General features: G+C 46.5%; 6 protein-coding genes, 1 long non-coding RNA gene and 2 pseudogenes across 9 annotated transcripts; 2 read left to right on the top strand and 7 right to left on the bottom strand.

Annotated features, from left to right (window-relative positions):
* Positions 1 to 15640: 15640 nt before the first annotated feature.
* Positions 15641 to 20635, bottom strand: LOC117833955 (uncharacterized; annotated as a pseudogene).
* A 2939-nt stretch (positions 20636 to 23574) lies between these two features.
* On the bottom strand, positions 23575 to 25926 carry LOC117833952 (uncharacterized). Its single transcript, XM_034713542.2, has one exon. It carries the CDS (start codon positions 25648 to 25650, stop codon positions 23803 to 23805), a length of 1848 nt encoding a protein of 615 aa, XP_034569433.1. The 5' UTR covers positions 25651 to 25926; the 3' UTR covers positions 23575 to 23802.
* A 722-nt stretch (positions 25927 to 26648) lies between these two features.
* LOC117833953 (la-related protein 6B) lies at positions 26649 to 35175 on the bottom strand. The gene is made up of 10 exons (XM_034713543.2): positions 34556 to 35175; positions 31550 to 31631; positions 31169 to 31263; positions 30891 to 30962; positions 30697 to 30776; positions 30491 to 30587; positions 29684 to 29731; positions 29542 to 29610; positions 27882 to 28022; positions 26649 to 27425 (listed from the first exon to the last, which is right to left on the bottom strand). Exons 1-10 carry the CDS (start codon positions 34940 to 34942, stop codon positions 27066 to 27068), a joined length of 1431 nt encoding a protein of 476 aa, XP_034569434.1. The 5' UTR covers positions 34943 to 35175; the 3' UTR covers positions 26649 to 27065.
* Positions 35176 to 37122: 1947 nt separating this feature from the next.
* On the bottom strand, positions 37123 to 38196 carry LOC117833954 (chitinase 2). The gene has a single exon (XM_034713545.2). It carries the CDS (start codon positions 38097 to 38099, stop codon positions 37239 to 37241), a length of 861 nt encoding a protein of 286 aa, XP_034569436.1. The 5' UTR covers positions 38100 to 38196; the 3' UTR covers positions 37123 to 37238.
* A 3869-nt stretch (positions 38197 to 42065) lies between these two features.
* On the top strand, positions 42066 to 43182 carry LOC117866657 (chitinase 2). The gene has a single exon (XM_034750932.2). The coding sequence runs from the start codon at positions 42159 to 42161 to the stop codon at positions 43017 to 43019; it is 861 nt and encodes a 286-aa protein (XP_034606823.1). The 5' UTR covers positions 42066 to 42158; the 3' UTR covers positions 43020 to 43182.
* Positions 43183 to 53743: 10561 nt separating this feature from the next.
* On the bottom strand, positions 53744 to 55602 carry LOC117834266 (polygalacturonase-like; annotated as a pseudogene).
* A 1820-nt stretch (positions 55603 to 57422) lies between these two features.
* On the top strand, positions 57423 to 61272 carry LOC117833126 (probably inactive leucine-rich repeat receptor-like protein kinase At5g48380). The gene is made up of 3 exons (XM_034712521.2): positions 57423 to 57657; positions 58210 to 59140; positions 59942 to 61272. Exons 2-3 carry the CDS (start codon positions 58322 to 58324, stop codon positions 60935 to 60937), a joined length of 1815 nt encoding a protein of 604 aa, XP_034568412.1. The 5' UTR covers positions 57423 to 57657; positions 58210 to 58321; the 3' UTR covers positions 60938 to 61272.
* A 541-nt stretch (positions 61273 to 61813) lies between these two features.
* LOC117833127 (protein ACCELERATED CELL DEATH 6) lies at positions 61814 to 64868 on the bottom strand. Of its 3 annotated transcripts, none has more exons than XM_072295522.1 (4): positions 64725 to 64868; positions 64020 to 64591; positions 63366 to 63898; positions 61814 to 62615 (listed from the first exon to the last, which is right to left on the bottom strand). In XM_072295522.1, exons 1-4 carry the CDS (start codon positions 64802 to 64804, stop codon positions 62016 to 62018), a joined length of 1785 nt encoding a protein of 594 aa, XP_072151623.1. In that variant the 5' UTR covers positions 64805 to 64868; the 3' UTR covers positions 61814 to 62015. The 3 variants fall into 3 exon arrangements, with proteins under 3 accessions (XP_072151623.1, XP_034568413.1, XP_034568414.1); XM_034712522.2 differs by having other exon boundaries at positions 64011 to 64591; positions 64725 to 64867; XM_034712523.2 differs by having other exon boundaries at positions 64011 to 64652; positions 64725 to 64781.
* A 3514-nt stretch (positions 64869 to 68382) lies between these two features.
* On the bottom strand, positions 68383 to 70088 carry LOC117834093 (uncharacterized). Its single transcript, XR_004635697.2, has 3 exons — positions 69723 to 70088; positions 69105 to 69154; positions 68383 to 68899 (listed from the first exon to the last, which is right to left on the bottom strand). It is a non-coding gene; the product is annotated as an uncharacterized lncRNA (long non-coding RNA).
* Positions 70089 to 70509: the final 421 nt, after the last annotated feature.

The following is a 70509-nucleotide window of genomic DNA, read 5'->3' as shown; positions in this document are numbered from 1 at the left end:
GTCTTAGAATTTGCTCTAGATGAGCAAAAAGCTAGCTTGGGGGAGTTGTTGACGGTCGTTAAGTACCAAATATGACCGTCAATATACTCAAGAATAAAGGAGGATTGGAATTTCTTACACGCATATTTAGTTTTGAATAATGTAGTTCCACTTGTCCTTGGAGATTATTTGATTGCAAGTGAAATAACACAGAAGGATGGAGAAAGCTCACCCTATGGATCCAAGAAACATAGCCAGGTATGGCTACGGTGTTGTTAACAATGCAACCATGGTTCTTGGATTGCTTAGCTTCATTGGATATGAGTTTGCCCCACGGGTTGCTAGGGGTAGGCGGTAGGTGGTGACAACTCGGTCCATCCTTCATAATCCCCCATGTTCGGGTACGCTGTAGGAGTTCGGAAATTAGTAGTAACTTTGCCGGGCAGAACTAATACGAGTACTGTCTCCTAGTTTGTGCCTGGGTGCATAGGCCCAAGTCCTGTACAATGTGTATGTATGTTATGCTTGTATGATCTGTGCAGTATATAGGAAGTACATATGAACATAGATCTAACTCTTAGTCCTTCTCCTAGCTTAGTTATCTTAAGATGATTCCTGTGTGTGACACACTACATATCTATCATATCTTACCCCTGCCTTGAGTATTGTCTCTATCCATCTATGGTATACTCAGATGCATAGTAAACTCTTTTGACCTACCTGCCTTCCTTTGGGAAATACGATACCCTTGGGAATACTCTTGGGTGAAATGCTACAACGGTATATTGGTGCGCTTGCGGATTTATTTGTGATCGTTAAATATACCAACAACGGGGAAAAGAAAAGAAAGGTAAATAGAAAAAATCAAGAAAACCTAGAGAAACCAAATAAATCACCCCTACCCTTTTCTTTATAACCCTTGAATCTTGAGGATGAGATTCTCTTAAATGGGGTAGATCTATAACATCCCAAAATTTAAAACATTTAAAAATAAGGACCTTTCAATTTTTTTCTAAATTAATTTCCTTTTCTTCCTAATATTCAAAATTATTTCAAATATCTTCACAAGTTATGCATGAACAACACATGACTGTGCATTTGAGTGTTCTAGATGTTGAAAGCAATCCAAAGCTCCCAAACTTATTTAAAATTTGAACCTAGTTCGAACTTGAATTCAAACCATATCAAAAGCCCTTCTAAAGAAATAATAAACCAATCAAACCTTAACGGGCCACCAACCTCCCTTTCACCTCCATCGGCCCAGTCGGCCCTAACCACCTCCACCTTTCCCTCCTGCCTCCGCACGGCCTAAGCAGGCCGAAGGCTTGCAAGCCTTGTGACCCAGCTGGCACAACAAAGCCTACCAGACGACACTGTTGTCTTCCTCCTCCCTCGCCACCTCTTCTCCCACGTGCCGTCCGTGCATCCCCCCTTCTCCCTAAATGCCGCTACCACCCAGATGCTCCTCCCCCGGCCACCTCCCTGCACCGTCCCATGCGTGCTGCACTGCCAAGCCTCACCCATCCCTCATCCACCTGTCAGAATCCCCCTCCCCTTCCTCACAATCCCGGCCTGCTCGTGCCTGCTTGAGCGACGCCACGGCGTGGCTGCGACGGCCGCCGCCCTTATCCCCTTCTCCCGGCCACCTGCTACCACCCTAAGCAGCACGCTGGAGCCGCCTCACCATGCCACATCACCCCGGCCCCTTACCCCACATCAGAGCCTCCCCCTTACCCTCTACGCCCATGCCAGAGCACCGCACCGACGCACTGCACGACCGCCTGCCATTAATGGCGCCCGGGCCTATCCTCTTACCTCCAAGCTCATCCGTGAGTTCAAGCCTGCCTGCTAGCACCTCCCGGGGCTATAAATAGCCCCTCTAGCCCACCTCTCCACCCCGCACCACCCCCTCTCCCTCCCTCGCCGGATTAGGAAGAGAGCTCACCCCTCCACTCGCCGTTGTGTCCTTTCCCCAAGGTTCGGGCTAGGTCGAAAACGAGGTCGCCGTGAAGCTCTTAGCCACTTACTCCTAGCTCAGCAGCAGCACACTATGGTCTGCCCTATGTAAGCCCACCGTCGCTGCTGAACCTGCCGCTACCGCTCATCACCAGCTCCACCCTAGCCGCAGTGTTGTTCGCTCGCCCATCGCAGGTAACCCTGTTATGCTGCCTGAGCTCGTAATCGAGCTCTTCTCCCTCTTCCTCCCCTTTATCCATTTGGCCCAACTACAATGACCTGCCAACACCGCTCCGGCCATCTTCCAGCCAACCTAAACACCTAGACATGTGCACCTTGCACTTCAAATCATGCTCATGTACTAATCATGGCCCCAAACCTCCCGTAGGCTCTCCTCCCCATTTGGCCATTGTTGACGGCTCTTAAGTACCAAATCTATGCTATCAACTCCTACATAAACACATAAAAGATAAGCAACAGCAGTAGTGGTAGGAGTTATTACTAACGAATTCCACAAGTGTTGGTGAATATTTGTATGCAAGTCCATTAACAGAGAAAACACACCTCAAGGAGAAAGGAAACACACTCACAACATATCAAGAGCAAGCACACGGATTCACGGGCCCACAACCAAGAGGAAATCGACTACATTCATCGCCAAGCACCCTGTACCCACATGAGGACCCATAGGGCAGCGACCCAGAGCAAAGGCAGTGCAAGAGGCCATTGTGGGAGGTCGGCCAAATCCCTCCTGTCTCCTCTCATCTCCAATCGACGCATGGCAGCGGTTGACGGTTTTCCCAAAGGCGGTTGTGAAGATTCCCCAAATATCCTTGCCCGGCACCGACCCCAAGAGCTAGCATATAAATATGGGGGGGTCTCATTTCAAGACACACCACCAACACACCTCTACACCATCACTTCAAGATCACACTTGAAGTCTAGAGCTCCACTCCATGGAGAAGCCCTACTTAGGCTAGTACTTAGTATAGGGGGGAGAGAGAGAGAGGGAAAGTAGATTGGAGGAATGCTGAGTTCTTTAGCACTCCACTCCGACCATGTACCTCTACGGATGCTAGCTTCCTTCTGAGTAACGTAAGTGAGTATTCGTGATTTCGTATCTAGTTTAGTACTTATATCCAAGTGAGATTAGAACTCTCTGCTTGCGGGTTCATGGCTCTGTATTTATACAGAGTTCCGTAGTTTGCTACGGGTCAATAGACGTAGTTAGATTGCGGTAGTAATCAATAGCATAGACATGGTGTCTAGGCTAGGGGTTATCCTTCGTTTGCCTTATATCCCACGGCTTGCTAGGGGTAGGCGACAGGTGGTGACAGCCTTGTCCGTCCTTCATAATCCCCCATGTTCGGATATAGTGTAGAGCTATTAGCTGGAGGCACCTAACCCATTTAGGGTAAGCTGGTGCTTGAAGCAAGTATCTTTTGACCGAGAGATCGACCTTTAACTTTCCTAAGTACTAATCTTATGAATCCTCTCTACCCTTCACCTACCGTGTCATGGTTGTCCTTGGATATTAGAGCCATAGGTATACACACACGTTCCCTTAGATTCGATACCCTTGTAATACTCTGAGGTGAAAGCTACAACGGTATCCATGTGCTTGCGGATTCATTCGTGCATCGCTAACATACCCAACAACCAAGCTGCCGTGGAAATTCTAGCAAGCAACGTCGGCCGCCTTGAGCCCCGACCCAATGGCACCACTGCGCCACTCCGAACCCCTCGAGCCGCTCCTTGTCCCGAACGTTGTCATGTAGTGGCTGGCGGCAGGAACTCCAGCGAGTTTCCTTGCCCCACCGTTGCGCCTAGTACCCATCTTGGGTGGTGCCCTAACATGGCGCCCGAGTGGCAGCCATACTAGCAGTGGCCCCAGATGGCAGCATCACACGCACGCCACGCCACACGCCTCGTCAGCCTTTCACCTCTCCATGCACCTGGCTCAGTAGACTACCCGCACACCTGCGCCGCGGTCCACCGGTCCATGAACCAAGTCCACAGCATAGTCTCCCTCCACAACAGCCCCACCAACCTGTTGACCTGACCCCACCAATCATAGACCAAAAATACTAGGTGCACCCTATATAACGTACACAAAACTTTATTTTTCCCATTCCCTTTACCCAAAAATCCTACCAAAATTCCTAAAAATATTAGATAGATCCATAAACTATTTAGAATAGTTCAAACTCTTTTTGCACATGTCTAAGGACTAAAACTAAATAAAACTATTTTCAACCAATAGGAAGCTCCCAGTAACGCACCCCAAATCGCTCCTTTTACATTTCTTAGCTTCAAAAATACCCAATAAAATCCCAAAAATACTAGAATATATTATAAACATATTCATGAGTTCACCTCCCCAAAATCATGTCCTAAACCTCCCCAAAACTAAGAAGCCACTTAATAAACCTATAAAAATCCTATTTTCCTTATACTAGAAATCATGTCCAATTCCCAAATAATTTCTAAAAGCTCAAGAAATCCCTAGGCACATACCCAAACACTATGGCATAGAAACCACCCTAATCCATGGACCTACACCTAGAACATCACATAAAATATAAGGAGAATCACATAGAATATAGGAGATCACAAGAAACTTAGGAAAGATGTCTTAGTCCTATCCCACAGTCCAACCCCCTTCACAACCCTTCTTAAATCCCTTCTGTTGAGCTTTGGATTACTTTGATTGGTGATTAATTGCATGTTTATTTCTTTTAAATAGTAACTTAAGCTCTCTCCGGAAGGATCATATTCCACCTTGGAGATAGACTTCTCTTTAAGGATTCGGTTTCTCCGCTCGACGAGCAAGGCAAGTCTTAACACCAACCCCTTGATCATGCTTTTATCCTCTATTTTGAATACTAAAATTTACCTAGATAATAATAATATGATATTGCATAGTTTCAAAACCCCTTAAAATATAAGGTTAGGCATATCCCAAGGAGCAAGCCTCTTTCCCCTCCTCTTTGCTATATAAACCCTAAGAAAAGCCTTGTACCAAAGGCTTAATAGATTTCATATTTTTTGTTCCCAATTTTATCCTTCGGAAGATATACAAATGGTGTGAGTTTAGGTGAAGGAAACAACCATAAAACTTGACTATCAACCCACTAAGGAGGAAGGCGAGGTAAGTTAGGTAGCCTTGTGTGACAGCCTGAGTAATTAAGAACCTAAATCAAATAATCAATAGGGATCTTTGATGTCGTGATCAGCTTCGTCATGATATCGTGTATCGACGTTTAGCTTCCGCATGTTTTACATCTTTGTTGTTTACAACCTTGCAAACTCTATCTGAATTTTGAAAACTCTGATGTAATAAATTGTTGAACTATGTTAATATGATAGGAATGTTGTAATCTCTGTGCCCACTCACCTTTGTGTGAGTAATTCTTCTTGATCCTGAGTACGTGGTTTATCGGATGAAATCCAATGGACGATCAAGTTGGCTTGTTTAAAGTGCATGATCGCGTGTTAGGCGACTTAAATGCATTTTTGTCAAGTTAATATGGGCGATTCCGCCACACCTTGCAAGAAGCTCCTATCGAACGTTATCTCCATCATATTAGGACCGGTTCATGGAGAAAGTCTTTCCAGTGTATATGTGCAACCATACAAGCTAAAAAGGTACAACCTTTGGGAGCCTATTTATGTAAGGACTTGATTCACAACTGTCACACCCGGTTTTAAAGGTAAAACCGAATGCTACCTATATGTACGCTAGGATTAAGTTTCATACATATAGTGACATCATAAGTGAATAACAGCAACAGTATCACGTAAAAAGATACAAATAAAGACTTACAAACCATCAGACATATACAGCTTAATTATGGAAACGGAGGCTCCAAACTTCACAGGCAATCGACTGGGGGCTGCGTACGCCTAGGACTCAGCACATCTTCACAACAACTTCATAGCAGCTTCTTCTTCTGAGCAACGTTGTTTATAGCAAGGGTGAGCACTTGTCGTACTCCGCAAGTGTGAGGAGAATATGAATGCAAGGGTTAAACAAGGAAAGGCTGACTGGTTGACTGCATTAAGTATTTTTAGTTGGTCAAATTTTATTAGCACCTGATTACTAAGGTATAAGTATATACCAACCCACAATTAATATAAATATAAATATAAGCCATAAGCACATGGCAAAAACAAAACCATAGCATAAAACACGATTTTAGTCCATCTTCAAGTATATTAATCATGTGAGGGTCCAGGCCGCTCTTAACCGTGAGCACGGCTGATCGATCAGTTTTACACTCTGCAGAGGTCGCACATCTTTACCCACAAGTCGCGTAAAAGCTCGAAAGAACTTTAGACCCAACCACGCTTGTGCTGATCAGGCACAATACCACACTTCCGAGGTGTGATTGCATAGGGACGCTACGAGGCCTTTACAAAGATTCATTAGTCAGTGGTAACCCGCTAAGGTTTCGGTGTCTAGCGTGCACAACCTATCACAGGCCGATAATGCAACGACTCAGTCCCCCCTCTTGCCTCATCACGAGTAAGATTACCCCAGACTAAAGTTTCTAATTATTCAGCCAAGACCAGAGCCATTTAGTCTTGTGGTAGCACTGTTTTCCTGGGTGGTCGCTCCATGTTCCAATTAAATATTGTAATCTTGTATAACAAAAGGTATATCATAAATAGAATAAGTTCACCATGTTGTTCATTAGAACCACCATAACCCAAGTATAGCAGCTAAGCATAGCTACCCAACAGAAAGGTAAACCCAGGTTGGCAAGGAATAATCATAAAAACTAGGCAAACCTTAATAGGACCCATCAAATTAAATGCAAGCATATGCAACAGTGATTAAATAAAGTTATTGGGACAAAAGCACAAGGACACACTTGCCTTTCTCCAACAAAAAGTTACTCTTACTGCTCTTCAGCTCTTGCTCTCTTGGAACTCTTAATCTTCAAATTGTTCGAGCAGCGATCCTTCTACTTGAAGCAATCACCGGCACAACATACAAGCAAACAAACAAATACAACTAAGAGCAGTACACCAATCATCGAAGAGGAATAGTAAAGCACTTTAAATTATTCTACGCGTTGCTACGATCACGTGAGGACAAGAATTGCTGAAATCATAATTGGATTGAATAAGATATGGGCTTTAAGAAGAAAAGGATAGCTATTTGAACATGACATAAGGATGATGTCACCACGAAGCAATAATCAAGAAAGGAATTAAATAAATAGATGAGCATAACTGTGATGGTGGGAAAAAAAATGATGACGTCAAGGAAGATTGCATATAGTGAAACAAATTATTATCCTAGGGATCAAAAATGATGAATACCACAAGAGATTTCAGATGCTTGATTATGCACGAAATATACAACACACATCCTAATCATTTTGTTATATAGGAAAAGTCATAATTATATTATTGCGTAGCTATGACGTGAACAAGTATTTAGCTTGTACGCAATGCATTGAACCTTGCTTGCCTGCATGCACATAGGTATGCATGGTACTGCTTGCTTGCACGAGATGGCACATGCAGCTCTCGGGAGCAGGTAGCACGGACTAGCTAGAGAGAGAAGAAAGAGACGGACATGAGAGGTCCTCACCAACTGTGGGCATGTGCATGGCGAGTTCGGCCAGACGTGCGCGAGACGGACGGCGACGAGGAGAGCATCCGCTTGCACGGCTCGTGGCAAGCAGGGCACGTACGGCAGGTCCGTGGAGGTGACGCACATGACTAGGCCACCGAGGAGGGGTCGAGCAGCGGCACGGTCGCTGCATCTGCATGACCGGGTCTGCTGGTCTCCACCTGCAGAGTGCATTGGGAGGCTATAGCAGGCGGCGGTCGTCCTTGCTTGGAGAGACGAAAAACATGGGAGCAGTAAAACGGGATGAGTGCAGGACGACGACCAAGATGGCGTGCTCACCTCAGAATACTGCGATCGACGGCCACAATGACGACGGGCAAAAACTGACCGAAGTCCATACGCGGAGACGAGGGACACGGCCGGGCACACATTGGCATCAGGCCATCGCAACTGATCGAACTCGATAGCTCCATAGCTGCGGCTTGGAGTTTGGGCGTCAGCCGTCAGGGCACTGAAGATTTGGGTGGCGGCAGCGGCAACAGGTTGGTGGTGACGGAGCTGCTCGTGCGGATGAGATTGAAGGCGTCAGCCTACAGCTTGATCTTCTGGGCGGCGCAGAGCGGCAAGACGGCGAGGCGGCGGCGCAAGGCTTCGGTGCGGGGCGGATGGAGACGGCCGGAACTCGACCGGCGGCGGCAACAGACGGCGGCGACGGGCGTCAAGCGAGCGGCGGCGCTCCGGCGGCGGGATGGCTGCGACCGCTCCTCTGGCGGCGGCGTTCCGGTGGTAGGACACGGGGCGGCCGGCGCACAGGCAAGCGGAGGCAGCGCGCAGGGGCACGGGCGATGGCGCGGCTGGCGACGTGGCCGTCGGTGCGGCGCAGCTGGTGGTGGCGCGCGTGCAGGCGCGGGCTAGGGTTAGGGATGACGAGCAGAACCTCTGGTCAGTGATATAACGAGGAGGTGAGCTGGGTTGGGCTCGAGTTTGACCTCCGTCCGGTTGAGGTGAGCAGATATGATAAGCGGGCCTGGCCTAACAGTGGCAGGAGGAATTGTTGCGTTGCTGGCCTGGAACGAGGGAAGAAAAAGAGCTGCACGAAGGAAACCAAAAATAGGCCGAAGCCCAGACGTTGCAGCTGCTAGGAGATTGCGACGGCCGAAAAGAAAGGAGAAACCGACGCCTACAGCGAGCTGCTGCTCCAGTTCAGAAAACTGAAATGCAGGCAGGAGAACGCCAACTGAACTAGAAGCTCTGGAGCTGCACTCTGAACTAAACTGGACAGAGATAACTGGAGCCAGCGCTGGACTGAAAAAGAAACAACCAGACTGTAGAAGCTTGATAGGAAACTGGCGACTGTATTGAAACTGAGCCTGGAAAAACAAATCCTACTGAAACCTGACAGAACCTTAGAACCGAAAAACAGTTGGCCAAAAATGACAGAAAAGGGAAAACAGCCACCAAAAGCAAACTAGTCACCAATCAAACATGATGAAAACTATGCAACGGCATGGATGCACAGACACATAACACCATTATTTAATTTAGAAAAATAAATAATTATTTTTCCTATACTAAATTTCCTGTAAAGAAAAGTAAAGGTGGGGAAGATTTTAAAATTATGAGAAAATCATTGTTTAATTATTCCTATTATTCACATCCTGAAATTCGAAAATTTCAGGGTGTGACAACAACCCACTACAGAATCAAGTAAACCATCCTAAGGGGCCACGGTGGGCAACGAATGGACTGGAGTAGGACCTTCGCATAGTCCCAGGTCTGGTCGGCACGGGTCATTGGTTGAGGTCCGGAGGACCTATTTTTATATCATGATATGATGTAATGTGAACAAGGGTTCCCGATCTTCCAAAAGGTTCTGATAACTCTCAATTTAATGGAGTCGCAACACAAATCGATCCGGCTTCTGAACAACACGTTCCGAACCCTGCAATCGCAGCACCACATCTCCTCAGGTTATCGACCAACGATGCAAGGTCGACCTCGCCAAGAAGGCTAATCCTTGCCTACGCATCGAAGAACACAAGCAAGAACAAGAAGGATTGCAATTGAATTTGCAGATGAATGAATAATCTCACAAGTTGGGGTCTCACAAACTGACAACATGGCAAAACTATTCTTGACAGAATAATCTAAGCAAAACCCAACCCTAATGGATGGACGGTGGCTGTTTATGAAGACCTTAGGGTCGTGCAAGACCCCCTGGATGCACCCCTAATAGTTTCCAACACGATACAAGGCCCAAAGCACAAAATACGGTGTCGCAGCAGCGAAACAGATTCTGGACGTTGAATTGTTTGAATGATTCCCGATGACTCCTGATGAATTTAGGCCTAAAACTAGCGTCATTGGAAAGGTCTTCTCGTTAGCTTTCTGTATATATCAAGAACATCCAAATCTGAGCCCGTATGCGACCTGGGCGTCTGTTTTAGTGCAGACTGCTCTGGACTTCGAGACGGACTCGAAGTCAACTTGATTTGGGCCTCCAGCTTGACTTGCACGCCCTTGCTGGTCCTCCCCACCTCAAAGTCCTTCTCCAAGTATCTCCTAGCCCTCTCCTTGGTTCCTAATCACAATATAATCATTATGTAGCAATCTATTCTGGAAATAATATAAAGAAGTGTTTAGGAATGAGCTCACCTCTAAATTCAATTGTCCGCGCGCGAGCTCTAGTGATTGGACCTTGAAAGATCAGCAGAGGATTGTTGTATGTATCCGAAGGAGTGATGTCCTCATCATGATGCATCTTTTCCCGGGCTTGTCCCTAAGTGGACGTTGAATGGCCCCAGTGTTGTCCGTGGATGGAGCTAGAGGATGTCGTCCAGAAATGGACGCTGATGTCGTCCAGAAATGGACCTCCAAAGGCCTTGGTATGGGCTACTCGATCGTATGAGTAAAGTGTACAGGCTCTGCAGAGTTAAATAAATCTATTCGAATAGTCGAGGTTCTCGGTCATGAACTCACATGGTCAAAACTCTATTTGATTAGTCACACCTTTATTAATAAAAGTAGAGTATAAAGGGGCGGATGCCCGCACTTTTGAGATAAGTAGAATCCTAATGATCGCTGCCCTTAAAATATGGGAACTGGCAGGGGAGGCTTTGTTTCCCCCTCCAGGGCCACAACAATATTATTATATTAAGGTCTCCTTTTAAAGCCCAAATGGTGTTACACTTTGCATACAAATAATTTATGCATACAATTCTAGCCTTTCCTTGATTTACCTTACATATCATTAACTTTTCAATGTTAAGATATTTGATGAGTACTTCTGGCAAAAGTAATCAATCTTGCTTGTTTTGCCATGTTATCTACGGAGCCAGTTTTCTTCCTTCCACTGCGTCTTGATTGCTGCCTGCTACTCCTTAAAGGTGATGATACACCGGCATAATTCCTTCTATTCTCTCTCTTCTTCTACTTTGATGATCATTCCGCTAAACACTGGTGCCGGATTCTAGTTTAGGAAATAGCACTATATTGCTTAAGTAGGGACACCCAAGGGGCGGTCCCCACACTAACTAACCAAACCTGGACTTTAACCTAAACTAGCCTAACCAGCTAACCCACCTAGCAGCCCACCTGATCAACCTGCCGACCTGCCCACCAAACCAGGCCAACGGCCTCACCCAGCCGAACTGGCCCAACTCCCATGGCCCAATCCGCCAGCCCACCTTCTCGAACCATCCCTGCCGCTGCCGCTGACCTGTGGGCCATGCACGCCAGCCACCTAGGGGACTATTCCCTTTTCTTCCCCACTGCGCTCATGCACGCTGCACTTGCGACAGCAACAGCCGCCGCGCGCACCACCCTAATGTCGCTTTTGTGCTAGCACGCACTGATGGCCGCCACACCGCTTCCCCACATCGCCCGCCATCCAATCAGCGTCGGAAACCCTAGCCACGACTTACTAATACTGTCGCGCCAGCCGCCTCCCAGTCCTAGCCACCTTGGGGTTTTCTTCCCCTCTCCGCCGGAATCGAGAGAGGGGAGAGGGAGGAGAGGGAGCCGGAGGAGGAGAAGGACGCGCCGCAAAGCGTCGCCGCAGGACTGGATCATCGTCAAGCCTGTGCCCGTACCCTGACACCGATGCAGCAGCTCTTCCTGCATGGCGCCGCCTCGTCACGGCCCTAACTTGTCGCTGCATCGCCATCTTAGCTACCCTAAGCTGACGGTGAGTTCTCCGTCCACCTCGCCGTCGCCTAGCCACCCAGCGCCATGGGCCTAGGATGCTGGAGCCCACGAGCAACGTCCAGGTTTTGCCATAGGTGTAGTCACCACAACCCCCCGCACCATGACACGCAATAAGCTGCCTTGACCGCCTCGCTGTCGCGCCGCTGCCGTCGCCCTTGCTTCTATGTGGCCAGCCATCGCGCCGTGCGATTTCTTGTAGGTACCGCACCGTCGTAACCCGCTTAGCCGCCGCACCACACTACGGCTCTGGGGCACCAGAATGCCACGTGCACCAGCACGGCTGAGCTGTGGCCGTGACTGAGCCACTGGCTCGCGCTTGTGCGCACACCCAGAGAGCCAAGACCTCGCCTTGACCCAGCCGCGAGCATGGCCTTGTCGTCGCACCACGCGTGCCAAGCTGCCGCAACACCATGCCCGCCATGCCACCATCCTACCCCACGACGTCACCGCCATGGTCAAGGCGCAGCCTTGACCCGCGCACGCACCCAGCAGTCATCCCGACCAAAGGCCGAGCCTTTCTGCCTCCCCTAGGTCATCGTCGAACCGTCTAGAACCTCACCACCGATGATCCTCACTGGCCGCCTACTTACTGTGCCGCCCCTCCGTGCATCGCCACCGCGGGATGCCTTTGAGGCATTCCGTCGAGCACCCTGCGCGCGCCCAAGCCTTGGCCTTGGGCCAAGCCACACCGGTGGCCACACATAGATGTGTCCACATGGGTCGCAGAAGATCCAAGTGCCAAACCCACCGTGTGGTGGTCACTTCATTGCCACGTGGACCGCCATGTAGGCGTAAGAGCTAACCTATAGCCACCATACGTGGCTGCTGAGTCAGCAGCCACGTAGCTAACACACATGCGCCACCTAAGACTAACAGCCCGCCTACAGAATGCCTGTAGCTAGCCTACAGTTGACACATCAGCATGGGGGACCCACTAACTGTAGACCCGTTGAGTGTTGACTGCTCAATGTTGATTGTTAACTCACTCAACGTTGATTGTTGACTTTGACCCGCTTACCGTTGACTCATTGATCGAGCCAACACTAACGTCACCCGGGCCCACTAATGATGTCAGCTTGACACGTGGTGTGCTCTGGTGTTGCCATGTGTCACTCTCGGGTATTTCCTAATTTTTGCCAATTGTCTTAAAATTCCAGAAATTGATTTAAACTTCAAAAAATCATAACTAATTTATTTTAACTCCAAAAATTATGAAAGAGGTTTCATAATTTTCTAAAATCATGAAGCACGCAATAGACTAGACGTTATTCTTGTTTGGGTCTTCCTTGGGTCTCTTTTGGGTTTTCTTTGCAATTAGACCCCCGGTAATTATGGTAATTACGTAAATAGGAGCTATCAGAGACTCGGAGCTAAACCCGGAGCGGGACCACCACGAGGACTACAAAGAGGAGAAAGACCACTCAGGTTCACGCCCATTCCGACTTGAATACCCATTAGAAATTTCTTAGTTAGAATGCTAGAGCTTTACTTTTCGCATAATGGTAATGAACCCTGCACAGCTTGATTTTATACCTTATACCTTGATTGTCCTACTACTACACTATATATGTGTGTATATACGCAAAGTTGTGCATGCATATGTATGAGATATTGTGATTAGGATTCTTGGCGTGAGTGGGTTAAAACCGGCAGGAGAAGGTGTTTTTGGGATACTTGATGAGGGTGAGCTTTACACAACCCAATCTTCAGATTGAGGGTTTGGAGTTCGGTCTCGGGCGTTCCCTATTTGGTACCTGTTGCGAGTACACAATTGAGGAGCATAGGAGTTGGTGGCGATACTTGTTATGGGTGCAGTTGCAAACCACGTTGTTGAGATGCTTTTGGGAGTTAGGAGCTCGCCCCGGTCTGAAACTGAGTGGATCAACTTGCTTCATGGGACTATGTTAAATGTGCACACCACTCATTGACTATGGGTTTAGGCTCGGGTCGAGACTAGCAAGTGCGGTACCATACCTGCTGTAGGATAGAGTATCAATGTAGGGGGAGTGGTGCTGACCTTTTGCCCCCTGATTTGCTTTTGCCCCCGATTGGCCCCGGTGTGCTTCACAGTTCCGGGGTGGTCTTTTGTGGGGGACTGCGTCCGAGCCCGGATGCATGATGGTATCATAACTCTTAGGTTCTTCGACCGATATGGTGACGTTCTCTTAGTCGATGGACCGTTTGGGCTCACTCTGAGATGGGTCCAGGTGTACACACTCTGGAGAGTTAAAACTATACGTATAGCCGCGTCCTCAGTCATGGACAACCCTATGTTCCACATATGAGAGTTGTGAGCTGCAATTGCAGTCGGGAAGAGGGGAAGCTACTCCCTTTCCCTTCAGGATCCGACTATAATTGTTGAGACGCGAAGAGAGGGAGTCTTCGCGTCAACCCTAGTGATGGAGATAGGATGATGGTGATAGGGACCCTGGTGTGCTAGGTGTTCCCGATGTGTTGAGAGATGGGATGATGGATATAGAAGTTTATTCTTTATGCTTGCTACTGCATAGGAAGCTAGCCTATTCGTTGACTACTTTTGAATACTAGTATTAGGCCACTTAAAGCTTGCATACGGATGGTGACGTGGACCTATCCTATTCCTTGGGGACAGTTCGTGAGTGTGCAGGTTTGGACTTGGAGTGAAAGTCCGATCATAAAGGAAGGGATGCGTTGCTTCGCTCAAGGATGCATGTGGTGAAGACTGAAGATGAAGACTTAAAACCCTAACTACCGTTTCACAGGATTTCTACTTGTCGTTTAACCCAAGGGGCTTGTACTTTATTCGTACTCCGAGTTGTTTTGGGTTGTAAATATTCAATATTGTATTCGGATTTCGTTGTATGGAAATGATATTATGTTGAAATGAGTTTTGTACATGATAGCTACTAATCTAGGGACTATTACAAAGGTACAGGGAGTCGGATTCTCAGAAATAAAAAACCGATTCGTCTCAGTAGCAATTAGTGTGCATCATATGGATAGTACTGATAATTCCGTAGATTGGTGAGGTACTGACAACCAGCTTGCGCCTTAGTGCCAATCGTCGCACCTCTTTACAAGCTATTAAACTGACAGGGATATCTCGTAGGATAAGATGGTCTTTAGAGGATTATGGTTTAGGTTTTAGGGTTCAGATACCTGAAGTACTCCTTTATTAATGTTGGAGTTCAGGTCTCTCATTTTTCAGGGACGTAGTAGACTCGTCCAGAAGTTGTATCCGACATTTTTCAGTGGCAAAGAAGCAGTAGAGACTCTCTAGTTGCTTGGATAGCAATCTGCGCATAGTTAGTTGCAGATTTCTTCAGTCCAATAGCGATGTACTTTAGGTCTCTAATTTCTCGGAGACGTAGCAGACTCATCCAGCCGAAGCTGTCTGCAAAGCAGCAACTGACAGTGCACTAAGTAGTGGAACTGGCATTCACAAACTCTGACTCCTACTTTAAGCAGTTTGGAAGGAGTTCAGAAATGCAAACTTCGAGTCCTGCCCACAAGTCCTTCCATCAAAGTATCAGACGAAAGGAGGCAGACAGGACCTGTAAATGATCAATGCAACAACCATTTGGCACACAACCCGTCGCAGCTAACACCTAATAGCTAGGCTAGGTACTTAGGGATTTATGTTAATCATTTTAGTTCTGCTTGTTTGAGATTATAATCTACCCGGATTATATAAGCTAGATTATAGATTATGTCTTATGGGTACTACAAAAGATCACTTTGGGATCGCACTGGGACCCCATATAATCTGAAATAAAACTATCTTATTTTAGATTATATGTGCTCCCATAGTGGTCCCATAATAATCTTTTCCCTTAAATCATAATCCAACTTGTATAATCTAGGATGGAAACACCTTAGTAGGAGATCTAGGTTTCTAAATTTTCAATGGCACGGTAGATGAGCCCAGAAGCAGTCTGTAAATTTCAAATTTATTGAGGCGCATGACTCTGAATGTGATTAATTACTTTGGTATACTGTTACAGAGAATCAGTGTATTGGGTTTATGCATGCGTCCAGCGTGCACGAGTAGGAGCCATGGCCTCCAAATTCGATCAGAAGGGCATACCTCATGCAGACAACTGAACAACTTTACAATTTTGCTGGAGCAAGAAGGGCATACCTCATGCAGACCCCTGAATAAAGTACATGCAAAATGAACGAAAGGCTGACCAACTGAACAAGTATACCTCGTGCTAACTGAACAACTGCCCGAATCAGTGTTTGGTAGGAAACTGAGCGGTCAATGAATATCACAATAAGCTGACGATGCTCTGCAATGAATAAAAGGCTGGTCATCTCTGCGTGTTTGTTCTCCCTCGGGGAACAGCAAGCGGACCCCTGAAACTTCATTCAGAGTTAAGCGTCTCAAAATTTTATACCTCTAACGAATATCTCACTGACCATACTCAACCTATTTGTGAACACTATCAACAGATCTTTCCAGCATAAGTTCATGTGCAGCTTCCAGATACTTTATGGTGCGCTCTGATTGATGACATATCATCCTTGACTGGTTTTCAGCAGCATTTCCTATCATGTAACTTCGATCTCTGCCTTAGTCTCTACTTCTGGTTGCCATTCTGATATTGGGACCCTGTGGAAGCAAGCAAGAAACTCCGTGTTCCTTTCTGCACCCTTTATGGGAGATTCAATCCAGCCTTTATTGCAGAATCCAAACTCTTCCACGCCTGAAATTATTATCCAGTACCTGGAGGGAATAAATCAGCATAGAGTGATTCCCAGGTCACTCGGTGACGAAAACATATTCAAAGTTAAAGCAGACAATGAAATAAACACCACAAATATAGGACCCTCTCTAAGGGTAGTCAAAGATTATGCTGAAAAGCTTTTAATTGTTTAGATATACACCAATTTCATTAGATTTCCATAAGCAAATAGGCAAGCACAAGGAAGCATCATATTCATATAGAGCTATTTATAGTGGAAAATAATGAGAAATGATAAATTATCAATGAAAGGATTATGGCATTATCAGACGAACAAGTTTGAAAGTAAAGCAGTGGATTATTACCTCTTTATGAACCAGAAGGTCTCGAACAATCCCACCACTTCCTACCTGAGAATGATAAAAAAAAAATATTCATTTTGAGTGACTTTATCTCTATCACTGTGAATATAACAAGTAGCCTGAACTCCATCTACAATGAACTACTCTTTCCATTCAACCACCTGTGATCTACGAGCTTCAAATTGAGGCTTGATAAGCGTTACCAACGTAGAGTCCATCTTCATTACTTTGATAACAGCAGGCATAACCTAGGTTGTACAGATAATATGAGTGTGTGCTAGGAAGAATTTATGATTTATAACTTCAGAAACATGCATGGTAAAGATAGATAGAAATGAAAAACAGAGTGACTTGAATAGTTACACTACATATTCCCATGTGACAAATGCACTTCATTTTCCTGATGCATTTTTTTCCTCTACTCCTTTAGTGAAGATGATCTCATGCCTAATAACATCTGACGGTTGGTGCAGCTCATCTGTGCAGTTGCGAGGGCACAAGAACTTGATTTTGAGGCCCAATGACCCCTTATGTCACGCTAACTTTACCAAGAATGAGTTTTGTGAACAGAACCCAAGAATATATAGAGAATTTTCCAACGACTTGAACCACTATTGCAAGCTTGCAACTAGAAAATTGTAAAAGGCCACCAGAACTATCTTGACTGGCATTCTGTAAAAATAGAAAAAACCAGAGGCAAATTTGCAAATGCACCAATGAGTAACAGAACAGACTTGGATAGTAACCACATGTCCACATAGGGCAAATGCACTCAATTTTCCTAATACCTGTTTTTTACTCTACTGCCTAACTGAAGCTAATCCCATGCCTAATAATTGATGAAATTTATGTGGTCATCAGCGCAGTTGTTGTGGTTGCTTTAGAAATGGCAAAGTAGCTTCATGAGAAGTTGATTTTAAAGCCCATTAACTCTTTATATCACACTAACTACACCAAGAAAGCATTACAACAAAAAGAAAGGAAATTTTGAACACGGAAAAACAAAATAGAACAGATAACAAAAGACATAAAAGTGATGTAGAATTTGAATAACTAAGCTAAAAGGCATTTATTCACTTTATTATGATATTGTGCTATACGATATGAGTTTTGTTAGAAACGTTATCCAAGTGGATAACCTTCTGGCCACTAAATATGAATGATAATACAGTGCACACTAAATCATACCAAAAGAATCGAGATAAATGACAGGTCTAGTGTCACCAAGTCGACTGGTTGTAGCAATTCAGAAAGATATCTCAAATTTGTACGTTCAATCACTAAAACACATTTGTGTATACGGATTTTTTTCAGCTACCTGAAATGGAGTAGGACACAATGAGATTTATAGTCATAGTGCTTAGCAACTACCTGCAACTGATGGAAAAAATGGTAAGGGCAGTAGATAATTTCAAGTAAGGAAACCTGTCCGTACCCAACATCTACACCATAAACATGTGATGCTCCATGCTGAAGTAAACAGTCAGTAAAGCCACCTGTGGATAATCCCGAATCAAGGGCTATCTTTCCATCACAACCAATACCAAATTCTTTGATAGCTGCCTCAAGCTTATGTCCCGCTCTGAATTTATTTTTTTAAGAAAAAAAGGATGATTGTAAGCTTCAGAAAGGAGTAATTTTGTATATTTCAAAGCACAATAATTCATACACCAATTAATTAGAGCATCACCTACATACATATTTTGGGATTTCAGCCTTAATTTCAATGACTGACTTGTCAGATACTTGTGTCCCAGATTTATTCACAACTCTTCCATCCACATTGACTTTACCTACAGAAACATAAAGAAGGTTCAATAAATAGGGATAGTTTATGAAGTGTGGCTTTGTATACAAAGTAAGGTACAAAAATGGCAAATGTCTAATGATTTCAGAAACTGCTTATACATATTGAATGCAGCAGCAGCATGAGAAACAAAAACAAGCATGTGACCTATCAATGGACCAGTATCACTCCACAGAACATATCTAAGAAATATACGGATCAATAGAGATACATTTGCAGGTGACAGATAACAAATTAAATACACAATACAACTCTGAAATTCCAACAAAATCAAATAATTTGCTCAAGTACTAAGGAACAAGCAGAACAAACAGCAATACAAGAATACAAGAAACAATGGGTTCCTTGTTTGTATATTTTTTATTTTCTATTCATAAATTTACAACCCACTTTTATTGAATTTCGATAGAAGCTGAGATGATTGCTTCTTTTTTTGGGAGTATCATACAACCCACTTTTACCAAGTATGAACCAACCTTGAAGAATCCATGACTGGATGTATGTTCTGCTATATTGTTGAAACCTTTCCAAGCACACTTCATCCAGTCACCTTTTTCTGTGTGAAAATAATGCGAGTCAGGCACAGTATTAGTTGAACAAAAATAATCTCAAGAAAAAATTCGTACTATAAGCATTTGGCACTCTTTTCTTCACCCATTTTAATTGAAACTATCTTTACCAACAAACAGGAATAACTAACTTTTGATTAAGCAGCAACTAAAAAAGTCAGATCAATTCAACAATTCAATGAAAAGGCTGCAATAACATCCAGGAGCTCACATTCCCACATATTATGACCCTAAATAAATATCTGCAAGTTTAGATTCTAATTGTCACCACAATGGCAAGCTTATTGGTGCTCCAAATACACTACTGGCCCAACTCTCCTAGAAAAGTAAAAGAAAAACACAGATGATGACCCCAAAGGATGCAGAAGCCACACATACTCCAACACAATTATAATTATAATGGTGTCTGTGGTTTTTGTTATGTACCTATGCGACAATTGAATTCAACAAAATGCATGGTCCAATGACCAACTTACATATCAGCACCCTATCCAAAATTACAAAGCCCAAAGTCACCGCTACCAACTTCATTTTACCAACTTCATCAACTTGACAGTACCCATACAGTATGATAAAATTGCTTGCATGCATGGGCGCAAATCAGAAAAGCACAAATATACATTAGAACTTTTAGAACACTTACTTCTTGGGGAGCTGAATCTTTTGAGCTCTGACAGCTGCAAATTCACGGGAGGAGGACAGCAGCTTGGCCGGACCCCAACCAGTCTAACTACGAAAATAAACAACAATTAGATCGAATTAATCATATCTGCTCTGGGGAAACATAACAACAAGAACGGATAGGCAGATACCAAAGAACGGAATCGCCCTAGTTGGTCAGGCCCACGTTTCAAGACCAATTCAGCCGAAATTTGAACTAAATCCAAGAAATTTCCCTTCCCACGGGAAACCCCAATGATTTGACGGTCACAAGCAAACAAACTGAAGAGAAGAAAGGGGGGAAGATGGCTTCTTTCAGGAGACAAATGCCTGTGAAGAAAAAACATGACTTATTTCAAGGAAGAAGAGTGGGCATCCCTTCTAGCCTGTTTCCGTTGCGATTCCTCGGCCTAACCTCTACCTCTCGCCTACGGGGTCATCGCGGCCGCCGCCGCCGCCGCGGCATAGGAGGTCTTGCCTCGCGATTCATCGAACGACAAGTGGAATTAAAGAAAGGAGAGGGGAGAAGAGTGTAGATGATCTCTTACCGTGGAGACGGAGCCTGGAAGCCATCATCGCCACCCCACTCTTGCTCATCGCTGATCCCTGCATTCTGCTCCCCTGAGAAGCGAACAGGTGCTTTGCGTGCGCAGAGGAGATGAACTCTATCTGAGCCCCGAGGAAAACCGCTGTCCTGACAGATCGGGCCCACAGCAGCGGGGCGGCTATCGCAATATTTTCTTAACCTTCATGCGCATGACAATATGCTCCTGATGAACAAGGAGGGGAGTAGGGGGACGAACTAGCAACCAAACAGTTCAGAAGTATGCAGAGATTGCTCTGAACTGTGGCCACTGGATTAAAATGAACCGAAACGTTTGCTGCTTCCGAAAATTAGCTTCCAAAAATTAACACCCGAGTAGGAAATCAGAGGATAAATCGTTTGCAAACTGCTTTCTTGAACAATAAAACCATCATGCCATTGAAGTTCATTTCTTCTCTGCTGCTTCAGAATTTTGATGAGCAGTCAAATTCATTAAATTCCACCAGCTGCATTCTACTTGTTCTTAGCAGCAGATTCAGCAAATCTCAACAGCTCAAAGTATCGCAACCAGCACTCCGCAGTTTTTTTAGACCAAAGACCGTTTCATCCTTCCTATATTGAAAGCAAAAGGTTCTGCTGGGGTTTCCAGCTTACATGAAGCGTAACATCTTAACATCTACAACATTCTCCAACAAAATAAAGAGACTCCACTTCCTCAAGCTTGTTAGATAGCAAACACAACCCCCTACTAGCTTGCTAAGACAAACACACACATGACACACCCACGCAGCGTCGCCAACACTTTTTCCGCCGGGCGCCTCTTCTGTTAGGAGTCTTCAGTAGACCACCTCGCCATCCTTGAGCGTCAGATTTTCTCCAGTCCCTGCGCCAGCTTCCGAAGTAAATCGTCCCGCTTTGCTTGCCCCTCCACTGTCGCCATCTTTCTCCAATACTGCAGAAAGCCCATGATTTTATAAGCAAGAACCTTAGGATTAGCTATTAAGATATTGGAAAAGAAACCCAATCATTTTTTGTACGCCAAATGGCCCAGCTCACTCCTGCAAGTAAGTATAACGTCAGATCGTCTCCTCTCCGCCCAGAAGTCCCCCCTAATCTATGTTCAGCATATTCATTTAGACTGATGGGGCACCCTGTCCAGCCTAAGCTATCTCTGATCCAACACCATACAAAGGCAGATAATGGGCATCTGAAAATCAGATGGTCAGCATCTTCTTGCTCTTTGCAGAGTTTGCATTGTTTGGGTCCATCCCAGTTTCTCTTTTTCAACTGGACCGTTGTTTGCAGCCGATCATGCCATAACATCCAAAAAAAAATTTGGATTTTCAGGGGAAGTCTCGTGTTCCACACATCCACCATTCTTTGGTCCACACATCCGGGATTGACAACAAATCTATATAATGATCTAGTAGAGAACTTCCTTTTGCCCACTAACATCCACAGTATCAGATCCTCCTGGTCCTGTAATGCGACCTGTTCCAGATCCCCCCTCATCCTGATCCACTCCTCCATCTCCTCATTTAAATCCCTCCTGTATCTAAACCTCCACCCTCTTTGGTGAGCTTCCGCCACTGAAATATTTTGGTCACTACAAATTCTAAACAGATTAGGATAAGTAATCTTTAGAGCACAGTCCCCCCCTCCACACATCTGTCCCCCCTCCACTTGGACAGTAGCGCTACATTCATAGCTCTAGCATCAATGAAGCCCAGACCTCCAAATTCCTTAGGCTTATTCAGTGCTTCCCATTTCACCATGTGATACTTCTTTTTGTTACCCACACCCTGCCAGAAAAATCTCCCCCTGATCGAGTCCAACCGTTGGTGAGTCCCCTCATGCAACCAGTACACTCCCATCATATACATGGGAATGCTTGTCAAGCTTGTGTTGATTAAAATGGCTTTCCCTCCATAGGACAAGTGACCACATTTCCAGGTGCCCAATCTCCCCTCCACTTTCACTACTGGGCGACTCATTTCTCCTTTTCATAATCTTATGTCGCTAACCGGAATCCCTAGATACTTCATTGGTAGCTCCCCCACATGACAATTAAATGCATTGGCGATTCTTTCTTGTTCGCACTCCTCCACACCCAGCACGAAGACTTCATTCTTGTTGTAGTTGATTCGCATCCCCGACATTTCCTCATAGCATAACAGGAGGAATTTGAGCATGATAATATTGTTTTCACTGTTCTTCAGAAACAGTATTGTGTCGTCTGCGTATTGCAAATGAGTGAGGCCCCCCTCCACTAGATCTGACACTAAACCCTCAATAAGGCCTCTCTCCTTTGCATGATTGAGTATTTCCGAGAAAACATCGCTCACCAGATTGAATAGCAGCGGTGATAAAGGATCACCTTGCCACACACCCTTATAGCTTCTGAAGTAATCACCTCTTTCACCATTCAGGTTTATAGCCACTCTATCTCCTGTTACCGCCTTCATCATCCACTCTACCCTCTCCTTTGGGAAGTTCTTCTTTATCAGTACCTCCTTCAGAAAGTTCCAGTCCACTTTATCATACGCTTTCTCAAAATCCAGTTTGAGAATTATTCCCTCCAACTTTCTGCTCTTCAAATGGTGCAGGACCTCATGTAAGACCACCACGCCATCCAGGATATACCTCCCAGGAATGAAATGCTGTCTGACTAGGACCAATCACTTTATGAGCCACCTTGGTTAGCCTGACCGTTAGCACTTTGGTGATGATCTTGTAGATCACATGAAGTAGACATATAGATCTGAATTGTTTGATGTTTGTGGCTCCCTAGATCTTTGGGATTAGAGTGATCACACAAAAGTTTAACCTTGCTATGTCCAGCTCCCCTTTGTGAAGTTTCACAAGCATCTCTAGAATATCGTTTTTGACCTGATCCCAGAATTCTTTGAAGAACAAGACTGAGAAACCATCAGGGCCAGGAGCTGTGTTGCTTTTCATCTCTTTGACTGCCTGTTCTAGCTCCACCATTGTAAACAGACGAATTAGTTCCGCCCTGTCCTCTTCTTGCAGCTTGCCATTAACCCACCAGAAATCTTCCTTTAGGTGCACTTGTGGTGGCTCTTCACTTCCAAAGAGTTGTTTGTAAAATTCGGTCACATGTTTTTTTAGTTGCTCTGTTTCGGATATAATGTTCCCCCCCTCTTCCAGACACACTTGAACAGAATTGTTTACAAAGTTTTAAGAAAATAAAACAGCTCTTCTGTGCTCTGCTCATGATGCTCTCTGAATTATTACCAATGGATTAAAAGGGACCACAGGTGGTTATTCAAGAAACAAATCTATCTACCAACATAATTTACATGTGCTGCCAAAGAATGTAAAGCAAAACTTCAGAATGCTGAAAAAGGTACAAGGCTGAGGCAAACACAAACACGTGCGTTTGCTATGGTTCTAGTAGTACAATTGGTACACAACATCTGAACAGAAAAATTCCATTCAGACATCTCATGATTCAAACAAGTCATTCTTGTAAAAGAGAGTCCAATCAGAATCATCGGATGAGACCAACTCGAATCCTTCTGCTCTCATGGACTCGGCAACTGAGACTGGGTTTGCAGAAGCCTTGCTGCTATCATTGTTCAGTTCATCACTGATGCAACTGAACTCAACTGATCCAAAGCCGCTTGCTTCCTGTTGATCACCACCTGGCTGAGAATTGGTACCATCAGGCAAAGCCTCATTGTTGAACTGAAGAACCGGTGAATCTTCATCGTCTGATATCCATTTGCAGCAATCCAAGTCACCAATATCAAACATTCTGCTAACAAGCCCTTCTCGCCAAGAAATCCGAGTCTCTGCCATGACCGGTTTCCTGAAACTCGTCTCATCCCCCTTCAATTCTATGTCACGTGGAGACCTCTTAAAAGAGGACAAGTCTATGGATTCCAGAGGCGTCGGAGCTCCTACAAACTGGAAGCTAAGCTGAGGCAATGGTGCAGGCAGCGCACCATTGTCGTAGTAATCGTCCCCGGGCCTTGGGGACAAACTCATCATCTCAAGACATTCCAGGACGGGATCCATCATCTTCATCGGATGACTGCCTGTTCTTGTCAATCCTGACCGTGTCCCATTGCTGGCACTTTCAGGCCATGACTCACCGGACACTGGTGTGGGATCCGCCACTGAGCCATAACGACAGCTGCTGCCCACTCCCTGCTGGGCACACAAACTGCGTAATCTTGCAGAGGACTCCGACGCCCTCTTGACAATAAGCGAGAAGGGACTAATGCTATCGCCGCTGCTCGGCGTCTTCTGCACTGGGAGAAACCCCGAGGACGGCGTCGTCCCGGACATGTCCGACACCGGCGTGCCAAAGTCCAGCAGCCCACCGAGCAGTGGCGAGCCTAGCAGCCCCGTGCAGTCCGGGGAGAACCGCCAGAACGCGTCGTCCGAGGAGCACCTCGGCACGAAGATCTCGTCCTCGAGCGGGTCCACCCCTCCATCGCGCGGCGACACCAGCCAGTTCACCGACACCTCCTCGTAGCCGCATTTCGTCGAGCACGTCCCGGACTCCGCCCCCGACGGCGAGGACAGCCAGCGGATGGACGCCCGGGACGGCTCGGCGTCGAGGTCGCCGCTCGCCAGCCCCTCCCCCGCGATCGCCAGGATGCCCCGCGGCCGGCACTTGCGGCGGTCCCCGACGCCCGGGAGCACGTGGTGGCCCGCCGCGAAGCACGCCGGCGTCGCGGACCCGCACGCGGCCGCCGCCACCTCGGGCGAGATCGACGCGTGGACCGGCGGCGTCGCGCCGGTCGATGGCGTGGCCCCCGACGAGTCCGCCTTCTTCTCCGGCGTCAGGGCCTCGAACTGCTCTAACTGCCGCCCTTTCCCCAGCCACTGCTTCTTGCCGACGCCCGGCTCCGTCTTCTTGATCTGCCCGCCGATCGGCTCCAGCCCCCGCCTCCTCGGCTCTTGGCCAGCGCATCGCTCGGTCCGGGTTCTCGATTCCTGATCCGGGAGCCGGTCGGGCCTCCTGGCCCCGGGCCGGGGCTTGGGGTCAGGGCGCTTGGGGGTCCGCGGGGTGGACCCGGACCTCGACCCGGACGCGGCGGAGGAGGGGAGGAGGAAGCGGAAGCACCCGGGCCGCTCGCGCGCGGCGGAGGCGTCCCTGGAGTTGAGGTCGGAGAGCGGGCTGCGCCGGCGCGCGGAGCTCCCCGCCGCCGCCGCCTTGGGCTTGGGCTCCGTCGCGGGGGAAGGGGAACGGGACGGAGAGGGCTTCCGGGGCTTGGAGGCGGAGGAGGAAGACGGCCTGGATGACTGCCGCGGCATGGCGGCGGCGGTGTAGGATCGCATGGCGGTGATGTGATGGGGAGAAGCGGCGGCGGCGGCGGCGGTCACGGGGATGGGGTTCGTGGAGGCCGCCGCATCGGGGTTTGGACAGTGGGAAGGGAGATAGCCGTTGGAGGATGGTTGGATGGATGGAAGGTGGTTTGAAAGATCTCTGCGTGTGCGTCAACCATGGACAGAGAGCATTCAAGGGCTGATCGTCTGTAACGGTAATCGCGCCCACGGCAACGGAATCGTGGGAGAGTGTGTGTGGCAGAGTCAGGATGCCGATGATTTTATTAATTATGCAGGCTGTATTTTAGTAGATATAGAAATTAGTGTGTCGTTATATCTATATTTTAAATGTGTTTGGCTATATTATTAACGATATATATTAAGAGATGGCGCGCGGATATCAGCATTTGATGAGTCGGATTTCGAGACTTTAAGGAATAAGTCTACTTGTGGTATTTTAACTCTCCTGTATTTCTAATTTAGATTTATTCTAATACCGCCTTAATTTTTCAACCCAACTAATATTTTAATTTTGACCCAAACTCATTTTCAGGAGCCTTGGGGGTGGCATTGCCATGATTCTTCCCTCAATTGGCATTTCGTGGCTAGCCATCCTCTCTTTGTTTGCTTTTGCTTCTGTGTGTGCAATTTATAGGAGAAGGCACTATCACATTGCCCGAAGAAAAAAAAAAGGACTCACGGGTTAAAAGGCGGATAGAAGAATTGAGAGTCAAAATAAATTTTATTCCGATATTTAATAAATGTAGGGTAGCGAAACATATCCTTCTAAATGGAGATGAGTAGATGACAAATCGAGGATTGTGAGTTCAATGCCTTAACCGGGGAGTTGCTATGATCTGATGATTCAATTGGTCAAATAACATACCCTTCTAAATAAAGAATTAAAGATGGTAAATTGAGAATTGCGACTTCGATGTTTAATTATTTGATGCAGCTCTGCTTTAGTCAGCGAGTTACAATCTCTGAAGATTCAATTCAATTGGGCAATGTTTACCGTTATTCAGTGCCATTCATTCATGGAAAATAAACCCCAAAATAGTATAAACATAAGACATCGGTCTCCTGCAATCATTTGTCACAACACACACCAACAAACACAACCATTTTACAATGTTTAATTTCTTTTCCTTTTTTTAGCATGTGTTTTCGCTTCGAAGTCTTACACCCAAAACTGCAGCAAAGGGGGCAAAAAAAATGATCTTACAAAATGGCCGCAAACGTACTAGTCGCAAACCAGTAGCGCCCTGCTGGTTTTGAAGTACACAGCACATGCAGACACGTAACGGTCCATAAATTAGAAAGCCAACCTCCGAGGACAGACTTCTAAAAGGCAAGTCTCTCACCATATCTATCAACATGGCAAACAACAATCCATGCTTCTCGTCTGTCAATTTGCGCATTCAAATTCAAGGTTCAGATTCAGAAGCAGCCACAGTGGGCGCTGATGATTGCGGCTTCCCTCTGCCCATGGCGAATCCACGCGTGCCATCCGGCATGCGAGGACCTGGAGGCTGTTTGTTAGCTGCTGAGGGTTGCTGCGGCTGTGACTGTTGCTCATTCTTGACTTGGTGGCCAGATGGTGGGGTTCCAACCGGATGGGCACCGTTACGGTTGTTACCATGTTGACTGCTATTTTGGTGCTGCTGCTGCTGATTTTGGTGCTGTTGATTGTTGTTATATTGGTGGTAACCACGCCCTCGGCCTCTGCCACCACGCCCACGGCCTCTGCCACGTCCTCTTCCCATATCTCCAGTGCCATCCTCAGTCTGTACAAAATCAAAATGTTATCAGGCATGTGACAAAAAGAAACCCCTTTAGCAAGTTTTGGAGGTGGTACGCGACCAGACACACTAGTGAAAATCCACACACAAATTAAACCCTGTACAGTGCCAGCAATATTGCTCTCTTTACCAACCAACAATCCAAGGTACAGTCACAAGCAGGGATACAAAACAGTGGTAGCCTGCCAGTATACACAGATGTGATATTCCACGTGTATAAAACCGGTAAGCAGTAATAGCAAAGGTTCATTTTTTTTCATTTTTCCTTTTGGTGTCTAGGTTTTCAATCCTTAATAGCTAAGTACAAAGAATAAGCAATATTGGTGTTGCACCTAGTACCCATATTTCAAAATATGTTGGCATAGCCAGAGTATTACTTTGATTCTTTTTTCTCCTTCACTATTAGAATGAATGAGCCTAGAGAGTAAAAGGAACTCGTACCATGTGTTCTCCAGCTGCATCTGATAGTTGAGGTGCCTCTTCTAATTGTTTATCATTTCGTTGATCAGATGTTGAGACATTCTCCTCTTCACCATACCCATCAGCTTCATGACCACCCTTTTTCCCTTTACCTCCCTTTATCTGAACCCGAAAGAGCAGCCAACAATAAATTAGAGTCAAGACAATTGTTTGCTAAAAAAGGAAAAATAAAAAAATTATTGTAGACATGATTGTATCTGCAATATAAAAATGAGTTTAAAATAGCATAGTTAACATACACAAAATTTCAATTGATTACAACCTCTGAAGTTCACAAATTTTTTTCCTACAACGGAAGTTCTTTCTCACAGTTCAGTGTTTGAAATGAAATGGATTGTGATTAAACACTTTTGATGCATAAGTTTGTTTTGAAGAATACTTCCTCCTACGTCCATCCTTTTGCATGTGTTGGTGTATGGATTTATTTTTCCCGTATTAGTAGCTTTTATTCATTCTTAATATAGTGATGGGCAACTCTCCTACTTGTTTAAGAAAAAAGTCATGCAGTAAATTATATCCAGCAAAAAGTGGATAAATGATTGTAGCCATTATTGACACCAACACAAACTCCATTCTGCTAAAAATAAATGAAAACCGTTGTTTTGGTAAAAGGAAGGACTACATACACAGAGAGCATGCCAAACAACTCCCTTTTGAATTCATCTCACTCAAGTATGTAAATAAACAGTGCTCGCCAAATGCACTTTGCAGTGGACCCAACTAACTATGGTAAGAGGATAATATGAAATCAAAACAATGAATGCGTTCATCGTGGCTTTATGCCTAAACACCACACGATTTAAAAAATAAATCCAGTCTTAACACAGTTATTTCAATTACAATTAAGTATTAACACAGTAACACAACAAAATGTATATCATGAACTGCAGGAGCTACTACAAAGTTTATCCTGTTGCAGAATCATCGAAAAATGTTGAAGATACATTGGATTTCATTCCTTTGAAGGAATTTAGAAGTTGTCACCTCACAATAAATTCTCTATGATTTTATAATTGGTAACAATATTCAACATTAGAACTCAAATTATCTGAGTGGAAGTTCATAAATTTTAACATTTTTCATATAAATTTATTTTATGCCAGTGCAAATGAATATTTTCCAAAGAAATATAAGCAAAGGTTTTCAAACCCCCCTTATCAGAAAACTAATTGAAATTGACATGACTCCTAAGTTTAACACAGAAGCATGCTGATTAGGTGCTAAACAAGTCAAAATATTGCTTATATGGCATATGACCACAATTAACAAAATCACTGATAAGCTATAGCACAGAAGTTCAAGATAACTTTGTTTCTTCAAAAGCAGCATTTTCCTAAGAGTCTGGTCCTAGCTTTGGGCTTGACATTGTTGAGTGGCTTCTGTTCACTCATGTATATTCAAAAGCAACCTGTTTCTGGAAGCATCTGAGCCTTCAAAAACTGCTATACTGCTGTGTAACATTCGCTATATAGAAGAAGAATACATATGCTCCATTTGTAGTATGTCATCTTGAGATACTATTGCAATACTATCTTGACGTATGTATATGAAGTTGAAGTTGTACATCAATGCAACACCAAATCATCTCATGTGCAGTTGATAAAGTCAAAGAGATAATTACCATGCAAGTACTCAACAATCGTACTCTGAGCCCACTTCTCCAGTTCCTCTCATCATTAAGTTCTACAATCTGTACCACATGAAGCATTATAAAATAATGCATGCACGAAACAAATGTGTAAAAATGAGATAAAGATGCATACCGCTCTGGAAGCATCTTCCATAGTATCATACTCAACAAAAGCATGAAGCTGCCATCAAGGAAAAAAAATTATTTTGGCAAGACATAATTGCGCAAAAGGTGCATCATTGTATGACAAGACTACGACAAGCATGCATCTTAATATTCGATATGTTTAGCAATTTGAAGCAATGTTCTATCCCTGGTCAGTACGTAAGCTTGACACTTTGAGAAATATATTTAAAAAGAAAGGCAAATGAAAATTACATGAGAACTTTCCAGATTTTTGCCTTTTCTTTCTTTCTTTCTTTCTTTCTCATTTTTTCCATAGTATCATGATACATGGCACAAACTAAGACTTCATTTATGTTCCCAGCACAATATGTGTTGTGACATGTCAGGATGGAAGCTTGGTCTCCAATTTCCACAGCTTGCTCAAACTATGAAAGCCACAAAGAAAAGGGTTGTGCCTCAAATGCAAGGGCAAGGTGTTGTAATGACACTACACCATTAAGGCTTTCTAAAATCCCATTAAGCTATTACATATACATAGAAACATTACTACTTATTAGATGCTCGATTCTTTCCACTTTCCTAGGATGCAGGATTCAGGGAAGATTCAATGCACAGAATAGTTATTATTTACTAATAGCACTACAATTCGGTTCTTAGTAATTACCAAGAACAGGATGAGCAATTATTTTATTGGTAAAAAGCACATCTGGTTCTGATTCAATGGACACTATCAGAAACACCTATCCACAGTAAATAATAGAATTCAATTTCCAATACGAGACGATGTTTAAGCAGAAAAAGAAAAGGAAATTACTTTGTTGGCAAAAAACATATCTAGCTTGGCAGATCTGTTAGTAGCTGGACCGGTGCCGTTTGGAGTCTGAGGGTAGCAAGTCCGAATTGTCCTCACACTTGAACATGGCAAAAAATAAAAAATTAGAAATGCAGAATATGGTTCATCCAGTTTTCAAGACTGAAAGGTAAGTAGTGCCTTTTACATAGACCTACATTAATGCTTACCTGCCAGCAGCTGAAAAGAGCCTCATCAGATTCTGGTAACAATGGTCATCTGGAAGATTTTCTGCGACGACAATTCGGGCCTGCAACACAGAAGAGGTGTTCCTTATCTGACAGTCTACCATAGATTTTTTACTAGAGAATACTATAGAATTAATATGGCAGTGCCATTCCATATATAAAGAGTTCCTAATCACCTGGAGTTCTTCTAAATCTGATTCTGTGAATGGCTGCTGGCGTTTTACTCTTGTCCCATCATCACTAACGACCTGTATATATGCCCAAATAATTAAAAATATTGCTGCTGCAGATAGAATTAATATCGATTTGAAGGGAAACATAAGCAACAGTGAGTGTATGATGCCACTAATCTTATGCCTACCATCAATGAAGGATTGAGCGAACAAAGAAACAGAACAAAATAATCTATGCTAGTATCAGGTGTAACTATCAATTTGATTGTCATGGAACTCACAAGTTTTGATGAAGTCCGAAGAGCAGAAGCAAGCATGGAATTACTTTGAACCAAAGCCTTGATTTTCTTAAAGCCACCAACAACTGATATTGGCACTGCATTGAGTGAGAAAGTGCGTCAGTATTTTAGAATAAATATAGTCTATGTCTATATTCACTTTGGAACCCTACTTTGATTACCATCACCTTAAGGTAGCAAGACCTCAATGGCTCAAACATGACTTGGTTTCTAAATTCTAATTATGGAAAGAAAGCTATAAATTTTAAATATCAAACATTTTCTATTCCAAAGAAAATTTGTACATTCAACACCAGATGGTGATTTGATACTTCATATTCCACATTTCAATGAAATAACTTCAAAAGCAAGCATACAACTCACCATATCCTTCAGGGTCCTTCGAAATAAACCTCATCAAATGTTCAGTAGTTGCTAGGTTTATATCACTGAAATAATACTCCACCTACAAGGTCAGATTTCATGAAATTAGTAAATACAGAAATAAAAAATAACATACCGTAAGATACTACTTTGCCTTTAACTGGATTTTCCAGATTACTACCAATCACAAAGGCTGTGGATCTCGGATAAAAAATTTAAAAGTAATCTCTCTCTGAACTACAAATATTAAATGAAGCACTGACAGACTGGAACCAGAGAGCATCAAGCATTGAACAAACAGAAGAATACACAATTCAACTTAGGGGGTGTTTGGATCCCCAAGCTAAACTTTAGTCCCTATCATATCGAATGTTTAGATACTAATTAGGAGTATTAAACATAGATTATTTACAAAACCCATTGCACAGATGGAGGCTAAACAACGAGACGAATCTATTAAGCCTAATTAGTCCATAATTTGACAATGTGCTGCTACAGTAACCATTTGCTAATGATGGATTAATTAGGCTTAATAGATTCATCTCGCCGTTCAGCCTCCATCTGTGTAATTAGTTTTATAATTAACTCATATTTAGTCCTCCTAATTAGCCTCCAAATATTTGATGTGACACGGACTAAACTTTAGCTCCAGGATCCAAACACCCCCTTACTTATACTTTACTCAATACGCACTAAGAACCTGTTTAATTGACATGATCGTACCAAAGGATCTTCCAGTATAATTACATTGCATTTCATGAAACAACCATTTGCTAAATTAAGCATGTGAACAACCTTTTCTTTTCAATCTGAAGTGGCCAAGATGACTGCTATAATATTTTTACAGCAGAATTATGCATGACAAGAGCAGTTGTTGCTTATGACAAATAGTAAAGCAAAAAAATGAAAGTAATATATAACACAAAATCATGGAAACAACTGATATAATGCTAATTAGCTAATACCAAATATGATTCTGCTCAAGTAACACAATGAAAGAATTAGAGCTCTAATGCCTAGAAAATATAACTCAGTGAAATAAGACTGCATAGTACATTTTCTGAGAAGTGAGCATTTATTGGCTGCTAATACATCATATCATTCTTTATCCTCACGAATATTTTTCTGATAAGTATGCATTTATTGTCCAGCCACCAGCCCACCACTACTGACAAGTCATGTATTTGGGTGCATTTATTTGCTGCTAATACACATAAACAAATATAAGGCGCGGTTTTACGTAAATCATACTTTGACCGATAATTTCTCTTGCAATATGTATTCAGGTAACAAAAGTTAGATCATAGGAAAATATATTCAGGTAAGAGCTTGTAGTTCAATCTGAACAATGCTGTTTAAAGTGGCCTGCAACCTTTTTAAGCAACCCAAATGCATCTAAAGTAGCCTAGCAGTTCCAGGATATCTGAGCTTACAAGATGAAGCAAATTCCATTTCTAATGTGGTTGGCTGTTATGGAACTGGGTAGCACATCGAGTGAAGAGAGGAACATCTAAAGTGGTCCAAAGAGCAGATAGCTCCTGTGAGACTACAAAAATCGCAAACTGAACAAATTTCGCTCCTGATCTAGTGATCTAATTGGGCCTACCGAAGTAGGCAGCACAAGGAACTACGGAGAGGAGCACCCACCCTCCTGCTTCCACCACTCAGCAGCATGGGATGTGTTAGGTACTTAGGTTCTAATGGGAGTAGATACCACAACTACAGAGCATACTCTAAAACATGAATGTCAAGTAGTTTTGCCACTAACATGCGTTAAAAGGAATAAAAATGCCTATCCTCTGTCACAGGCCTGGCTGCATGGGCTGGCAGGCCATGGGCCGGCTCAGCCCAGCTGACCCAGAGCACGGTAGCAGCCAGCAACGCAAGGACAACCGCCGCCAGCAGAACGGGTGTGAGTGCCCTTTCCTTTTTCTTCATGAAGTCAGCCCTGCCCGAAGGTTACCTTTCGGAATCATGGGCTGGCTTCGTTAGGAAAGTTGAAATTGTTCAAGTTTGTTTAGGCAAGAGTGGTACAATCTATAAGGATTCCATCTATTGGTTACTTGGGAGCCAAGTTGGGTCTGGCTATGCAACGAGAGGTGATGCACCCTTTTTGGATCAAGCAAGAAAAAGGACAAAAGAGGTTCAATCTCATCTCATGCTACCCCCCCCCCCAATGCGCATGTTCCGTCACCCCCTTTGCCTCTATGCCTTAGCACCACCACGTCCCTTCCCCGCACATGCCATCACCACCCACCATTGCCGGTGACACCGAGTCGCCGGCAATCGCTTCCACTGCCTCACCCATTCACCACATGCAGCTACAGTCTTCATCCCATCCCGTCCACCAGTATCACCCCTGACCCTGGACCTTGAAATATTAGGGAACCCCACCAATTTTTCCTCCATCATTATTACTCAACCAAAGGATTAGTTATCTAACATCTTAACCCATCAAAATGTACTCCATCCTTACAGATAATAAATTTGAGAAGTTAGATTGCTTGCAGATCCATTCCATCCGGTGCAAATCCTTTTCAACTAAACTGCTTGCACTGCACAGAGGACTAGAAAGCTCCGTCAGTAATCTTACTATAACTATAAGAGCATCCAGCTAACCATAGCAACAAATGCCTTCTCATTCAATTACAAGTTAGATTAGTAGCAGCTCCACTCCACCTCAATTAAACACCACGTGCACAACGCAGCTGGTACACAACCGTCACTACGAGCCTATAAGAGCATGCAGCTCAATCTGAGCAATGCTTTGCCTTTTCAATCAACCCAAATTCAGGCCTAACAGTTCCAGCATCTCTGAGACTAGAAGATGTAGCAAATTTCACTCCTAATGTTATTGCGCCTATGGAAGTGGGCAGCACATCGAGCAACAGAGAGAAGCATCTAAAGTTAGCTAGAAAGCTAGCAGCTTCTACGAGACTAAAAAAATTGAGGAAACTCCGTCCCTGATCTAGGCCTATCGAATCAAGCAGAGGAGCATCAACCCACCTGCTTCCTGATCTTGTGCACCGGGTCGTCGAAGCCCGCGTCCCTCGCCGGCGACTCGGCGTCGACCTCCTGCTCCGCCCCTGCGGCGGCGCCGGGGGGACCGCCGAACCTGGCACCACCACCAGCAACCGCCGCCGCGTAGTACTCGAACGGCGGCGGCGGGGGCGGCGGCCCCGCGACGAAGAACGCCGCGGGGGGAGGCGGTGGGAACAGGCGCACTACCGCCTGCGGCGGCGGCGGCGGCTGTGGGGGCGCCGCCGCCGCCGCCGCCGCGCGCGGCACGAACTCCGGCGCCTGCGCGTTGAGGCGGCTGGCGGAGCCGCTCCGCGGAAGCCCCCCCGCCGGCCGCTCCTCCTCCGCCGCCGGCCCCGAACCACCAGGTTCCATCGGGAGGCTAGGGTTTCCGCGCCACCAACGAGCAGCAGCGGCCGCGGTGGTAGTAGCAGCAACTAGGAGCTAGCAGCACGAGCAATAGATACAGCGAGCAAGGTCAGCTGGTTAGGGTAGCGGCGCGGCGGAGAAGGGGAGGGTTTCTCGGAGCTCGCGCGCGCGCCGGCGAGGTCGGGTGTTTATAGGCGCAGGGTTTTTTTTTTTTTTTTGGCTTCCCCGGGGAGATCGGGACTGCCACTGGTCGGCGCCGCGGCGCTCCGCCTCCTCCGATCGGAGCGGGAGGGAGGTGGACTGTCCGGGGGGCGCGTGGACACGGTGCATGGTGCGGTGGGTCTGTCATGTGTTAACGTTGGTGTTGGGATGTGGGTTGCGGCGTGCGGTGTATGGACGCGGTGTACGGGAGGTGGGGGGGAGGGGAGGGGAGGGGACTGAGGTTGACTAGGGTGTGGGGCCCGGAGGAGAGGGAGAGAGGTGGCAGCAGCAGCGTGGATTGGATCGAGGCGGACCGCACCCGTGGCTGTCGTGTCCGTTAGTATGATATTGATCCCTGCCGCGTGCGCGCTATAGTTCTTTTTTTCCTGCTGTACTTGGCCTGGAAATGGTGAAAGCTTGGGAAATTTGCATCAGCCACAGGACGAGGTTTAGGTTTTTTTTGGATTTAAAATTTATGATATACTGTACGTGGTCGTTTTGATTTTTCAAAATTCATAGTTCTTTTATTCATCTGGATATAAGTTATGTCAAGATTTATAATAAAATCTATGAATTAAAAAAAATCAAAATGACCTATAATTTCAAACAAATAGAGTACTAAGGATGAGGTTAAATAGATGCTTGATACTAATCAATCATTATGAGGTGGCACATGGCAACAAAAGGATGTCCAAGATGAAGGAAAAAAAGGCACATAAGGAAGCGGACAAGATGTAGAAGAATATGAAAATGGTAGAAACTGAAAATGAGACGAGCTCGATCAATCTCATTGTTTTTAGGCTTGGACTTGCTAAAGCGTCGAGTCAAGCTCGATTCCATTCTCAGGATTGTCCGAGCCTACAACTAAGCTCAAGTTTTTTTTTTGCTTGTAATTATGTGGATATCAAGTCAAGCTTAAAAGCAAATCAAACACAAGTAGTTCACGAGCCTAAAGAAATCGATCATAAACTTAGTTAATTAAAAATTACTATAGTACTAGACTTGAGTCATTGTCTTGTTTGTAGACTTGGAGAAATTAGACAATATACAAAGAAAATTAAAATACACCTCACAGAGTCACATATATTAGTAAAAGCAGGAGCTTACCAAAGCTTTCAAATCTCAAAGCTCAAAAATCTTAGAACTTTGGGGACAAGGGTGAGCTTGGCTCATTTAGAACTCGAGTTGATACTGAAACAAGTCAAAAACAAGCCGAGCACAAAGTAGATCATGAGCCTCCACCCTTTTTCGACATTTTTTGGTAAGGTTAAGCTGGGATCATTTAGAAGTAGCCAAAAGTTGCATGTTTAATTGAGTGCTAGGAAAGTCTTACCAATTTTGGTGAGCCCATAATATTTGACTTGCATTTCTAGGATATTTTTTACATTCAAGGTGTCAAACTACATTAACTAAGGCCAGTCTCAATGGAAGTGTCATGGAATTTCATAGGAATTAAATCACATGCCACATCAACAAAACTGTTGACTTGACTGGTTAATTATGAGGAGAGAGGAGAAGGGAGTTTCATCCCCATGAAATCCACCTAGCACATTTACCAAGTCCCATGAAACTTGCACTGAGCATGTTATGGTTTCATGACATGACAAATTTGATCATAACACCATGTTAAAAATAAATGATGCATATAATTATCTATAAAATTGTGCAATGAAACATTGAAAGTGATATCTTTATTTCGTTGAAAAGCTGATATGATACTTTTTTTAAGTAAGAGTGCGCTGAAACTATACATCGGCGTTAAAGGTGGGGCTGCGCACAAGCGAGCATTTTGTTAGCCCTGTTTTGGCTTGTCCGCCTGCAAAGAAAAAAAAAATGCATTTGCGTGGCAGCGTGAGAGGGGCATTGGTGGCAAGAGGTCAAACTGGGCCGAGAACAAAGTAGCCTACCATGCGTCCACGCTGACCACTCCGAGACTCACCACATCCATGGATGATAATCCCTCTCGCCGGCCTCATACGCAATGATACTTCAAAAGATGGCTTTATAAAATCTTTATTCCTTATTATTCTTTCAGAAAAAAAGAAGAAGCTGATCCTTATTTAAATCCTTTGATGGCAAGATTTGACCGTTCGATCACAGATCAATGGTTGGCGATGATCTGCTGCGCCTCGGTCTCGTACTTGAAGCCGTAGCTGCTCTTCTTGGAGCTGTCCGCCGACCAGATGAAGAGCCCCGGCAGCTTGTTCTGCCGCTGCAGCTCCTTGGCGGCGCTGACGCCGAGGTCCGGCGAGATCAGCCCGGTGACGTTGCCGGTCTTGAAGCTGGCGAGGACCTTGGCCCCCGGGTAGTTGCCCACCTGCTCGTCGTAGAACCTCACGTACTGGGCGACGTCGGTGTTGTCGCCGTAGCCGTAGAACTGGAAGTTGACGTAGTCGATCACGCCGGAGTACTTGCTCCACAGCGGCTTGTAGTACCTCTGGATCTCCGTGTCCGCGAACGGCGCGATGGAGGTGGCGATGTTGGGCATCCTCTTCTTCAGCTCCGTCAGGAGCCGGCCGACGCACTCGACGAACGTGCCCACGTCGGCGCCGGCGGCGAAGTGCTCGTAGTCGACGTCGACGCCGTCTAGCCTGTAGGTGTTGATGATGCCCGTGAGCGACGACACCGCGTTGGCCACCCACGAGTCGACGGAGGTCGGGGTGAAGACGGCCTTGACGACGTCCTGCACGCTGTCGCCGCCGAGCCCCGCCATGACGGCGACGTTCGGGTGCGCGGCCTTGATGGCGGCCACGGCGGCCGGGGACAGGCTGCCCGTGTCCCAGAACGGGCTGAACACGCCGTTGGTCGGCGCCGGCGTCGGCTGCTGGTTCACCGGGGTGTAGTCGATGGCGAAGGAGAGGATGAAGTGGAAGCTGACGAAGGCGTTGATGGGCACGTCGGAGAACTGCACGCCGGTGAACTGCGCGCCGATGTACTCCCGGAACAGGTAGCCGTTCGTCATGGCTGACAAAGAAGATGACCTCTGATTATCGTCTCTGTCTCGAAGCAGCTATATTATGCAGTGCCGTGCACACATCAATGGAGGACGCGAGGTGGCATATATATAGTGGTTGTACATGCATGTTTGACTCTGGTAGTTGCCAGCAGGCGAGCAGATCAGAGAAGAAACAAGCCAAAGCCATGCCGCCATGTTCTAGAAAATTGGGAATCTGGGATTTTTCTCGCTGCAATATTTAAGGAATGGGTCAACTTTGGCTGCTAGGCCATAGAATTCCACTGAACCTTCTGACTACGGCTGGGTATCTGACTGTGTAATAACTCACATGACTTGTTTAGAGATATATTTCTTTTAGTATGCTAACGTAAACTTAAAAGAAATGAGAACACTGGACACCGGTGGTTTATGTGTTTTCTCACGGTCTCTGCGAAGTAAGTTACTTGTTAGTAAGGATCATGTATCGCTGCTATAGAAAATATCATCACCACCGCTTTTCAGCCATCCGACGGTAATAAGTTCTCACCGTCGGTTTTTTATATGATCCGACGGTGAAAACTAAAACCGGCGGTGACCATATACCATCACTGCCGGTTCCAATTACGAGTCGGCTCATATTTGGAACCGACAGTGATGCCCTAAGGTTCGGACCTGAAAAGTTTATCCACCTCCATTCATATATAGCACCTCACGTCCGCCTTATCCACTCACGAGCACTCCTCTCTTCCTCACACGGTCACGCCCGCCTTATCCTCTCGTCTCTCCCTCACGTCCTCTCTCTCCCCGCGTCCTTTCTCTCCGCCCCCTCTCTCTTCCTCTCTCTACCTTCCCTCTCACGGCGGTGCGGCAGCGGCCGCGGCCGAAGGTGCCCTCCCCCCTCCGCTCGCTCCTCACTAGTATGGAGGGAGCGCCGCCGCCGATGGAGGGACGACCGGTGGCGACGGGGTGAGGGGCGGCCGACGGCGCGACGAGGTCACGCAACGGGTGAGAGGCAGCTGGCGGCAACGGCACGGCGTGTGAGCTCTCTCCCCCCCTCCCCCTCTCTTCGATGCTCTGGTGTGCAAACCGCGCGGTGGGGCTCCAGCGGGGTGCACCGGCCGAATCGGATGCGGTCGGCCGGATCCGGTGGGGTGCGGCCAGCCCAGCGGGTGGAATTTCTTCTTTTTATTTTTTTAATAACTATCACCGCCGGTTCTAGATCTGGCAGTGATGGTTCCCTATCACCGCCGACCTTTTGCCGACGAAATCAAAACTGGCGGTGATGCTGGATTTGAATGTTTGCGTAGTAGTGTATCCTCAAGGATCAGTTGACAGGTTGTGTTGAGATCTTATCAATCCTGTTTACTTCGGAGCCGATGCGTTGACACCACCAGTGATGTGATCTAACAACAATAATTACTTCCTCCGTCCCAAAATACTACTTCCTCCGTTTCAAATTGTAGATTATTATGTCTAGATACATAGCAAAATCTATATATCTAGAAAAAGGAAAATGACCTACAATTTGAAACAAAGGGGATATTCGTATTGACTTTTCTAGATGCATAACTTTTGCCATATATCTAGACATAGTATATATCTAGGTGATATCAAAAGCTATATGTACTTAGAAAATCCAAAACAAATAGTTATTTGGGACGAATGGATTACATAATAAAGCAGTATTATATTACTCATTCAACTCATTCTGAAATTGGACAATATGAGAAAATGGTACAAAAATATTGTTCCGATGAACGCTTAAGTTGGGGCATGTTGATTCCAGGAAAACAAATGCTATTTAAATTTTTGATATTCGAATACTCATAAATTTTCATCTAAAAAATAGAAATATTTAGATAATGGAACCACAACTTTATAATTAAAAAGCTAATCATATATGGTGAAAAATTGCAGACTTTACTGTGTGCCGGGATTTGACGTGGGTAGGTGAATTGACCGGAATCAAAATTACCCTATAAAAGCTGCTCAAGGGTTTGCTTCTACCAGATTCTGCATGCATATTTTACATTTCTGCTCATCGTCCTTCTAGATAGCAGCGAGCGGGCATGAAAGACATTTATCTAACAAACAACCATACAATCGGATTTTTAGATTCAAACAATACCATCCAGATTTTCCAGATCCTGAAAATCCATCCAGAATCTAGCTAGCTTTTTAAAATCCACACAACCTGATTCAAGCGGGCCTAGCTTTACATGCACAGCTAGCGCTGGATTCTCGGCAAATAATTACTACGGATCCGGATGCGCTCCTTATAGCTTAGCTCGACGAGGCGGACCTATTGTGGATGCACGGAGGCGAGCTACGTACGTGCGTGTACGAAGTACGAACGCGTGCCGCGTGTCGACTTCCACCGCCAGTGGCTGACCTGCGGTGTTCCGCAAGCCGCCGGCGATCGATGACCTCGCCCGGGTCACATGCATCCGGCCGATGACCTGCGTGGCCGACGACGCCCTAGCTAGCTCATCACGTGAACGTACGTACTGCATGGGATAAGCTCGTAGCAGTACAAGTAGAGCCCGGCTGGCGGCCGCCGCTGGCTTCAAGGAGCGCTCTTTGATCGATGAAGCAACACGCCGGCCGGCCGGCCGGGGAGAATTCAACATCGGAGGCTCTGCGCGAGCTTTGCGCCGAGAGACGCGCGCGCCGGGTCGCATGGCAAAGTCTTCTTCTATTCAAAGTTGACATTGACACGTGGACTTCTGATTTATTGTCCTAAGTTGATCAACTATACAAATTAATTAAAGCCTGATCAAGTTTATATAGTGACAAGTATTAACTAGCATCTATGCCACATTAGAAAAAGTGAAGTATGAAAATATATTTCATAATAGATCGAATCATTCTAATTTTATATCATAAATATTAATTATTAGCCTTTTCTATATACAATCTTGGTCCGACCTATAATTGTCTGGCTCGGAACAAACCACAAATCCTTACGTTTGTAGACGGAGAAAGTTGAGATGTGTATGTGGTGGTCCCGTCGTGTCGATCCCTGTTGCATTTACACTCGGGGGCATATGCATATGGGATGGCATGTCTCAATAATGGTATATCCACTATCCCCCCAAGTTGCAGCAGAAAGGATTGCTCCTGGGCTATATAAGTCGCTCTCGACGCTCAAGTTCTGATCTCCTTCGACTTTTGTCTAGGCAGATATTTGTATGCTTGCTAGCTAGTCTACACCTATGGAGGTCGGCAACATGCAAGGTCACTGTTTCCAAATGGGTGTCCTTTTTCCATGACAATTCAAAGGGAAAACGTGTTAGTTGGCTATGCTAGACATTGGCGATTTTTCATTAAGAAGAAGAAATAGGTACTCAAATTCGAGTTAGAGGGACTCGAATCTGGATGGTTAGAGTGCACAATCACATCTCTCATTCTAATTAGTTAAGCTAGACTTCCTACTTGCAAAAGGTCCACATGCTCATGATCTATACAGAACGGATGCAGTAACCCACTGAACCTAAAAATTGAGACCACTTGACCCTCTCTTGTGGTTGTTTTACATGGTCTTTTTATTTGCCAGTGCGGTGGCAACGATCATGGCAACGATCAGGACGTCTCGGATAAGTGAACAATAATCAGAGAAAAGCTCATTTGGTCGATCGTTTGTCAATTGATATCATCAAAAACGGCGTGCCACATATATAAATATTCATATAAAAATGAGAAATATAATTTTATAATAAATATCCTTCAACTATTGATTATATATTTAAAATACATTTTTGGCATTATTGTATTTTTCTTTTTCCATAGTGTGTTCATCAAATATCCTTTTAGCATATCCGTTATGCAAAGTCGTCGTTGGCAGATAATATGGACTTATTCCTTGTTAACGTGACAGAGCACTGGTACTGACTAGAAAATTAGTGTTTCACGGACATGAGACTTTGGTAATTCGCTGCACGCATCCATGCAGACGATCAGAAGCAAAACACGACGCCTATAAATCTGCCCCCTCGCCTCCTCCATCGATGTGTGCACGGCACTACCTTTGCTTGCTTCAAGACACAGCAAGTCAGCAACCGGAGCTCATCTCGATCTCGGTCAGCCATGACGAACGGCTACCTCTTCCGGGAGTACATCGGCGCGCAGTTCACCGGCGTGCGGTTCTCCGACGTGCCCATCAACGCCTTCGTCAGCTTCCACTTCATCCTCTCCTTCGCCATCGACTACACACCGGTGAACCAGCAGCCCACACCGGTGCCGACGAACGGCGTGTTCAGCCCGTTCTGGGACACGGGCAATCTGTCCCCCGCCGCCGTGGCCTCCATCAAGGCCGCGCACCCGAACGTCGCCGTCATGGTGGGTATCGGCGGCGACAGCGTGCAGGACATCACCAAGGCCGTCTTCACCCCGACGTCCATCAACTCGTGGGTGGCCAACGCCGCGACGTCGCTCACGAACATCATCAACACGTACGAGCTCGACGGCGTCGACGTCGACTACGAGCACTTCGCCGCCGGCGCCGACGTGAACACCTTCGTCGAGTGCATGGGCCGCCTCCTGACGCAGCTGAAGGCGAACATGCCGTGGATCACGACCTCCATAGCGCCGTTTGAGGACCCGACGATCCAGAGGTACTACCAGCCGCTGTGGCGCAAGTACAACGGCGTGATCGACTACGTCAACTTCCAGTTCTACGGCTACGGCGACAACACCGACGTCCCCTTGTACGTCCAGTTCTACGACCAGCAGTCGGCGAACTACCCCGGCGGCAAGGTCCTCGCCAGCTTCATGACCGGGAACACGACCGGGCTGATCTCGCCGGACCTCGGCATCAACGCGGCCAAGGAGCTGCAGCGGCAGAACAAGCTGCCGGGGCTCTTCATCTGGTCAGCGGACAGCTCCAAGAAGAGCAGCTACGGCTTCAAGTACGAGATCCAGGGGCAGCAGATCATTGCCAACCATTGATCTGTGATCGGATGGCGCCTCTACTCTGCTGCCTATGGATGGACACACTCACACAAAATATTTAATAGTAAGGAATAATCACGCCTCTACGCCTACGTGCGCTGGCGGTGTTGCTGTGGTATGAATGAATAAAGGGAACAAAGGTTGTGTTTCCAAGCCTAAATCATATGGATCAATTTTATATGCTAATTTTTCCAAAGGTTGGCAATTTGCAAGCGAGAAAATTCACCCATAATTAGCATACAAATTTTCTCATAAGAAATGCATGATATTTTCCCAACTAATTAATTAATACCATACCATGGTTGAGAAAGATATTTTGTATTGGCATATGAATTGAATAGAGTCCTTTTTCTACTATATACATATTCTTGCCTCGTCTTGCCCCCATACTCTAGACCATTTTAAGATACACATCTTTGAGCTCACATTCTAAAACAAACGTATTCTTTCTTGAAAAAAAATTATATCTAACAAAATGACTATAGAGAAACTTTCCAAAGAAAGGCATAAATTTCACAAATGGATTGATGAATAAAGCGCTTGCAGTCTTCCTCAACAAACTTAGATTGTAGAGGCAAAAAAAATATTGATAAATATATGAAGTTATCTTTTATTATTATCTATATCTTTTACCTTACGATATATGGTTCTTCGGTCAATATTTGTTTAGATAGAAGCATATGTGAGAAACCAAAAATGTCTAGCATCAAAAATTTATTTTTTCATTACAAGTATGGCTATTGAGCAAACCATGAGAACAGAGATCAAGTGACATGCACCCTTTGAGATATCATGGTTTGTGGAGGGATTAAAAGGCTGAAGCAGTACTTGGCAAGTGGCTATGGTCTATGGAGATGTAAAAATGTGTGCGAGGACCACTATTGCAATTAAAAAAGAGATGAGAGATTACTTGTAGGGAAACATGAGGAGAATGCCATTGTTCCTAGAAGATAATGAGCAACAAGAGTAGAAAAATGATGTAGTAGTGGTGGAAGCAGGCCCAGCTGAATATGTTCAAGTGGAATCAAGTTCTCCTGCATCTCAAGTTTCTTGGGTGCAGCCAAGTTCAGGGATTGCAGCCAAACAAAATTATGCATCCTATTTATTCAAAGTTCCTGCAAGCAATATTAAGGTGAAATAGTAGTCAATTATTGAATTTCTTCCGAAAACATCTGAAGAAGTAGTTGATGAGAGGCATAAAGGGATTTCTCAACCCACAATTCCAGCCAAGATGAAGACCAAGGAAGAGAAGCACTATGTTGATATGCAATGGGCCTTCTATTTTTATGAGTGTGGTATACCATTTAATGTAGCATCAACAAAGCAGTTTCAGATTGCAATTGAAGCAACCACACCATTTTGTTCAGGGTACAAGACCCCTTCTCCATATCTACTTGGGGAGCCACTACTTCAAGATGTTGTTAAGTTGACAAGTACCATGAGGGAGGACCATGAGCGTGCATGGAAGCATTATGGTTGCACGCTTATTTCGGATAGATGGTCTGATAGGAGGCGAAGGCATATGATCAACTTCCTTGTTAACAGCCCATAGAGGATCTACTTCTTAGAGTATGTTGATGCATCAAGTGAGGTACATGATGCAATTATACTTGCTGATTTGTTGGAGAAGAAAGTTGAGGAGATTGGGAAAGAAAATGTTAGTTGTCACCGACAATAGGGCCAACTACAAGGCAGCGGGTAGGATTCTGATGGATAGGATTCCATCACAGTTTTGAAAACCATGTGCTGCACATGGCTTGGATCTGATGCTGGAAGAAATAGGAACTTACAGCAGTCTAATAAGCCTATTGCACGTGCAAGGCGTGTCACAACTTTCATCTACTGGCATGGTAGAATTATGAGTTTGATGAGAGAAAAGACAGGTGAGGGCTGATCTTGTGAGACTTGCAGCCACTCAATTTGCCACTGCTTTCCTCACTTTGAAGTATTTGGACAAGCACAAGGATCCTTTGAAGTCATTATTTCCTAGTGAAGAATGGACTGGAAACAAATAAGCAAAAACTACAACCAGTAAGGAGGTGCATATGACATTGTTCTCTCTGTGGAGTTTTGGAATTCAGTTAAAGAATGCCTTAGAGTTTCAGATCCACTGCTCATTGTACTTAGGGTGGTTGATGGTGATGATATGCCTGTAATGACAAAGGTGATAGCACTAATGAATCATGTAAAGGAGAAGATCAAGTTGAGCTTTGTTGTTGATATCAAGAAACCCCTGCTCAAGAAAATTATGGACATTATTAAGAAACGTTGGGTGAAGCAGATGGATCATCTTCTATATGGGGCTGCACTATATTTGAACCCAAGAAAACTCCATCCTCTCATAAAAGACAAAGATGATGCTATTGCTGGACAACTAAGGGGTTGTTTCATTGATGTGCTTGATAGAATGGTGGAAGACAAAGATACTAGAGACAAGATTCATGCTCAATCCTTGGAATATGAAGCCCTTAGAGTAGAAGCATTCTCAAAGAAAAGTGCTAAAGAAAACATGGAGTCCATGAGCCCTCGTAAGTGCTATTTGTAATTCAATTCCACCAAGTCTATTTGATTGACAATACTGTTTTCATTCCTTATTCCTAACATGTACTTTTTTTTTGCAATGTAGTTGATTGGTGCAGTTCATATGGTGGCCATGCTATTGAGATTCAAAGATTCGCTAGGCATATTGTTAGTCTTTGTGCATCATTATCTAGCTATGAGAGGAACTGGAGTACCTTTGAGTTTGTGAGATACTTATTACCATCTCTATTTGTCGTTTTCACTTCACCAAGTCTAGTTGATGGTAGTGCAATTTACATTTCAGCAAGCTAATTATTCTCTTTGCTTGTTGTTTTCCAATTTGTTCATTTCTAGATCCACACAAAGAAAAGAAATCAGTTGCTGCATAAGAGATAGAATACAATTGTTTTTGTTTCCTACAATTGAAAGATGAAGACTAGGTTCCAGTAAAGGTGTGAGAAGAAAGGGAAAGATTTTGACCCTTTGGTCATTGAGGAGTTTGATTGGCACAATGAGTGGGCAGACTCCAGCTATGTTCGTCTTCAAGGTGCTTGTGGATGTGAGCTTGGTAGTGAGAATGGACTTACATGGGAACTTGTAGATGAAGCTGTTGGTGCATCAAGCTCGCTGCGGGCCGCAATCTTTCAAGGAAAGCAAGCAACAAGTGTGCAAGAAAAATGGACACCCAAGGCTGCTTGAAGAAGACTCTGGTTCAGCCAACGAAGAAGAGGAAAAAGATAACCCGCATGATGATGTGGATGTGAGCGATTGCAATGATGCTCCCAATGACTCCAATGTTGATGGAGAGAACATGGAAGCTACAAACATTCCTGATGAATTTGATGATGGGTATTAAGAGTTGGGCTGCTAGCAGATTTCAGATCTGCAACAAAGCTACTTTTGTGTTGTGTGCACTGCTTAGTATGTCATTAGGCTCTTAAGCTGTTGGTTGTGTCATTATGTGGTTGTTATAAGACTCTAGCTTATATTTGTAATGTGGCTGTGACTATTATTATTTAAGCCACTAATATCTAAGGCTCTAAACTTGTGAACCGATTTGGTGATGCCATATTGCTATCCATGTTGTGTTTTCATCCACTCTCGCTGCTAGTTGATCTCAGCTTACATAATTTGCATCTGTCCTAGTCTTGCTGCATTGCTTATTGTATATGCAGCTTGCTGCTTGGGAAAAGGAAAGAGAGTTCAAAAGGTATTTCACTTGAATGCTTGATCCATATTTCATTTGATTAATGATTGCAACAAATTTCTATTACATAATTACATTCCACACATGTTGAAACTTGCAAGGGGATGCATGCTACATGGATCAAGCCAGCAGGGGAAACCGGAAAGAGGAGGATCACTAGTACATATGCTCCAGAATTGGCAGCAAAAAGGTATGAATCAATGTATGTTCGTGCTGCTCCATTGTAGGTTAGGATATGAGTATAGCGTCGCCTCGCCGCGCACCTTATTTGCCAAGGCGTCTAGAATGGGGTAGGTCGACGAGCCTCGCCTTGGCGTCTTAAAAACCATGTTTGAAGTAACTAGCAAAATAGCCCACGCTAATATATAGCATGACTAGATCCACTTTAATTTTTTTTCTTTATTTCTAAAAAATGAAAGGCACACATCTAATAGACTCATAAGATGATGAAGTATTGTGTTTAAGGATCAAAGATATACAGACCTATTTTTTCCTTGTTGTCTTGTTGCTGTGCTATATATTTTTTTCTACGTTATTTGAGCCCCTCGCTATCCAGTGACACCTGTTTATAACTCTGTTTTGGCTTTGTTAAAAAAACTATATCAGCAAACATAGTAACTTCTTTTAACACTAGATGGATGCTAGCTAGCTAACGATGGTCAGCATTCGTTTCAGAGACAATTCCCTGCGTACCATTAAAAAAGTTCACAATCCCATATTTACCACTAGAAAAATTCTTGAGCTTAAGAGCCACTACTTGAAATTTTTATACCCTCCTATGCCACTGTCGTTACTTCCCCCGTTACTCAAACTCACCGTTGGTGCTATACTGCTATTGAACTTGTCAGATTTTTGTGGGAATAGCCAAAGTGCCCCTGGCTCCAAGCCAACAGCTCCTGAAGTCTTCAATGGCGATGGTCCCCCGGTTGCTTGCAGGTGGGGTGAGGGCACGTGCAGCTGGGAGCCCCAAGCTCCCCGGCCCGCGCAGCTGGGCTTGTGGCTCTGCGCTGCCGTCGCCGCGCTGCTCTTGCAGTCTTTGCTTCTCTCCCTCACCGTACTCCACTCACGCCTCTCGTTGTCTGCACAAGCCTGAGAGCTTGCTCTCATGGCCCGCGGCACTGGAGTGCTGGACGGCAACGGCTGGAGTTCAAGAACGACGGCGGCGCTCTAGAGGAAATTCATCTATGTCTTCAGGTGGTTGAGGCTCGGCTCGATGTTGGAGCCGATGGGTTGCATCAATGGCATCCAGGCTTCACGCGGTCAGCGAAGGTCCTGCTATGGAGAGGCGATGAGGACTAGCAGGCTGGGTGCGGCTTGGTGAGAGGAAGCTGGAGGTGCCGGCGTCTTCGTCCAGCGAGCGACGGGTGCGGGGAAGGCCGGTGGCGGCGCTTGCTCCGTCAAGCTCCAAGCCACGGCGGCACTGCACGAGGGGCGGGCGAGTTGAATAGAGAAGCATGCGGAGGCCAGGGCCAAGGTATCGTCGTGCTTGCCGCCTTGCCGGATGTTATAGTAAGCTCAGGATAGCATCTTCTATTTTCTAGGAAGTAGATTAGTGCGCGATCGTCTGTCTTTTGCTCGCGCACGCCGCGTTGTCGCGCGTCCTTCACGGCACGGCCCAGGGTGCTGGGATGGCAGTAGCCGATCACGAGCGTGCCGTGATTTAGTAACCATGTAAAGTTGCATGTATCTTCTTTATATAGAAATAGAGAACACCAGAACGCCGCCGCTTGCAGCACCAATTCTCATTGTCCACTTCGTGTTCGTGTGCGTGTATTCGGAGTTCTGTCAATTGGCATCAGAGCCGATTCTCGCCGTCGCCATGTTGTCGAAGTCTCCGGTCAAGAGGGAGATGGGTGATGGCTCCGGCGAGAAGAAGGTCCAGCAGTCGCATTCGCCGCCACGTCGCCGTGGCCGCTCCCAAGGCCGCCGATCGCGCAACCGGGATGGTTCGCGCGTCGTCGAGCGCATCATCGAGCGGCCGTCCGCGAACGTCGCGTGGCCGATGCTGACCCGGACGAATTATCCGGAATGGGCGCTGGTCATGGAAGTCAATTTCCAGACCCTCCGCGTCTGGGACGTCGTCGATCTCGGCATCAACGACGACCCCAACGAAGACGAATACCACGACGATCACCAGGTGATGGCTGGCCTTCTACGCTCGGTTCCATCCGAGATGTGGAGCACCCTCGCCCGGAAGCGGACCGTGAAGGAGGCATGGGACGCGGTCAAGGTGTTGCGGATCGGGGATGATCGTGCGCGCGACGCTAGCACGCAGCAGCTTCGCCGCGAATTCGGCATCCTCGCCTTCAAGGAGGGCGAGGGCGTCACCGAGTTCGGGATCCGCATCACGACACTCGCCACCAACCTCCGCACCCTCGGTGACAACATCACGGACGCCGAGGTAGTGAAGAAATTGTTGCAGGTGGTCCCAGATCGGCTGTCCCAGGCCGCGGTCTCCCTCGAGATGTTCCTCGATCTGAACAGAGTGTCGATCGAGGAGGTCATTGGGCGGCTGTGCGTGTTCGAGGAACGGGCCAAGCCAAAGGAGATCACGGATGCCATGGGGCGCCTGATGCTCTGCGAGGAAGACTGGGAGGCTCATCGCAAGGCACGCCGTGAGCAGGAGAGCTCCGGTGGTGGCACGAGCTCCAGCAGCCGCGGCAAGCGCCAAGGGCGCGGACGCGGTCGTGGCGGCGCAGGGTGCACGCCACGTGATGGCCATGACGGCGAGTACGCGGGGAACGGGAACACCGGTGGTGGGAAGCCACCGCCCGGCACCCTCTACAATAACTGTGGCAAGAAGGGCCACTGGGCCAAAGACTGTCGCGGGAAGAAGAAAGGCGCGACGCACGTCGCGCAGGCTGAGGAAGATGAGCACGCGCTCATGTACATCGCCGCTGACATCGAGGTAAAAACACCAGCCGTAACATGTTCTCATGTCAGGTCGCTGCTCCACCTCGATGAACCAAAGGTGCACCTCCACCTCAGCCAAGAGGAGGAGAGTGTGGTCTCTCGCCGCTGGGTGTTGGACACCGGGGCGACGAACCATATGACGGGTACACGCTCCATCTTCGCCGAGCTGGATGCCGGCGTCACGGGGACCGTCAGGTTCGGGGATGGCTCGGTGGTCGAGATCCAAGGCAAGGGGACGGTGTTGTTCGTCTGCAAGACCGGCGAGCATCGTCGGCTAGACGGCGTCTACTACATCCCTCGCCTCACCACCAGCATCATTAGCCTCGGCCAAATGGACGAGGACGGCTTCAAGGTCAACATCGAGGGGGGCGTACTGCGCCTCTACGACCAGCAGCGTCAACTGCTGGCGAAGGTACACCGGTCCCCAAGCCGGCTTTACCTCCTCGACATGAAGATTGCTGCGCCGGTGTGTCTCACTGCGCGTGTCGGAGATGTGGCATGGCGCTGGCACGAGCGCTACGGCCACCTCAATTTCCAGGTGCTCCGCAAGCTTGGGCGCGGCGACATGGTGCGTGGGCTGCCTGTGATTGATCACGTGGATCAAGTCTGTGAGGACTGCGTTCTGGCGAAGCAGAAGCGCACGCCGTTCCCCCGGGCAGCCAAGTACCGAGCTCAGGAGGAGCTTGAGCTCGTACATGGAGACTTGTGCGGCCCCATCTCGCCACCAACTCCAGCTGGCAACCTCTACTTCCTGCTGCTGGTGGATGACATGAGTCGCTTCATGTGGCTCACCCTCCTGCGCTCCAAGGCAGACGCACCGGCGGCGATCATCGCTTTCCAGGCACGCATCGAGCGTGAATGTGGAAAGAAGCTGAAGGTGCTTCGCATCGATAATGGTGGTGAGTTCACCTCAGTGGAATTTGGTCAATACTGTGCAGGTGAAGGCATCCAGCGACATCACTCGGCACCGTACTCACCTCAACAAAATGGCGTCGTCGAGCGCCGGAACCAAATGATCGTGGGCACGGCCAGGAGCATCCTGCGCGCCCGCGGCATGCCTGGCCGCTTCTGGGGGGAGGCAGTTCACACCGCCGTGTTCCTGCTCAACCGAGCACCGACGAGCGCGCTCGATGGCCTGACCCCGTACCAGGCGTGGTACGGCAAGAAGCCACCCGTGCACTTCCTCAAAGTGTTCGGGTGCATCGCCTACATCAAGCACCTCCGTCCACATCCCAGCAAGCTCGATGATCGGGGCCAGAAGGTTGTCTTCATCGGGTACGAGAGCGGATCGAAGGCGTACCGCTTCCTCAACCCCACCACTGATCGTGTCCACGTCTCACGCGACGCCGTCTTCGATGAAGGCGCGCGCTGGGAGTGGACCGAGGCGTCATCAAGTGGCGACCAGGAACCGTTCACCGTCGAGTATGAGTACGAGCTCAGGCGGGAGCCCTCAGCGGCATCGACCGCGAGGACAGCTGCTTCACCTCTGCCTACTCCAGGATCTCCGCCCACGCCGGAGGCACAGCCGGTGTCACCGCCACCAGCAACTCCCAGCGTCCCCACGGGGGTGCAGGTCGAGTTTGTGACACCGCTCACCACCGACCACAACCTCGACGCAGATGACGACAAGGATCTGGAGCACCGGTACAGAACGCTTGAGAACGTCCTTGGCACGAACACTGTGCCCGGACTAGCTCAACGCATCATCGAGGACGCTGAGCTGCACAGTGTCAGTGTGGAGGAACCCAAGTCCTTCAAGGACGCCGATGGTGATCCGAACTGGAATGCCGCAATGGAGGAGGAGCTCAAGTCGATCCGCGACAATGACACTTGGGTGCTTGCCGAGCTCCCACGCGGCCACCACGCCATCGGCCTCAAATGGGTGTATAAGGTGAAGCGGGATGAGAATGGGGCCATTGTCAAGTACAAGGCTCGTCTCGTCGCGAAGGGGTACGTGCAACGGCCTGGCATCGACTATGAAGAGGCTTTCGCCCCCGTCGCGCGGCAGGAATCAGTGCGCCTGCTCCTTGCCATTGCAGCGCACTACGGCTGGGGCGTCCACCACATGGATGTCAAATCGGCGTTCCTGAACGGGGAGCTCCAGGAGGAGGTTTATGTCCAACAGCCCCCCGGCTTCATCGACGGCAAGAACAAGCACAAGGTGCTTCGCCTTCACAAGGCGCTGTATGGGCTCCGCTAGGCTCCACGAGCCTGGAATCAGAAGCTTGATGCTTCGCTGATCAGGCTCAGCTTCACTCGCTGCATCGACGAGCACGGGATGTACACTCGCGGGAAGGGTGCAGGGCGCCTGATCGTGGGCGTCTACGTTGATGATTTAATCATCACCGGTGGCGACGCAGGGGCTGTGAACAAGTTCAAGGTCCAGATGATGAGCACCTTCCGCATGAGTGATCTCGGGCTTCTCTCATATTACCTCGGCCTGGAGGTGACACAGGGAGCAGCCGGGATCATGCTTCGTCAGTCTGCCTACGCCGGCAAGATTCTTGAGAAGGCGGGACTGGGAGGCTGCAATGTCAGCACCACGCCCATGGAGCCGAAGTTGAAATTGCTCAAGGAAGGGACGATGCCGAGCGTGGATGCCACGGAGTACCGCAGTCTTATCGGCAGCCTCAGGTACCTGTGCAACTCTAGGCCGGACTTGGCGTATCCGGTGGGGTACCTTAGCCGGTTCATGGAGGCGCCGCGTCAAGAGCACCTCGCTGCAGTCAAGCGAGTCCTTCGTTATGTGGCGGGGACGCTGCACTGGGGCTTGCACTACCACCCGGGAAAGAAGGACGGAGGCACTCCAAAGCTGCTGGGCTACTCCGACAGCGACTTAGCCGGTGATGTCAATGACCGGAAGAGCACCAGCGGCCTCATCTTCTTCCTGGCGGGAGGGCCGGTTGCCTGGCAATCGGCGAAACAGAAGGTGGTTGCTCTGTCTTCTTGCGAAGCAGAGTACATCGCAGCCGCTGCGGCTGTGTGCCAGTCTGGCTGGCGCGGTTGCTGGCTGAGCTCGTCGGAGGAGCGACCCTTGCACCCAGGCTCAAGGTGGACAACAAGTCCGCCATCGCTTTGATGAAAAACCCTGTGCATCATGACCGGAGTAAGCATATAGACGTGAAGTTCCACTTCATCCGGGAATGCTGCGACAGGAAGCTGATCAATGTCGAGTTCGTCGGCACTGAACTACAGCTGGGCGACATCCTCACGAAGGCGCTCGGTCGTAGCCGGTTCCAGGAGCTTCGGGGTGGAATCGGCATGAAAAATCTTGTGTAATTGTACTCCAGGGCTTAGGAGGAGATTGTTATAGTAAGCCCAGGATAGCATCTTCTATTTTCTAGGAAGTAGATTAGTGCGCGATCGCCTGTCTTTTGCTCGCGCACGCCGCGCTGTCGCGCGTCCTTCACGGCACGGCCCAGGGTGCTGGGATGGCAGTAGCCGATCACGAGCGTGCCGTGATTTAGTAACCATGTAAAGCTGCATGTATCTTCTTTATATAGAAATAGAGAACACCAGAACGCCGCCGCTTGCAGCACCAATTCTCATTGTCCACTTCGTGTTCGTGTGCGTGTATTAGCTCCGATAACATGTGTTTGAGCCACGAGAATATGGGAAAAGAAAAGAGGAAGGTGGAAGACAAATTAGACGGAAGTGGTTTCGGGGGGGGGAAAAAATTAAACTAATGCACAACAAATTTTCCAGTGGTTCATATGGAATTGCGAACTTTTTTGCGAACTTTTTTAGTGGCGCGTAAGGCTCTTCATTTTAAGCACATCATCACTTAGCTTGTTTGTGGAGTCCCATTTGAGAAGATTATTTTATCAGATGCACCAAACAGATGTACCTATTCCTCGATTAAAAATTGCCGCACTTCCAATGCTAAATATTACACTTAATACTATCCTCTTACTCCGAAATTATATAACTATACAAAGTGAATCCCCACGCGTGTGTGCCAAACAATCGTCAGTACTCAGTACACGCAGCCATTAATCTGGTGATGGGGAGACGGTAGGCCGGTAGTACGATCACCGGCGGCGGCACGCGCACGCACGCTGTCCGGCGATGGCCCCCGCTCCTAACTCGAGAGGCAGCTAGGCGGTCTGACGACTCCGGCCGCCAACCCGTGGGCGTACTTGCAGAGAAGGACTTCGCCGGCTTGCCCTCGTACGTCAGGTTGATGTTCTTGAGCGTGATCCTGGTGCACGGGTTGCTGCCGCTGCAGTCGAATCTCACCGCCACCGGCGTCGCGGACGTCCCCTCGATGTCCGCGTACTCCACGCCACTGATCTTCACCCCCGAGCTCTGATCAATCATCACCAACAACACAAAAGGATTGGTCAAGACGAAAGGCCGCTGCCGCCTGCCGCTGCGGAGAGCGAGAATCTCCGTTCACCTCGCCGGGGCAGTTGACGTTGCTGGGGCAGTAGTTCTGGTCGACGACGGCGGGGTTCCGCACGCCGCGCATGGTGACGCGCGCGAACGACACGCCGGCGACGAGCCCGCGGTTGGGCCTCCCCCACGTCTTGATCCGCATGCCGTTCTGCGTGCCGGTCAGCGCCGCCCCCTCCACCGTCACGTTCCGCACGGGCGCCTCGCCTGCGGCGTCCCCGCCCAGGCTCCCGATGCTGATGCCGTGGCCCGGGCCGCACCGGATGTTCCGCACGAGCACGTTGGAGGTTCCGGGTCCCAGGGACACGCAGTCGTCGCCGGTGCCGACCGTCGCGCCGAGGACGCGCACGCCGCGGGAGAGCTGGACGTGCACGCCGTCCGTGTTTGGGCTGTCGGCCGGCGCGGCGATCCGGACGCCCCGCAGCGTCACGCCGGTGCAGTCGAAGATGGCGAGGTGGACGTTCTTGCTGTTCAACAGCGTCAGGCGCCTCACGCTCACGTTGTTGGACTGGCTGATGTCCAGCGTCTGGCTCCGTTGCAATCGCAAATGCAGAATCTTGATCATCAGTCACATTGTTACGAAAGAATTCCATTTCATTTCTTTGCAATTCAATGATGATTTAAGATCGCTTACCGTGGTGCCGGGCGGGCATCGCCGGCCGGCTTTCTTGCACGCCCATCAGTGGGCCATCCCGTTCCCGTCCAGCGTCCCGCCGCGGATCTTGAGGCCGTGGGCGTAGTGGAACTGGATCCACGTCGTGCTGTCCACGGCCGCCGGCGCGACCACGGTGCCATCGACGGCCACGACCACGCCGGCGGCGCTCCGGCACGGGCCCCCGAAGTAGGCCCGGCTGACCAGGAACGTGCCCGCCGGGACGCGCACCACCGGCGCCGACCTGCCCGTGTCGTTGCACGCGGCGAGGAACGCCGGCGCGGAGTCTTCCCGGCCGCCGGGCCGCGCGCCGTAGCCCACCACGTTGTACTCCGCCGCTGCCGCCGTCATCACGACGAGCGCGAGAACGCCCATTTGGTAGCTAGCTTACGTGATTTTTGGAGGATGGGGAAGGGCGGACGTGCGTATTTGTGGGCAGTGGAGAAGTTAAAATCTTGCGTTGCGGCTTGCGGGTTGCGAATTGAAGGAAGGCGAGGAACGGATCATGGATCGCGTCGGTTGCTCTCTGCGGTGAAAGGTCATGCTCGTTGCCTCGGAATGCGTGGAAGATCAGGGGATGGCAGGCAATTGCAGGTTTCGAGTGATCAGGGACCGTACGATGAGCCGGTGATGCTTAAAGGGGCGCCAACCATGCATGCAGCTTCATGTACAAGCAAGCGAGATACGGAGTACAATTCATGTGGGGACACAAGGCAAACAGGTGCACTGTGCACACGGTCGTGCTAAGCCAAAACTTGTTGACAAGCCTTGCTTGACTAGGCAAATAAACTAGCTCGTTCTCAGCTAAGCCAGGCTGGCTCTATCACAGTGTTTGGTTCCATCGAGCTAGGATGGCAGTTACAAATGTTGTTTGCAGTTTGCTTCGTGGCCATCGTCCTTGCCGACGAGAGAGCGAGCCGTTTTGGCTCTCCGGGGCTGGGGGTTTTGCTTGCCCGTGTAGGCAGTAGGCTAGCTTGCTCCTAAAAGCTAGAATTTTTTGATAAATCCAACTGCAATACCTAGCCATGAAAGGCTAGAATGGTTCTAGCCAGAGATCCAAACTTTGTTGTAGCACATGTGCTGCTACAGTAGTCTTTTACATTATATTGAAGTAACGAGATTAATAATTATATTGAAATAACGAGTCATCAATAACTTATATTGAAATAAATAATTTTAAAATAACAGTTGTCAACAATAATGATATAATGGAAGTTAGCTAAGAAGAGGGATTTTTTTTTTGCATGGTGAAACGAGATTTATTTGTTAGCATTAATTAAATTTGGTAATTTTTGTGTGGTTTGATGGAACCCAAGTTTTTGTTAATACAAAAGTTCATCTCATGTTTCCAGTTATGCTATAGTTGAGCGCAAACAAAAAGGGGTAAATTATTTGCTAACATCACTTTGGATTTTGTATTGTATATTTATGGGCTATTTAGTTGCAGAGATTGGTAGAAGAGAATAAAAAGTTAAACGTGCAAGATTAAATCCTTGTTTTGGAATTTTGAGTTTGATTGTTTACCTTACTCCTTTTCTGGTTGGTTAGAGTAATCCAAAATGCTACAAAAGGCTTCACCATTGTTTTTCGTGTTGATTGACTGTATCAACACATCATCAGAACATACAAGCATATATACATAGACTTAGGGTCAATTTGGTGGAGCTTCAGAGGCTCCGGCTCCTCCTGATACGCTACTGTAGCGTCAGAGGAGCTGGAGCCGGAGGAGCCACAATTTGTGGCTCCATCGGTTCCTCCTTGGTTTGTGAGAGGGAAGGAGAGAAAGAGAAAAACAGCTCATGTGAACAATGTCGGAGCAACACCGCTACAGTGCATTGTCAGGAGGAGTCGGAGCCGGCAGGAGCTCCACCAAATTAAACAACTTGTGTGAACAATGTCGGAACAGCACCGCTACAATGCATTGTCAGGGGGAACCGGAGCGGGTAGGAGCTCCAACAAATTAAACTGGCCCTTAATAGTATTTTGTCCATCAAGAAAACATTACAGTACGTGTTAAGAAGAGGGAAACATCATTCAAAAGTCAACAAGACTACAAGGACCAAGGTGGGGCTGTGTACTCGTGTGGTTAGCCAACAAATGCTTCATATAGCTGCAGATATCCAATTGAACTTATCTCGCAAAAATTGCTATAGGAAGACCTCCGTCTGCGGAGGGAATGTACATACCCCTTCAGTTTTAAATATATTTTCAGTTTTAAATATATGATGTTGAGAACAAGCTAAAAATGCTACATTTTTAAAACCGGAGAGTTCAGTTGGGTTAGACCGGAGTTTAGTTGGACTGGATAAATTCCAAACTCAACACTCTCCCTCTCTATATACACATTTAAAAAGTACTTACTTATTTTAAACTTAAAAAATAGGTAACCTTGAATGTTTGCGTCTCTGTGTTTTGGAAAAACATGAAAAGAAAAGCCAAATTAGGCCCATGCTGTATTGCAGGAGAAAGCCCACGTGTGGAACTTTTGGACCTGCCCGCTTCCACGGGCCCAGGCGCACCGCTTGCAGGCTCACAATGAGGTCCAGTCCAACAAAACTGACTCGATAATTTCCCATTTTTGTGCGGACAGTGTAGACAAACACTCAAACCCATCTCCCAATGGCCAATGATCTCAGACGGTGTGACGAAACTGCCCCCCTCCTCTCCCCCGGCCGCCCCGCGACCCAAACCCTCGAATCACGCCGCCGCCCCACGCCCCCACCCACCCGACCCCGCCACTCCGCTCCCCAAGGCCCCAACCCCACTCCACGGCGACGACCCGCTCGCCTCCCCGCCGGCCACCTCGAGCGGCGGGGATCCGCGGCGAGGGCCGGGCGGGAGGCGGCGAGATCGACGGCGGGGCTCCGCTCGGCTCGGCGGGTGCGAGAGCATCTTAGTTGAGGTAGGATTCGGCGGCGGAGAGGCGCGGCGCGCGGCGGAACGCGGAGGTAGGATTCCGGCACCTCACCATTTCGGTCAAACTCCATGTGTGGTTCGTGGTCCCACCGGCCGCGGCTGATTTGCTCTCCTCTGCGCTTTGCTTCTAACAGTCGGGTCGAAATGTTGGTGTGGGATCCCGTCCTTTCAGTGTGAAAACTGCTATTTTTAGGGAAGTCCGGTTGTGTTCCCTAGCTCGGTTTGGTTGGGGTACTTGAGTGTTCTACTAGTTGACCATGGCGAACGCCCAAGTTGATCTTACGAATCCGATGCTCTGGTCTAGATTCGTTGTGTGTTTGCCTTCTCTAGATTCGTTGTGTGTTTGCCTTCTCTAGCCGTTCTTAGTGACAAACTTAGTCTGTTAGCTCTCGAGGAACGAGATATTTGGATCATTCAAGGATTTATGTTTGACATTCCTGATGCATTCAGTCTCCTGGCCTAGTATTTGTTTTCTAATTCTGGATGATAATGATGTGTGGGACATGTCAATGTTTTAGATAATTGGAGATGTTTTGATTTGTAAACGGATTTGCTGAACTTGGTATGCTCTTTGGCATCTGCAGGTTTTCTTGCTGATGCTACTCATCTCATCCCTCTGGGCACTGAGCAATCGTTATGCTTTGTGACTAAGTAACTCTGGATGGTGAAAGCATTCGGGAAGTAGACAACATCAAGATGGCTGTTGGGCGTTTCTGTGCTGCTCTTCTCCCAGTACTCCTCTGTTCTATGCTATGTCAGATTTGCTATGGTGCAGTAAGTGACATCGAATGTCTGAAGAGGGTGAAAGCATCGATTGATCCCAGCAACAAGTTAGACTGGACATTCAACAACCATACTGAGGGATCCATATGTGGATTTAGAGGCGTGGACTGCTGGAATCCCAATGAAAACAAGGTTCTTTCTCTTCACCTTGGCAGCATGGGTCTTAAGGGCGGGTTCCCTGATGGACTTGAGAATTGTAGCAGCATGACTTCACTGGATCTCTCGAGCAACAGCCTTTCCGGCACGATCCCTGCTGATATCTCGAAGCGGCTGCAGTACATTACAAACCTTGATCTGTCATATAATAGCTTCTCAGGAGAGATACCAGAGGCGCTAGCTAACTGTACATATCTCAATGCTGTCAACTTACAGCATAATAAATTGACTGGAATTCTCCCAGGTCAGCTTGCTGCTCTTAGTCGCCTAAACCAGTTTAATGTTGCTGACAATCAGTTGTCAGGGCAGATTCCTTCATCTTTGAGCAAATTTCCATCCTCCAATTTCGCAAATCAAGACCTTTGTGGGAAGCCTCTGAGCAATGATTGCACTGCAACTTCAAGCAGTCGTACAGGGGTAATTGTTGGTTCTGCTGTTGGTGGTGCAGTTATAACTTTAATAATAGTTGCTGTTATTTTATTCATTCTTGTACGAAAAATGCCTGCGAAGAAGAAGGGAAAGGATGTAGAAGAAAATAAGTGGGCAAAGACTATTAAGGGAGCAAAGGGAGTGAAGGTATGTTTTTTATTCCAGAACTTGTAATACTTTATCAGTTTGTATTTTTGTATAATTCTTTCAATAGCCTTGATATTATTCTTAACAATGCGACTTTGCTCCCTTGTTTCTCCAGCGTCTCATAGCCTCATAAGAATCATTAGTTTTAGTTTGGGATCTCAAGATATTACCATACTTATGAAGGGTAAATTGTTTATATCGGGAAGTTGACTAATTATATTAACATGTTTACTATTTAAATATGACGCCTACTTTCTTACCCAGTCATGTCAAAACCCTACTCCCACCCATCACACTCTAGTGTTACAGGGACACAGGTGCGAGTATTGGTGTCACTAGCAGTGGAAGAAAAAGAATAGTTCGGCTTAGGAGTTTGTCTACAGATTGGAGATAGAGTTAGTTTGGAGAGTGTTTTGGTTATGGCTTGTTGATCAAGCTAGCAAATTGTTAGGAAGGTTGTTAAGCCAGGTTAGAGATTTGAGATTGGTTGTTAGCTTGAATGTATGTAACAGGAGTGACATTATATATGAAGGGTAGGTCAATCTGTGATATCAAGCATAATTTAGAGCGCCCTTGGATGGTGAACCCATTTATCTTGCCGTTCTTTTTTCCTTCTTCCACCCAAATCCAACACCCATATTAATATACCTGTGCTAGGAAACACTGAAGCTATATTGTCCTGAACTAAAAGGTATCCAACAAATAAAAGAAGTATAGTGCATGCTAAACTTTCCATTTCTGAACTTTGCTTAGATGAGTGGTTTGATTTGCTGCATTTTCACATTTTTTTTTGTCATTTAGGTATCTATGTTTGAGAAATCGGTTTCAAAGATGAAGTTGAATGATCTTATGAAAGCAACAGGGGATTTTACAAAGGAGAACATTATTGGAACTGGTCGATCAGGAACCATGTACAGAGCAACACTTCCAGATGGTTCATTCCTTGCTATCAAGAGGTTGCAGGACACTCAGCATTCAGAGAACCAATTCACATCTGAGATGTCAACGCTAGGAAGTGTTAGACAACGTAACTTAGTGCCTCTTTTGGGATACTGCATTGCCAAGAATGAGAGACTCTTGGTGTATAAGTACATGCCCAAAGGTTCTCTTTACGATCATTTACACCAACGAAGCAGTGAGAAAAAGGCTTTAGAATGGTCACTGAGGCTAAAAATTGCCATTGGAACTGCTAGGGGATTGGCATGGCTTCATCACAGTTGCAACCCCCGGATTCTTCATAGGAACATTAGTTCGAAGTGCATATTGCTTGATGATGACTATGAGCCTAAGATCTCTGATTTTGGGTTGGCAAGGCTCATGAATCCCATTGATACCCACCTGAGCACATTTGTCAATGGTGAGTTTGGTGATTTGGGATACGTAGCTCCTGAGTATACACGCACCCTTGTGGCCACCCCTAAAGGGGATGTCTATAGTTTTGGAGTCATCTTACTTGAACTCGTCACTGGTGAAGAGCCAACACATGTGTCAAATGCCCCAGAGAACTTCAAAGGCAGTTTGGTGGATTGGATAACTTACCTATCAAACAACTCTATACTTCAGGATGCGGTTGACAAGTCCTTGATTGGGAAGGACAATGATGCTGAGCTGCTTCAATGCATGAAGGTTGCGTGCTCTTGTGTGCTTTCTTCTCCGAAGGAAAGACCTACAATGTTTGAAGTTTACCAGCTTCTGAGAGCTGTTGGAGAGAAATATCATTTCAGTGCAGCTGATGATGAATTGACCATGCAACCTCAAAATGCGGATCCTGAAGATGAGCTTATTGTGGCAAACTAGTTGAACTTATGTGATGAGTAGATGCGTGTCAGATACCAAAAAAATGTAGGAGTTGTTGTAACTTGAATAATCAGGTCAGTCTGAAAGTGTATTGCTCTGTATCTTTTCAGCTTCCTGCACTACCGACCAACAATTAGCAAGCTCTAGGATATGCCATTGGTTGAAACATCTGTACCATTTTGTGTTGTTCATGTTCTGTATATCCTTTGCCTTGTATCTTCAGGATTGCTATGTCTTGGTTGTAAGATGGATTACTGGATTAGCTGTATCCTTGTCCAAATTTTAGCTGTAGTGATAACTTTAGTAATGTGAAACAATGTTGATCTGTTGATGTTTTTGTGGCCTTTCATGTAGCATTTTTGTTTATGTTTTCATGCATGTTCCTTCGTAGTTTCAAATGTTCAATGTTGATTGGTTTTGGAGTTGTAAGCATTTTAGTTTCCAGTTTGATGTCAGTTCTGCATTTAATGAAGCTCAGGGCACACTTGTGTCGGATCATATGATTAGAGGACATTTATTTTTTGAGGTGTATGCTTCCCCTACTCCGTAGTCCCTACAACAAGATGACGCTAGTGGGCACCGTTTCTTGGAGCATTTTTGTGGTTATTATGTGCAACAGGATCTCTGATTTCATTTATGCGAGCTATACTGTGTTTAACTCTGAGAAAAAAGCCATTCCACTACTGAACTAATGCTCAGTCCCAAAAGATGTCGCACATTATATCTTGCAGATAGAGACATGCATCCTTTTGATTAGAATATAATTCTTCTCCAATACTATTGTTTCATGGTGAAATAAGATTTCGGATCCAAAGTTCCATAACCTCATTGCAAACAATTATATTTAAAAAGTATTAATGAGCATGTTTCATCATGTAATATTCCTCATCAACAGAATGAAACATTACTCATCTGTTCAAGCTTGACATAATCAATTTTCAAAGTACATAGTTCAGGTATTACATGGAATTCTGAATTACCAAAATAAAATTATCAGCCTAAGATCATGCTACTTACACATTTTTCTTATTCCTTCGATAAAATGAGAAAGTATCCGGAGTACCAAGAGGCACGGAGATTAGACCATATCAATGAGTTCAGACTTGAATTTCCGACCCAGCCGAAATCTCAGTTTTAAGATGGGCCATTCACCTAGAAGTTTAGTAAGGATGGGCAATAAACCTGTCAGAACACAAACTGTAACAGACAACCATAGAAGACGAGGGGCCAGAACTGTGTATAAACCAGTTGCGAATGCTGTGGTAGTTGCCACGTACGCAAACCACATAAGCTTCTTTGTAAAAGATCTGTAGTAAAGCAAGAACTCAAGATCCTCCCACTTTGCTATGATGCATATAAAAGCCACAGCAAGTGAAGTGCACATTGCTAAGGTGTCAGAGATTAAGAATGCTTGAAACGCAATCTTCCTAACCATAATGGGAAGTCCCTGGCTTCCGGCATCACTGCTGTATCCTCCTGGCAAAGTAAAAGCAGCAGCAAAGGTAATTGTCGCGAGGAGGATTGCCACTAAGGAAGTGTTGCCTGTGTACGTTTGAGTCAGTGACTTGATATCCTTTCTTGATAAGTCTGTCACTTTATCCTTGGCTTCCTTGTGGAGATTATAAATAGATCCTGCCTCTTGAGGATCAGCTTTCAACATTAGCATGGACACTTCATTCTGCAAAAATCCAAAGAAGCATGCAAATAGAACTCGTAGTAATTAATATAATACTATTGGACAAATGAAAATATACAATCACAAGGTCGGTGCAAAGAAGCATGCAAATGGAACTTTTAATTAATATAATACTCTTGGAAAAAAAATGAAAATCTACAATCACAAGGTTGGTGCAAAGACTTTTTTTAGTGATGTTCCCTTCGGTTTCAATGCTGCAATGGCCTTCTATATAAAAAAATCCTACATTGTTACAGCGTGCTTAAATGGTATTGAATTCCATCTGGATTTCACAATCCATTCTGCAAGGGTACCAAAGGGATGCAACCATTTTTTCTACTCACTTCATTCCAAATTACAGGTCGTGTTGACTTTTCTAGATACACAGTTTTTGCTTTGTATATAGACTTCGCGTGTATCTAGATGCATAGCAAAATCCATGAATCTAGAAAATCTAAAACAACCTACAATTTGAAACAGAGGGAGTAATATATGTAAAATCATTTCATAATAATATGAAGTGTCCAATCAAACTAAAATGTTTGTTGGCACGGTTGCTAAAATAAAAATAGTAAATTAGTTTTAAAATTGGTGTTGTTTGCGTAAACTAGTTATAGAAATTTTAGAATGATCGAAAAAAATAAGAACCGTTGCTTAACACATCTTAGGTGGGGAACAATAATATGACGTTGAAGAAGGCTGGCATACATATTTAGTGGACCAACAACAAACTAAGCAAACATGTATACGTACCCAGTTTAAAGTCTTGGCATGATCAGTGGCACCATATAATATCCAGTGTGCTGAGGCACCATTGTTGTTAAGCACGGTGACGTCCGTATCTTGGTGAAGCAGTAGAGAGGCGACCATCTTCGGATTGCACTTTTCGACTGCCATATGCAGAGCAGTATTTCCGTTTGAATCTCGCATGTTTACGAGTCTACGAAGCTGTGGCGAACCAAGTACAAATTCTACGAACTCCGTCTGTTCATTCCATACAGCTGCGTGTAAACATGTCCAGCCATATTTACCGCGATAGGGAGCATCTGGACAATGTTTTAGAAGCTCTCGAGCAACACCAACATGGCCTCGATATGCAGCAGAAACTATGAGATGGGTATCATTTGAGGAGAATACATACCCTAAAGACCGATCATGTTCCAACAATACTCTTAGCATGTCAATCTTGTCCCAAAGTACAGCCAGCTGCATTGGAGTATTTTGATTAGAATTTTCTTCTTCTCTGGCAAGCTCAGGACGTGTCTCCATAATCTTTTTAGCGATGGCTGCAAACAAAGGCAGTAAAGACATGTAATAGCCACGAAATGGTAAAGAATACGCGAGTGCCTCGCATAGCATTAAAGAATACGCGAGTGCCAGATACTACGCATTTCTCACCAGAATTACCGATTCTCACGGCAGCATGCAGAGCATTGAAGCCACCGGGTCCACCGTGAGCAGAGTCAGGAATCTCCAACAGTTTCTCGAAGACATCAGCATAATTTCTCATCACTGCCAGGAACATGGGTGACTCGTTGCGCTTGTTCACAGCGCGCGACAAGGCAGGCTCTGCTGCAATCAGTTCGAGCGCGAGCTTCCTGTGTCCGCTGCGGATGGCGTTGTGCAGTGCGTTGAATCCGTTATTGTCTTGCTTCAAGATCGCCTTGCTCAGCTGCTGATCATGGCAGCACACGAGTAAAACAGAGGCTACAGAAACACGTCCGCTTGTCACGGCGCTGAGAAGCGGCGTCTCGCCGTCTGCATTGATGCCAGCGAGGAGTGACGGCTCCAGAGCCAGCACGGCCTTGCAGAACACCTCGTGGCCATGGACAGAGGCGATGTGGAGGCAGGTGTTCCCCTGCGGAGTGGTGCCAAGCAGAATGTCCGGATGGTGTGAAGCCAGGTGCTTCATTGATACGGCGTCACCAGATATGGCTGCTTCCAGGAGACGCCTGTCCATCTGTGCTCCTCCTGATGAACTAGTGGTAGATCCACCCGGTGCACTTATTAGTCGCAAGATTGTAATCTGTTACATTCAGACTGATGACAGAAGCAAGGAAAGGCTCAAATTACTGCGGAAACCAAACACTAATTCGGTGAAACATGGCGTACCTCCTACAAGAGCAGAGCGCAGCTGGCCGAGACTCAAGCGGCCTTCCAATGTAAATGTAATGATTGATGGTGATGTCCATAACTACCCCTTTTCCATTATACCAAGCATGCCACTGAAGTCAAGAAAAGAACGTTTCTAGTCAACGATCCCCTGTTAGAATTAGTTATGGTTGCGTGCTAGCTGTAAACTCAAGGCTGTTGTAGTTGTCATGGACTCGGTTAGTTAGAGATAGAGTTGTTTATCTTCTGTTAGCTGTAAACAAAGTTTCAAGTCTACGCGTCCATTCATTAATTAAGCACAAGTCACTCGTTAGCAAAATGGCTAATGCCTACCCAACCAAGCTAGCACTACCGGCTACTGTTATGGACGGAGGGAGAACATGCTGATTGATTTCTCACCTACTATTTCTCACCTACTATTATGACCCTGTTTGGCATGACTCCAACTCTGGGTGGAGCTGCTCCACTCCAGAACTCCAGGTGGAGCCAGCTCTGGGTGGAGTTGGAGCTGTCTGGTGAGGGTGTTTGGCTGGGAGGGTGTCCCTAGCTCCAAAAAAGAGGAGTTTGAGGGTAGATTGACTTTCTTGCCCCTGGTTCGACTTGAACTACTTATCACAGATATAAAATGAAAGTACATGTCCAAAATAATAATAAATTACATGTTTCAAAAAATTAAAATTTCGAAATAAATTCATAGTTTCAAATTAAGGTCGTTACAATAATCATTGCACTAATTCCATGTTAGGGCAATTGATGTAGCCATACTATCACGAAAGGTGTCCATAGTCACAAAGCTTGATTCCGAAGTTGATCCATCGGAGGCATGTTGAGACACGGCATACTTGTTGTATCTTTCCGAAATAGTAGGCATGTAGGTAGGATCTCTATCAAAATTAGCAAAGTCCACATCAACGCTAGCATGTTCACGTATGAAATTGTGTAGAACCATAGTAGCAGCAACAATCTTCTTTTGTGTGACCATGGAATAACCGGGCATCTTGTAAAGGATTTGCCATTTCATTTTTAATACTGCAAATGACCGCTCAATAACATTACGAACAGATGAGTGTATACGGTTGAACTTCTCTTTTGGAGTATTTGGTTCCATACCTCGATGCCACTCGGGTAAGTGGTACCTTTCACCCTTGTATGGAGCCAGATACCCCGGACGATTAGGATAGCCCGCATCTACAACATAGTACTTGCCTACACATATGTAAAATAAGATAAGTTTGTGCATACAAATATAAAAAGGAACATAAGAAAAAATCTTTACCTTGAGCAGGATGTGGGAAGACATTTACATCTGCTTCCAATGCATGGTACAATACACTAGTGTCATGCAAAGAACCCGGTTGACCCGCAGCCACATAGGTGAAGCGCATATCAAAATCACAAACGGCAAGCACATTTTGAGTTGCAATTCCAGTCTTACCAATATATCTCACTTGTTCTTCAGGTGATAAATACACACGAATATGGGTTCCATCAAGTGCACCAATGCAATCCTTAAAGTGTGGGTATGCTCTCTTGTCATTCCTAATCCTCTTGTGCACAGTGCGAAAATTAGGATCCGTTGGTCTCAAGAAATCTTGTGCCATGGCAACCACACAATTTAGAACTTCATGAAATTTTCTACTAATGGTTTCACCAGAGTGTTTGAACTTATTTTGTCCTCTTCTATTTGACTCACACCCACCACATGTGAATAGGAAAATGGCCAACATTTCATGAGTATTCACGTGCTTCGATGGTTTTAATCCGTACCTCTCAACCAACACATCATGAAGATCCTGAAAAATAACCTCATTCATCCGAAGCATTCGATGGCACTCCCCTGGAGTGTTTACCGTCTCCATCAACCAACCCATTCCACTTTGTTGTGAAAACATAAATCTCGGCGGTGCCTTATCCATATATGAGTCATGACCCTTGGTAGCCACAATTCCAGTCCTTTCCTTGAACCCTTTCTCAACCTCAGCATAACCAAGTGCATTCAAGTGTGTGTTTGTCCGATTTCCTTTTTCAACTTGTTCGGCAAACAACACACATAGCACTCGAGTGTTCTCCGAATTCCAATCAATTTCAGGCATCTATCGAACTCACAAATTTCATATTAGAAGGCCTCGAGTATATCAATTTCATACACACACAACAATGGAGTATATCAATTTCATACACACGTAGCACTCGAGATTGCGCATATCAATTTCCCAAACATTATGAAGCCTATCAATCAATGCACCCAGAACATTACAAGTGCACACAAATATATTAAGACGAGAATATACCTCACCAAAGGGGAAGTGATAACGAGCTCGATTTTTTTTTGCAAGTCCACTTTCCTTCACGTGCTCTTGCAGACCATCAACCTACAGAAAATTTAGGTAAATCAACATTTTGGATGGTCACAATCGAATAAAAAAGTATGCGCTTTCGCCAGAAATCTAAGATTTTGCACCATTATTTAAATATAAACAATTCAGTGAATAGCATGATTGCATTTAGTGATGCTTGAGTGTTCTTTGATGTGTTTTTTCCTGTTATCTGCTGTTCCCATTACCTTGTATATTTTCACCAACCAAAAAAATCGCCACCACGTTGTGACCAAGACACTTACAAAAGCCATCTGTCTAGTCTTCTTCCTATTTTCAGAATGGTACAAAAGGATAGCTAGTAGGATCTCTTGACAACATCATACCCATATATTTGACCATCTAACTCGTGAGACTGTTTAGTGATAGGAAGTTCCTATGTCTATTGGCCCGTGAACCTCACCAAGCATTTTTTTGATTGATCCAATTTCATGTTTTCAGTCGATTTTTCCTAGCCTAGTTTGATGGTCACTCATTTTTTGCTAACTGGCAGTGCGACATGGCTTCATCGTATTGGCATAAAAATCGACCGACACCACCATATTTTTACTCAATTGTTGTTATGTTTGTAGCTCATGCTTACAGCTGCAGTTAAAGATTTAACACAAATCATACCTTCGGCGGGGGAGCTTCGGCGGCGGGGGATCTTCGGCGGCGGGCGAACCGGCGGAGGGGCGCGAGGGGCGGCGGCGGCCTTCGGCAGCGGGGCGAGACGGGCCGGCGGCGGGGCTCAGCCGAGGGGCGGCGGCGGCCTTCGGCGGCGGGGCGAGACGGGCCGGCGGCGGGGCTCGGCGGAGGGGCACGAGGGCCGGCGGCGGGGCTCCGCGGAGGGGCGCGAGGGGCGGCGGCGGGGCTCGGCGAAGGGGCGCGAGATCCGGCGGCGGGGCGTTGCGTCCGGCGGTGGGGCGCTCCGGCCGCCGCCGGGCCTAGGGGCGCCTGGCGGCGGGGTGTTGCGTCCGGCGGTGGGGTGAAGTCACGGGAGAGGAAAGAAGCAGAGGCGCACGGGAGAATGGAAAGAAAGAGGCAAAGATGAAACGTTATTTTTGTGTAATCAGTGGCAATGGTGGGTAATTACCCACCAACTCCACGAGGAGGTTCAAAAGAGGGGGTTTTGGAGCAGCAAAAGAGGTGCTCCAAAACTCCACCCTCATTTGTACTACAGCTCCATGGAGTTGGCAGCTCCATGGAGTTTTGGAGTTGGGGTGTTTGGCTATTTTTTTTGCTGGAGTCGCTGGAGTTGTGGAGTGGAGCTGTACCAAACAGGGCCTATATGTCTTGACAGCTAATGGGAATCGAAGCTGATCGTGATAAGAATGGATTAGATCTGACAATTATTTGTTTGATAACATGATTAGCGATGACCGTTGAATCCTCACTCCCGCTGTTGGGGATCGCCCCACAACGCACCCTGAACGAGGCTGGCGGGAACCTTTTCTCTTAACCGGCTCTAACCTCGCTACTTTCCTTTTTTACGAAGCTAACAATTAACCGAAGTTAACTAGTGCGAAGGTGCCCGTTCTGTGATTTTGCAGGTGAGGATTCCCGAAGTTGAAGCCCACACGGAACTCCCGACAATTTAACTTCGGGAAGGGTCCGTGTCCAAAAGCCAAAGTTAGCTAACTTCGATCGAAGAAGACGGAATGTCCGGATCGTGTGAAGCCAGGTGCCAAGCAGAATGTCCGGATCGTGTGAAGCCAGGTGCTTCATGGATACGGCGTCACCAGTTATGGCTGCTTCCATGAGACGCCAGTCCATCTGTCCTCCTGGAGAACTGGTTGTAGCTTTACCATCATCTGCAATCTGGTAAAAGGGAAAACGATACCTTTAACAAAAAACTAGTTTTGAACAAATAAATTTAATGTTTCACTGAACTTATGCACTGTCCGTTGTAAAGAAAAAAAGGTAACAGTGTGGCCCTAAAAGGTCAACAGCATGTTCTGACTCAAATACAAGTTGAAACATGGAAGAATTTTAGATTCTCAACAACCAAGTGTTTCATTGTTACCGCGTCACCAGTTGTGGCAGCATCGAGGAGACGTCCGTCCATCGTCATTTCTGTAGATGAACATTAAACAGATCAATATAACGGTTCCAGAAACTTTGAATTGTCTGCTCAGCAAGAGTCATGCACAAGGCATTATAAGCACACAAAACTTAATGTGACACCTTTTCCATTACAGGGACTAACACACAACATTTCCACGCAAGCCACATATATATGGGCACCTATTAATTTGTCTCCTATAAATAATGCTACTAAAAACACTTGTTCATCATTGAATCGTCTGTATACAACTGGAATTAGAACCATGCTATCTAAGTGGATACAAATAAATCATGGAGTGGTGGGATGACATAAACCCATACCAAATGATTAAGAACTCTCAGATCTAGACAGTTAAGTACACTGGGCATAAATCCTTAGTAGCTGCTATATATGCATTTCTGATTTGACTTCCGACGACAAAAGTGTAAATGAAATGCTATCTAAGTAGATTTTGGACCCATGTGTTACAACTGGAATTAGGGTACTAAAAATCACTGCAATATTCACAGGACACTCATCTATTCTCGATCATAATTAGTGCTAGATATAAGAAACAATGATACTCTTAGTACGTACCTGCTTCCTGAATTTGGCCGTTGATATTTGGACAGCAAGAGATAATCCGGCGCGTTGATCGACTCAAGAAATCTCAAAACCAAAGAACAGCTGGCAAGGAGTAACAACGGGTTAGAACCATGCACCCGACAAGTGTAGAGCCATATGGAACTGGACGTCCTCCGCTGAAATCATGCAGAACCAGAAACACTAGAGAATGATGCGTGACTAGGACAAGCAAAGAATAGATTTTGGCAGGGGCAAAGGTTTACGGATAATTAACTTTGTATTCAGCAAAGAAGGCCCTGTTTGGGAGGAGGGTGCTAAATTTTAGCACCCCCATTTTAGTCACTTTTAGCCCCTCCTCCTCCCAAACACCTAGGCTAAAATAGAGGGGCTAAATTTTAGCCCCCCATAATCCATTAGCCTCTCAAGAGGTGCTAAAATAGACTAAAAGTGCTAAAAGTGGTCCCCCTCCTCCAAAATTCCACCTGGTACCCTCCCCTCTTTCCTCCCCGCGCTCTTCTCTCTCCTCCGCGCCCGGCCTCTGCGCCCCGCGCCGCCCGCCCGCCGCTTGCCGCGCCGCCGCCCGCCGCCCGCCGCGCCGCCGCCCGGCCTCTGCGCCCCGCACCCCGCGCCGCGCCCGCCCGCCCCTGCGCCCGCCCGCCGCCCGCCGCGCCGCCTCCGCCGGTCCCGCCCGCCCCCGCGGCCTCCGCCGGCACCGCTGCCGCTGCCGGATCGAATGCGCCATCCTCATCTGGTGCCCGGCCTCGGCACCGCCGCCTCCGGTGCTGCTCCGTGACGACGA

The sequence above is a fragment of the Setaria viridis genome, chromosome 8 (genome assembly GCF_005286985.2).
Source record: "Setaria viridis chromosome 8, Setaria_viridis_v4.0, whole genome shotgun sequence".
NCBI lineage: Eukaryota > Viridiplantae > Streptophyta > Magnoliopsida > Poales > Poaceae > Setaria > Setaria viridis.
The sequence above is the reverse complement of the archived record's forward strand: the minus strand, read 5'-3'. Positions and strand labels throughout refer to the sequence as shown.

Coding starts and splice junctions, on each gene's coding strand:
- LOC117833952 (XM_034713542.2), bottom strand. CDS start 25,650: ATGCGATCCTACACCGCCGCCGCCATGCCGCGGCAGTCATCCAGGCCG.
- LOC117833953 (XM_034713543.2), bottom strand. CDS start 34,942: ATGGAACCTGGTGGTTCGGGGCCGGCGGCGGAGGAGGAGCGGCCGGCG. Junction 30,777..30,890: donor CAGATTTAGAAGAACTCCAG/GTGATTAGGAAC, acceptor TCTGTGTTGCAG/GCCCGAATTGTCGTCGCAGA. Junction 28,023..29,541: donor GATTGTTGAGTACTTGCATG/GTAATTATCTCT, acceptor TTTCGGGTTCAG/ATAAAGGGAGGTAAAGGGAA.
- LOC117833954 (XM_034713545.2), bottom strand. CDS start 38,099: ATGACGAACGGCTACCTGTTCCGGGAGTACATCGGCGCGCAGTTCACC.
- LOC117866657 (XM_034750932.2), top strand. CDS start 42,159: ATGACGAACGGCTACCTCTTCCGGGAGTACATCGGCGCGCAGTTCACC.
- LOC117833126 (XM_034712521.2), top strand. CDS start 58,322: ATGGCTGTTGGGCGTTTCTGTGCTGCTCTTCTCCCAGTACTCCTCTGT. Junction 59,141..59,941: donor AGGGAGCAAAGGGAGTGAAG/GTATGTTTTTTA, acceptor TTTGTCATTTAG/GTATCTATGTTTGAGAAATC.
- LOC117833127 (XM_034712522.2), bottom strand. CDS start 64,804: ATGGACATCACCATCAATCATTACATTTACATTGGAAGGCCGCTTGAG. Junction 64,592..64,724: donor GCGCTCTGCTCTTGTAGGAG/GTACGCCATGTT, acceptor ATCTACCACTAG/TTCATCAGGAGGAGCACAGA. Junction 62,616..63,365: donor ATGCCAAGACTTTAAACTGG/GTACGTATACAT, acceptor GGATTTTTGCAG/AATGAAGTGTCCATGCTAAT.